This window comes from Neomonachus schauinslandi, chromosome 2, assembly GCF_002201575.2.
Source record: "Neomonachus schauinslandi chromosome 2, ASM220157v2, whole genome shotgun sequence".
Taxonomy (NCBI): domain Eukaryota; kingdom Metazoa; phylum Chordata; class Mammalia; order Carnivora; family Phocidae; genus Neomonachus; species Neomonachus schauinslandi.
The window spans coordinates 121,561,725-121,633,813 of record NC_058404.1 but is presented as its reverse complement, the minus strand read 5'-3'; the positions used below and the strand labels follow the sequence as shown (position 1 = coordinate 121,633,813).

Sequence of the window (72,089 nt, the reverse complement as noted above, 5' to 3'; positions counted from 1 at the left end):
TAGGAATAATTCTTTCTCCTCACAGTTTTCCCTTCTCTGTCTCTCCACGTACAGATTCCAACAATTAAAACACCTTGATTCAAATATAGCTCTATGAAGAATTGGACTGAGGACCCTTCATTCATTCATTCAATACTTCTATTCATTGAACATTTACTGTTGTGGTAGGCATTGATTGCTCCAGGTGCTGAAAACACTATAAGGGAAAAAAATTCCTTTCCTATAGATCTTATATATTAAGTGGCAGACTCTGGCCATACTCAAATTTTCATGTCTCCCATCATCACTGAGGCTTTGTCATTGGGCCAAGCTGACTGATACTCTGCTCTTAAGGTGAGTCTGCTCCTTTTCAGAAGAGTCTTAGTCACATGTGAATATAGATTTCTGGCTGCTTTCCTCAAGTATTAGTCTTTCAAATGAGCCCCGAAAAGTTTGAATCCTCGCTGTGGATTCAACTCTGAGTAAAAATAAATAAGTAAATAATAAAGAAACAAACTAAAAGCAATTGTTTGGCATTATGCAGGCAAAATAGCCAACTGACTGAGGACTACTCCATTCTTCAGCAGAGTCTATGGACATTTAGATACAACCTAAAATATTCTGCCTCAGATAACATCAGGTGATGTTTTTCCTGAGTGAGCACAGGACTCTAAAAAGCCTTTCTTTACTCTTTCCTGCTTGGCACCTCTCCTAGATAAATATCATTTGCTTTAAGTTCTCAGTTTTAAAGTGAAATTGAGCCGGTGACTTTGTGCTAAGATCAATCTTGAAAAGTGGGGGAAGATGAAGATAATTCCTCCTGGTGGCACAGTTCTCACATTTTGAGAAGTAAAGCCACATTACTTCAGGTGGGATGAAGAAATAACATTTCTAGCAGTAAACAAACCTACGGGGGAGAAATGAAAACAAGCAGATACAATAGGAATGCCACATTTTTTCTGGATTTTTTTTCTCACAACTTGAGTTTATCCATATAAACGATATTACATTTTTAAAGCTTGTAGTAATTTCTTTGTGGTTTTTGTTAAATAAAAGTTTGATGACTGAATTCGATTTTTAAAATGAACACTGCAATGTTTATCCTTTCATGTGAAGGTGGGAAAGGATAATTGGTGTAACTAATAGATACAATGACATTGACTATTATCCCTACATCCAGGGTTAGAATCTCATTTAGCTTCTGTGCATATTGTGAACATGACTGAGATACTTAGCAAAATGTTCATGCGTTCATTGCAATTTTCTCTTTAAAAACAAAGCAAAAGTTAATTATGCAGATTTTATTTGGATGCACTCGTGATTCAGATTAAAGGCTGTACATAAAACAAAAACCACAGTCACAAATCTTCACACAGTTGCTGTTTCTTCTTTTCAGTGGAAAATTGTATTTCCACACTGGTGAACACCTACGGTTGGGAATGTTGCCATGAAATATGAAAATAATCAACAATAAAAAATGCCCAGCCATTCACACAAATTTATCAAGCTAAATCTCCTAACTAAGCCTCACATTTTAGTGAGACTTCAAGTTAAATTCACTGTCCAACATTTTACAGAATAAGTAATTTTCCATGCAAGAACACTTGGTATAAAACTAATAATGGGGTCATTGTTAACTTAGGTTGACTGGTTCAGCTCATTCTTCAGTGAATCAGCACTTTTTCGGACACTAAAAGACATATCTCAGTAAGAAATATCATGGAGACTTAAATTTTGAGCCACCCACATCATCATCATAATCTTTACCACCACCATCATCATCAGTTCCCCTGAAGTACTGAATCATTCTTCGTAAAGGTGATACTTGGAGAATTTCGAACTGTAAATAAGTGCTTTTCTGCATGTTATATTAATTAGTTCCAAATCACTTAGAATAAAAGTAGATTTTTATTCACTAAGTGTCCTCTTTTTACATTTATTATATTATTTCAAAAGGGCTTATGAATAAGATATCATTAAAAAGAAGAGCAGTGTTTTCTCTGGCATGGATGAAAAACAGTATTAGCTCGAAAAAGGTCCCTTTAAACTTATTTAAGAGTGTTCAAGTTTTTGTGCATTAGTTAGGGTCCTCCAGAGGACAGAACCAATAGGATCAATCTCTCTCTCTCTCTCTCTTTCTGTTATTTATCATCTATCTATTTAAAGGAACTAGCTCAAGTGATTATGGAAGCTGGCAAACTCAAAATCTGCAGAGCTGTTATCCCAGTTTGAGTCTGAAGGCTGCAGGCTACTAAAGAGACAGGAAGAGCTAACGTACTCAGTTCCAAGGCCATCAGGCAGGAGACTAGGCTGTTACTGGGGGTAGGGTCTGCCTTTTGTTCTAATCAAGCCTTCAACTGATTGGATGAGACTGAGACCTGCCACAATAAGGAGCACAATCTGTTTTACTAAATCTACTGATTTAAATGTTAATTCCATCCCAAAACAAGATCAAGTGTTGATAATCTCAAGTACATGGTATATATTTTGAAAATGTAGTTTAAAATATTTATTTTATCTCTAGGAACTGTTCTTGAATTAGCTTTTTGTATTTGTTTTGTTTCTTAGTTGTTGTTGGTTTTGTTTGCTTTTAAAGGGACTTTTATTATCAATTTACTATCAATTAGCAATTTTTTTTGTCTATCCTCAGTATTTGCCACTTTCTTTTGAATTTTTTTTCTCCCTTCACATCTTTTGATTTAAAATTTTTTTCTACCCTCACTTTCTATTACTTTTAAATTGTTCATTACTGTGTACATTCATTCTTGTAATCCTTATTTAGTCTTTATTTCTGAAATAATTTTTCTTTTCTTTTTAACCTCCCCCCAGCCCCCGCCGAATTCTATCTGGGCTTCTCTAATTCTTATTTGTGTTAACCTTTCACATCTAGGATCGTTAGAAGCTGGTCGTGGTATATTCAAGTCTTGAGAGAATACCCATTGTTTGGTCTGAGTGCCTTCCTCCTTCCTGGATGCTTGTCACCATCTTTTGTGGGATTATAATTCCTCTTCTTCAGGGATTGCTTCTGCAGCCTGATACCCACGCATGCTCTGGGGCTGCCCTATGTGCACTTCTTTCTGATGGCAGTTCTTGGTCTCAGGTTGGGCACCGGTTTCAAAGCGAGTCCAGCCCCATGGCTTTTGATCTTGGCCCTGTGTTCAGTCTTTTCTCACGACCATTGGCAGCCAGGTTTTCTGCCCTGTGAAGAAAGTTATTCAGCACTCTGTGAGGAAAAATGGAGCCCGATTGATACTAAGAGACTCAGAGATGAGTGTGCAAAGAGAGTTCTGGCTGCATTGAGGTTACAGTTATTCCCGAGGCTCAGATGTTTCCACGGCCTCCCCAGTTGGCTTGTTCTGCCTGCTATCTAAGTATCTTTTCATGAACTCTCCCTATTTATAGAAGCATGTTTGAGTGGCGGTCTGTTAACAAAAAGAATACAGTCAAGAATGTCTTCACATTACCTTTTACATAAACAATAATCAAGTTTAGAACATGATAAACTCTTTCAAGTTCTGTAAGAACTGTATTTTTTTCATTTCTGCAACATCTTAGATAATGTCTTTAATTAATAGTTCTATTTTGAATAACCTCATTTAAGTTTCTTTCATTCAGAATATTACTATTTCTACTTCATAGACACCTTTAAATCTTAGAGTGGGTACACTTTCTCTTTTCCATATATATATATATATATATATTTTCTTGTTGTTTTATCTCTTTGTGTTTTCCTCCTATGTTCGACATGGGTTTTCACATTTGTTGTTCCACATAATTTTTAAAAATTCCCTACAGTGTCTATTCTGCTTTTTACTGTACCCAAAGCAGACTTTCATTTTGCTATTGTGATTCTTTTCTTATTTCAGCCAATATCCTCTGTATCTCTGCCTTTATTTCAGCTGTTTTGTTTGTGGAGATGTCTGCTCCTATTTTATAGAGGTTCTGAGATCTCTGTGAGCACACCGAGTCTTGGAAAATTCTTATATAATTTTGAAGAAAAGAATTTTCAGAGCCATGACCTCCCCTAATCTTTAGGGAAATCTCTCCCTCTCCGCCAAATGTTTTCTCTCTCTTACGTTTTAGTATGTTCCACTGTTTATTTCCTGGACGCACTGATTCGGGAAGAGTTATCCAGCATGGCATTTTTCAACAAAGTTCAGTTTCCTCAAGTCCTCTTTGTTGTTCACTAGGGCTCAGACAACTTTCCTCTTTCAAATATAAACCTGAAAGTCAGGATGTAGCATTTTCCTTTTATTCTGTTTGTAATGCCTACTGGCATTCATCACATCTGACAGAGCTAGTGCTATAGTGATCCTTGTGCTAGGGCTGTGCTGGGGAACCAGCTGACAAGCTTCTAACTCACGGGTGCTTCTAACCTGTGCGAACGAGCACACCCATCTCAGCACTCTAGGCTCTCCTGTGTCTGTTTTGATTTTTGTGTTCTTCCCCCGCCGCCCCCCCCCAAATACAAAACGTCCTTGGATACTATCTTAATACTCCTCTCTACCTCCTATTAATGGAATGGAAAAATAAAAAGAGAAAAGTGCTGATAGAGATAGGTATAAAACGAGATAGAAAAGGAGGACAGGACTCTGGTTACTTCTGAAAGTGATTGCTTGCTTGTTTTTCTAGAGTCCAGACTACATTCTGGGGTTAGGTGTGCAAAGGGGAAATGAGTCAGAGATTTTTTTTAAAATTTTTTATATTTATTGAATATCTTTTGCTTCTGGGTCAGATGGTTACGGTAGAGTCCACTAATTTGCTTTTCAATCTATCCCCATTTGTGATGCACTTAGGGGAGATTGCCTGGAAATTTTGGTACGTCATTTTTTTTTTTTTCTTTTGCTATTGTCACTTACTGTCTCTTTCTTTTATCTTCATGGATGTTTTAAAGGAAGACAGCAGACCAGACACATCTAATCTGTTTTCCTGTTCCCCACTAAATCACATTCGATCTGGGGTGGGGGGAGTTGTTTTAGTGTTTGTGAAGACAAAACTCTACTGGTATACTTAACAAAAGCATGTTTATATTTTTATTGCAAAAGACAATGAAACAGAGATAGCCTCTGTTTCTACAGCTTCTGTTCTCGGACACAGAATCTCTACTGTATACTGAATAATAACGTGGGTTTTGCAGCCACATATACCTGTGTCTAGATCTAGGCAACACCACTTTCTGTGACGTTGGGCTATTCTCAACCACTGTGAACCTCATTTTCTCACGTAAAATGGAGATAACAGTACCTATCTTTTAGTGTTATTATGAGGAAAGGACTTAAGCATTAGGTTTACATGTTATAAATACTCAATAGATGGTAGTGTTATAATTGATTATTACAAGTATGATAGGAGGCATTATCTTTGAATTTCCAAAGTGCATTTGAGATTCATAAGCCTTATAAACAAGAGTAGGTCTTATTCAATATTTTTAGAAAATAAATTTTACGATAAAGACCTAGGCCATTATCTAGCTAACATATAATTATTTTAACAATACAGAAAAATAACTTTTCCTGTCCTACATACCTTGCCCATATATGTTAACATGCAAACATGATTTAAGTGATTTGTGTAGAAAGTGATTATTTAGTTATTCACTTTAGAAGATGGCAACTGGTTCACACAGAGCATACATATATATATACACACACACACATATACATATATATGTATATATATATCTTTTCACACAAAGTATAATTCTAAAATAAAATTGTGAACTTGCTTTGCCTACAGGCATGATAATGGTCTCTTTTGAGAAACAACAATCTTGATTATTGATGGATGAAAGAATATGATTTGCATCAAAGCTGGCTAATTCTGAAAAGAGAATCTACATATATTCTTGGCAACATCACCAAACCATTTCATCTGCCAAGAAGGTTACTAACCACATTCACTGAGAGCCAGTTCTTGATTACACAGCAATGAATTCCATAGTCTAGAGTTTATCCAGCTATATTGTTGCTTATCCTCTTTTTCTTCTCCTTCTGAGGCCCATCTCCCTTCCAAATTACACTGCTTGTTAACTTCCTCACCCCTGAAATTAGCTACTTTCTATGATGGAACTTTCACTGTTTTACATCTGATAGCAAGATTTGAAGAAGAAGAAATTTGAACCTGTAATCTTTAACAAGGGGTTGAAATATGTGAATTTTGTTTGAGATTGTTATCCTTAAAAATAGCACTATATATATATATATATATATATATATATATATATATATATTTTAAGATTTATTTATTTATTTGAGAGAGAGAGTGGGTAAGAGGGGGAAGGGGCAGAGGGAGAGAGTATCCAAGCAGACTCCCACCGAGCACGGAGCCTGATGTGGGACTCAATCCCAAGAGCCATCTGATCAGAACCTGAGCTCAATGCAAGAGTCGGATATTTAACCAACTGAGCCGCCCAGGTGCCTCAGCCACAGTATATTTTTTTACTTTAAAACATATCCAGCTTTGTGTGGTATATTGAAAAAGAGAGAAAAGGGAAAAAGCTTAGCAAATGCTAAGTTGTAAAATAGAAATGACCATTCGTTAAGAAAGAACTGTTGGTTCAGAGGAAAGCTGACTTATACAGTAAGGGCATTCACTGCCTTGGATCCGTGGGGACTGGGCAATGAATACATGGCCTGATACAGATTCATGTCTTCAAGAAGTCCCAGCTGTCTCCTACTAGGTATGTAAGTGGGCAAGTCCCTTTTAATACCTTTGAATTGCAGCATGGCTAATTCTGAAGGGTGGAATAAATCTAAACCCCATTATGTCTGTATAAATTCTTCTAATGTGGAGGCCTTGAGAAAGTGCAAGGGTTGAAAGTTCAAAACAACACAGGCAACGAGCACCGTAAGTTTCTCCTTTGCTTGGAGAAATTCAACATGGAGTCTCCTGGAATAGAGAAAATTCTGAGTGAAGGGGACAAGGCGGCACAACATAATGGCTAAGAGCATGAACCCCGGAGCCAGACTGCCTAGATTTGAATCCCAGCTCTGCGACCAACCTGGCGTGTTACCTTCAACAGGTTGTTTGACCTTCTGTTCCTCAGTTACCTCATCGGTAAACCAGAGATAGCGATGATGTCATTTACCTTACAGCATTGGTACAAGGAGTAAATAAATTAATATGTGTAAAATGCTAGCATCTAGCATATAATACATGCTATGGAAGTACTTATTTAAAAAGTCGATGAGAGAAAATCAATCCTTAAACAAACGGTCTTGGTGACGGTTTTGTGTTAAGGGCATACACTGCATACATGAGTGCTTGTTATGTGAGGGTTTATTATTCTAACTTGGATATCATGTGGTTTGAAGAGGAAATAAAAATGAATACAAATCTATGTCTTTAATTTGCATATAGGATTTTTAAAAAGGGAAATGGATTATAGAGGATTGAAAGTCGTCTATCATTGGGTCTTGACACTGTTGAATTTTTGTACCAGTCAAAGGAGATCTAGGTTGTTGCTGCAATCCGTCTGAATCTGAATAGCACAAGCTTCCCTAACATCCTTAAGAAGGCCAATAAGAAGGATATTTGGAAGGGCGCCTGGGTGGCTCAGTTGGTTGAGCACCAGACTCTTGGTTTCAGCTCAGGTCATGATCTCAGGGCCATGGGATCAAGCCCCGCATCCGGCTTTGTGCTCAGCAGAGTCGGCTTCAGGTTCTCTCTCCCTCTCCCACCCACTCTCTCTCAAATAAATAAATAAAATCTTTTTTTTTTTTTTTAAAGAAGGATATTTGGAGGAAGAGAACTGGGTTCCTCATAGTAGGAGCAAAGCACTCACAAAGCCTTATCAACAGCCGCATACAGTTCCACAAGAGGAAGCTCTGGGGAAGTGTAATCCCTAGCTTTAGCTCCCACAGTGCGAAAGATCCTGTTGGGAGTGGATGGGAGATTTCATTGAGACACAGTCTTGTGACAGGTGGGATTATTCCCAGTTGTTTGCTCTCTGTCACATGCTCTGGCCAACGAGATGGGAGTGGATATGACAGCTGTCTCCTTCAATAGAAGCTTAAATGCATGGGGTGCTTCATCTTGGGCCTTTTTCCTCCTGCCCTTTACCATGAGAATGGCAGGTCTCAGAGAGTGGTGTCTGGGGTGGGGAGTGAGGAGGCATGAGGACTGCCGAGTCCCGCTGATTTCAGCAAGGCCCAGCCAAGTCACAGTCTTCAAGTAACAGGAGAAGTCAGTAGGTGCTTGTTGTAAGCTGCCGAGCTATTGGGGCTGTTCTGTACTGCTGGGTATAGTTTCCCCATCCTACCTTTTTGAAGACATGGTCTAGTGGTCTCGGGAAATTTGTGTGCCCCCAAAGCACTTTGGTACATTAGTCAGACTTAAATGTCCTTATCATCATGCTCACAATACCAGTATGTTGTCAAGACAGTAAACCTTAGAGTTTGTAAATTGATATTCTGAATACTTGGGACCTTTTTTGTTTATATCTTGGAAGGATTAGTGATAGGTTTGAGGGATGAGGATCTGTTGTCTTTCTCTACTGCTGTTGGAAAGTACCACGTATATTGGTGGCACCGCTTGAATTATAGTCATTTATTTGGAGTAGGTGGATAACAATAACACTCTGACTTTACATTTCTACAGCTTCTTTTGTCTAAAACATTCCAAGAACTCTTGAAATAGTGTCTCACTGATTCTTTTTTTTTTTTTTTAAAGATTTTATTTATTTATTTGACAGAGAGAGGCACAAGCAGGGGGAGGGGAGAGGGAGAAGCAGGCTCCCCGCGGAGCAGGGAGCCCGATGCGGGGCTCGATCCCAGGACCCCGGGATTGTGACCTGAGCCGAAGGCAGATGCTTAACGACTGAGCCACCCAGGCGCCCAGTGTCTCACTGATTCTTACACTTCTTGCACGAGCAGTGAAGTAGCTGTAATTATCCCACAAGGTTTGCAAGGCAGACACATGGAAGCAAGTGAAATGATTATTCTGGGCAATAAAATATCTGGGTATTTGAGGTTATGTAGGAGCAGTATTGATGACCAACTCAATTTAAAATAATTTCTATTACAAGTTATTATATACGGTATAGTATTTTGGGACTCTAAAAAGTTCAACTTTTTAGTGGAGAAGAGGAGACAAATTAAGTAAATGATACCATCTTTTAAGATGAAGCGTCTGTTTTCACCCCTACTGTGAATGTTCTGACAAATTTCTTTATCTGTTTAATAATTTCCTTACATCTATATAAAAATGTTATAATTTTAATTTTTTCTCTTTTCATTCATTGGAATTTTTGGAAAGATTTCTTTGTGGTGAAGTACTTAATTCAGTTATAAAAATTTAATAACTGCATGAGAACAATGTGTATTCTTGGCTAACGTGGTACCTAGTTCTAGATATTTCTATTAAAGTAGGTTTATTCATTGTGAATTGCATTTCTTTAGAGTCTTAGGTATGTTTTCTGTGCTTGATTTACCAAGTTCTGAAAGAGATATACTTAAAATCCTTCACTGTGATCCTGACTGCTGTGATCAAAATTACTTATCAATATTCTGTTCATTCCTTTTCATTCTTTAAAGATTTCAACATTATTCACCACTACTCTTGTCCTTTCTTTCGATGATTTCAGCATTCATATAGATGAACCACTCAAAACCCTTTTCTCTTATTATCAATTACTTTTCTTCTACCTTTCCTCAGCCACTTACTCTCATACCTAGATCTTATTATTACCAATAATTAAAAAAAATTTCCATTACCAATAATCAAAATGGTTTTAATTTCAAGCATTTGACATTCTGTCCACCATCTTTTCCTAACTTTCCAGCTCATTTTCCACGGTAACAGTTCTTCAACTACCATATCTGATCCATGGATCCCACTAATTCCGTTGTGCATCATTCCCTCATATTTGGATTTTTATACATATCAGCCTAAATTCCATGGTCCGTGACTGTAATCACTCCTTTGTATAAACCCTCAGTGCCCTTGTTCTGCGTTCCCTCCATTCTATGCTGCTTTAAAACTCCAACTCTGGTTGCATGCGACTCTCTACGTACCCCATGCTCAGGAGAGAACACTGAAATAGTCCTGGACAAAGCTGCACGTCAGCTTGGCTGTTTTCACTTTCATTTATGACCACAAAAGGGACACTATCTGTCACTTCTACTATATCCCCACTCATTTAGGAAACCGTTTTGCAGTTTCCCTTTGCAGTTTCCCTTTTGTAGAGACTTGATCTTTCTTCCCACCTCCTCACTCTCAGCTAATAATGTCACTTTTACTTCAATGAGAAAACAGAAGCCCCCAGAAGACAACTCCCAGTTCTCACCACCAGGCTTAGCCCCTCACACACATCTGCATCTCTATACTTTTTCCTGCCTTATCTCCCCATGATGGGTCTCTCCTGCCCCCCTGGACCAACTCTTCCCTTTTGTATTCAGTCTTCTGGCCGCTTCTCTGGAAGGAATTTTGTCTATTCCACTAAGTATTCTTTCTCTTTCCTTCCATCCTGCATCACTAATCTTTCCTTCTCTAATGATCTAAGGGATCATTCCCATCTGTATATAAACATAGTGTAAAAGGCCCATTGCAAACAAACCTTTCTCAGATCTCACACTCTCCCCCCAGATACTACACCATTTCTCTGTTTTCTTCAAATACTCATAGTGTCCAATTCTCACTTTACGTTCTCTCTTGAACCCGCCCCACTCAGGCTTTGTCCTTCCAGCACACCGAAGTTATTCTTTTCAAAATTATGGATGACCTCCATGTTACCAAATCCAGCCATTAGTTCTTAGTCCTTATCTTCAATTACTCATAAGAATTTTCATACAGTCAATTGCTTCTTCCTTGAAATACCTTCTCTAGTTTCTGGAATACCTCCCTCTCCTGGTGTCCCCTTTACCTCCCTGCCTACTCCTGTTTAGTCTCCTTCATAGCTCCTCTCCTCTTTCTTGTGTCTAAATGCCGGAAAGCCCCCGGGGCTTGGGACTACACCTAGTTCTCTTCTCCATATACAAGATTTTTCTGATTTTTCTCAACCAGAGCTTTTTAATGCTTTGTATGTTGACAATTCCTAAATTAGCTTCTTCAGTCTTGGCTTCTCCCTTGGGCTCTAGGCTGGTAGACCCAACTTTCTACCTGATATCACCTCCTAGATGTCTAATAGGTATTTTGAACAGAACTCTTGATTTTTCTTAGTCTTTCAAATCTCTATGACACCATGATTCAGTGAATTATCTATGCCTCAGATCTAGGAGTTACCTGTGATTCTACTCTTTTCCTCATACCCCACATCAATATACTATCTTTAAAATATAGCTCAGATTGTGTCATTTCTCAGCTTGCACTGCTATCACCCTCATCCCAACTTCCATCATCTCTCTTGGGTTGCCCCAAGCCTCTTTACCCCTCCTCCTGGCTTTCTTTGCACCTCCTTTCAGTCAGTTCTTAGGACAGTGGTCAGAGTAATCTTGTACAAAGCAAAACTGTTTACAATCTTTCAGTGATTCCCAATTCTCTTAATAAAATAAAAATTCCCTGCAATGGCTCACAAGTTCTACCAGATCTGGCCCCAGCTCCCCCTCTGACTGCATCTCCCACTCTGCCTGGCTCCATCAGCTCCAACCACACCAACTTGTTTAACAAGCAAGTCTTTGAACACGCCAAACTTGTTCCTGCCTCAGGGTCTGCATGTTTGTCCCTCGTGTTTCTCCATAACTCCAGATTGCTTTCTAGCTGCATTAGGTTCTTTGCTCAAATAGCACATTTTAAGAGAGATCCTCCTTGAAAATCAGATCCTAATTAGTCTTCAGTATCCTCCTTCTGTCTCTTTTTCTGCTTTCTTATATTGTATATTTCTTTGTTTATTGACTATTATCCTTCATGCTACAATATAGGTTCTATGATTCTGATAAATGTGTCTGTCATGTGAGAATCAACCTATTCACTGATATACCTCTAGTGAATAACACTTAGCAGACTGCAGGTGTTTAATATATATTTGTTGAATGACTATATGCTTGAATTATTTTTGATATTTTATACATCAACACTGTCATATCTTTTTTGTGGATTATAAATTTTACAATTTAAAAATATTCCTTGTTCCAATTAATGTTCTGGTCTTAGCTTATTTGATATCAATATTGTGTTGCCCATGTTCTTTTGTTTACATTAGACTACATCTTTGTGTATCTCTTTTTGTTTAGTAACGTTTTTCATAATGATATCTCCCATTTCATTCCAACTTGTCAAATCCAGATTGAATTGTTCCCTGGGAGCAGTGGCTTTAGCAGAGGCTAATGCACATAGAAACATCAACAGCTGGAATTCTCGGATCAGGTAAGTTTCTTGAAGTTAACCCCTTGAATAAGAGCCTTCTCCTAGGGCATTGCTAGCTGGAGGGTGAGGAAAAAGACTGGAACCTGTGGGCCCTCCTCATTTGCTTTCGGTGAGTTTGAATATCATTTGTGTACAAAGAGCAGATGGGAAGCAATGAGACCTTATGTCAAGTTGCTAGTCAATGAGCACGTGACAGCCCCAAAATGTTGTTCTGAGTGGCATGTTTTTCACCAAGCTCATTTATGAATAGATCCTGTTATTGCACAAGAGTACACGATAGAAATCTGGGGGAAATTTACCCATTCACCATAAATCATATTACGTTAAACTTCTCTCTTAACACCATTTTCACAACAGCTATTCTAACCTGGGACCAAGACTGTCATTTCTTCTTCATTTTAATCTGAGGCCCATCCACACTCATGGCTGAATGGGGAAGGTCAGGCAGCTGTGAACAATAAAAAGACTAAAGCACATTTATACTCTATTGGTGATATGTCCAATATGATGATCTCCTAAAACTCTGCCTCACAGTGCCCCAAATCACAGAATATTTTCTCATGTCACCAATTCTGAGCCAGCTGCTGATAATGTAAAACTAATTCCTTACTTTTCTAGACAAGTATGTCACTCACCTTAATATCCTTCTTGACAAAAGCAACTAGGTAGCCAGTATTCCCTGGTCAGGTTAATAAAGTAGTAAAAGAAATAAAAATTGGAAGAGGCCAACTGGGGACTTTTGTCCCATTTAACTTTTATTATAAACTTATTACCTTGAGAAAACTCAAGTGTAATACACCAATATGTAAAGGTTCAAGTTTGACCATCAGACCCAATAATGAGAGTGGATTCTAAGATGTAGTTACAGGTAGCATTGATTTAGCAAGGGAGGTCATGTACACTTGTCTACTGAACCTTGAAGCTTGCTTCACTGAGATTCACAAAATCAATTCAATTTTCTTGAACTTTCATATTTCAGAGAACTTGCTGGTTGATTAGTAATTCCCTTTTGTATGGTAAGGCTGATAAAAACAAAGAAACAAAAACCTCAAGTTAATTTAAAGACCTGGGGAGGATTTCCTGCTCCTGCTTTGATAAGTAGGTTCTCTTCCTTGCCAATTTGTCAACTTTTTTGAGCATCTCCTAAATTTTCACTCATTCATTTACTCATTTATTATTTACTGAGTAACTTCAATGTGTTAAGAATGTCAGGGAACGCACTCTTGAACTCATTTCTACTCAGTATCCATCAGAAGTTAACTTAGAAAAACATTACTAAACATCTTCTCATAAAACCTTATTGGGTTTCACTTAGATAAGGGAAAAAAATCACAAGTATTACTATAAAATGAATAGCCACCAGTTCCTCATTTTTAACCACCAGCAGAATGTCTTAATTTTTGTAAACTCTCTTGTCTTTTTATTCAGTTCTATGTATTATCTTACACTATTTTAAAATTTTTATTATTTTTTTATTTTTTTAAGTTTTAAAAAAGATTTATTTATTTGACAGAGAGAGACACAGCGAGAGAGGGAACACAAGCAGGGGGAGTGGGAGAGGGAGAAGCAGGCTTCCCGCTGAGCAGGGAGCCCGATGTGGGGCTCAATCCCAGGATCTCGGGATCATGACCTGAGCCGAAGGCAGACGCTTAACGACTGAGCCCCCCAGGCGCCCCTTAAAGTTTTGATATATAGAGATCCCCTGTCCTTGCGCTTGGATGACAGCCTTTAAAAGAAGGGACTTTGGGGACACCTGGGTGGTTCAGTCGGTTGAGTGTCTAACTCTTGATTGCGGCTCAGATCATCATCTCAGGGTTGTGAGATTGAGCCCTGTGACACTCTGTGCTCAACAGGAGTCTGCTTAAGATTCTCTTTCTCCCTCTCCCTCTTCACCTCCCCCAATGCAAATTCTCTCTTTCTTTCTCTAAAATCAATCTTTTTTTTTTTTTTTTTTTTTGAAGAGGGAACTTTGTCTATTACACGCTAGTCTTTTACCTCATTTATGTTTCCTCAGAATACACATGGTGCCCAGGGGTCTAGTAGCTGTTTGATAAATGTGTTAAAAAGAATGAATAAATTAATGAATAAACAATTGATCCTTGTATCTCAGGTGACAGACTATGAATTGTATCTCCTTAGAATTGTAAATATCTAGGAAAGTTTATTAAAAATTTTAAGTACAACGGTAAAAGCAAGTACCCTAAGTTGTATGAAAAAACAAAATAAATCCCGCCAGTGACATGCTTTCCTAGGTAGATTCACGTCTTTGTCTTTTTTCTGCTGAGTATCCTGTATTCCATACTTTGAGCAAGTCCACAGCTAAATGGGAACCTGTATGTATGCTTAGCAGGATCGGTGATGGATGGCAATTTATCAGTTTCTTTCTATATCCGTGGGTAAAACTTACGGCTCTCAGCACTTCCCAGTTGCTGGTGATTGATGGGTTTGTTTACTACTTCTCCCTTTGGTCCAGAGGGAGATACTGAGTGGGGTTTTTGCCAGCACTCTGGAAGGTTTGGCTGAGTCCCAGAGCCAAGAGCTCTGCAGCCCAAGCTGTGTTTACGCCACAGAAGCCCTTGGGCCTCGGGGGATTTTAATCACTTTCCAAACAGATGCATTTCTGTTACGATTGACAAGGTATTGAAACTTGCACTCTCCTCCGTAGAACCTAAATTCTGTTTGGTCATAAAGGTGTTCATTTTTTGCTTCCAACAAAGAAAGTAGGTGGAAAATGTTGTTTCTTTCAACTTCGTTCCTGTTTCCACAGTTGCATTTCTGACCAAAAGTAAAGAGACTGCTAAACTCTAATTTCAAATTATGAATAACACCTTTTTGGTTGAACGAGAAGGTTAAACGGAAGCCAGTATGTAAGATGCCAGCAAACTCCCTGTGCACAGCAAGCTTATACTCAAACTCCCCTTCTGGGAGTTGAGGTAAGAAAGAAAAGAGGTGGGGCATCTGGGGGGCTCAGCCAAAGATGTGTGCATCTTTGGGCAAGAAAAAGATGTGTGTGTGTGTGTGTGTGCATGAATAAGTATGCTTTACCCACAGGCAACATGTGTCTACTTTTCATTATCTGACAAGGTCCATAGTGTGTTACTAAATCGCAAACATTGGCTTTCACACAAAAATAAAAGCTACTTTTAATTTCATTGAACTGTCCGACGAAGAAGGAAGGTGAGAATTTAAGCCAAAAATAATAAAATAATTTCTTGTGCCTTCCTGCTGCCAAGAAAACATCATATACACGGTCGGATAATTGACTCGTATTGTATTGGATGCCTGGCAGCCTCCCTCTTTCTCTTTTTTATTTCTCCTGTATTATGTGTTGCCTTCTCTGAAAAGCCCAGAGCAGCCAAATCTGGTGTTTTTATTGTGTTGAAATGATTCTGGTAAAAACAGGTTCTAAGTAAACATGACAGGTGTCAAGAAAAGCAGCTGGATCTGGTTTAGAGGTCTAACAGATGGGAAAACATTAAACTGGAAAGGGAGAGAATGAACCTTTGATTCTCTGATACAGACACCATTGTAGTTATGGGTTTGTGACCATTTCCAAGAGCGGCTAGCCACCAGCCTTCATCAAACTGTGACATTGAGTTTGAAGTGAAAAATGTCAAGAGAATGAAATTGAAGACAGATATCCCTTAGAGGGACAGAAAGAGAGAGGATGAGGCTATATCTAGTTGACTCAAAATTTTGAGTACTTTTCTGAATAAATCTTTGGTGAATAAAGACTCTTTATAAAAAAATTATCTGTGCTATAATAAGGAACAAATTGATATTTTATAACTTGTGTAAAGCAACGTTGCTATGTTTTCTACCCTTGTAGCCTCTGATTCTTTCCACCTTATGAGTCAGGATGGAAACACTGAATACTGTCAACAATAACAAATTATTTCACTAGCTCTAGTCTTTGTGGAATCTCCCCTCACCCCAGTGTTTCTGGAAACATCCAAGGCGTGTTTTTTCTAAGTTCCCCAGTACACCCCTTTTAGCTCTAACAGGTCAACTGCCATTTCTTTTTCTTCTACTCTTAACTTCCTGAGGGGCCTGTTGCTGAGAACCTCAATTCTCAGCAAGTCTTGTGAGAGCACTTTTCAACTGTTGCCACCACTTACCATGTGTGTGAGTCAATATCTTGGGACCCTTTTGGTTGCAAATGACAGAAGCCCAGCTTAATTTTACCTTGACTGGCTGATGAAATCCAATGGCAGGACTGCAGCCATTGCAGGGGCGTGAAGAATCAGGCTAATCCAGCCTTGTCAGGAGTCTTTCTTTCTCATCTCACCTTTTTGCCTCTGCTTTATTCTTATCTTCAAACCAGCTTCCTCTTTTTCTCCAAACCGCATGTTGTGGAGAATCCTTGTGTTTCACAATCCAGGCTCCCCAGAGAGAGGGTCAACTCTCTCAGTTCTAGAATTTCCAGGCAAGGGACTTGTTGGCTCAGTGTGGCTCAGGTGCTCTCCCCTAGATCCATCCGCTGTGGCTGTGGGGTAATAATACTCTGAGTGGCTCAGCTAGAGACAGCATCCCACTCCTGGACTGGTCAGTGGTGCTCAGCCAGCAAAATGACGGGGTTACGTGGCTGCTAAGGGATACGTGGTCAGGAGTCACATCTGTTTTCATCACCACTGAATAGACCTTATAAGTAGGCATTTAAAAAATTGTGGAAAGAATGAGTTATGTGTGTGCATGCTTGTGTGTGTGTGTATGTGTGTGTGCGCGTGTGTAGTGCAGAGTGGTGGGGAGTAGAGAAAAAGGGTTTTTATACACTTCTAACCAAGCCATTTCTCACTGATGCCCAGAGTGACAACACTGAACCCAACTGAAGGTATTCCACAGTTCCGACATCCTGCTGATTTCTAACAGTGCGAAATCTTGGGGCAATCTCTTCTGGGTTCTGGGCTTCAGTGAGGTAAGGAGAATTCCTTTCCCATGGTGCTGCTGCCATGGTCTGTTCACATCTGCTGCGGTCAGGCTGGGCTGGAGCTCTTCTTCCACGTTAGTCACTGGCACTTGGGGAGTGATGGTAAATGGCGGATGCCTCTGCTCTTGTTCATGTAGACCACACCGGACCGGGAGCTGAAGTGGGGACAGCCTTATCTTGTTCCCACGTCAAAGGCCCTACAGCACTGTTGGAGGTTTGATGGATTCCTTCAGCATCAACTGCGGGTCTTAGACCCCAATATCATGTTCTGCTGCTAATAATCCCTTTTCCTTCTGAGATGATGGCGTCCAGACTGTATCAAGTTTGTGTTCCTGAGTAACTCCTCCTTTAGGATTGGTTATTCCCCACATGTTCCTGTGTGCTTCATCCAACTCATGCTGTGGTGAGTCTGCTCTGTCCTGTCGACATGCCTGGACATGTTCAAATCTGAAAGTGCATTTAAGTTAGGCTTGAACTGGGACTGCAGGGCAGGTCTGGCTGACCAGGATTAGTCAGAATGCCCCAGCTCACCACTGCCATTTGTCCATTTCCAACACCCTATGCAGGAGAGCGAACAGGACCAATTTTAGATGTGATTGTGAATGCTGAAAAATGTGTCTTTCCAAGCTCCATTTTTCCCTCCTTGTATCCATTTATTTCCCTTCTGGGTGATGATTACCCTTTGCCTCAGAGGCATTGATCCACCTAGGTATTTGCATTTTTAACCTTTTAAACTTTTGCTGCCATATTGTCATAGAAATTGTTTGCTGATGTAGTTGTGGGGCCAGAAAGTTCCATTTAATTGGTTCTAGCCAGGGAAAAGGGAGATGCTCTTTGGGGCCTGGTTGGGGTGGTGTACGAAGGTAGGACTGGAGTCAGCCCCAGCCCCTGTCCCTTTTCCTATCCAAAGATTCCTTGTGCCCTTGGAGAGAATGAGTCAGGAGTAAGCCACACAGAGAACACTAGAGGAGCTTCAAGGATGGAGGAGTAAGTGGTCATTGTCACCTGCTTCTTTGGGACTGGGAGCTCACTCCCAGAGATGCTGTCACCTCCACCACCAGCTAGTGTGCTTGCAGCTTTCTTTTCCCTTCTTCCCTGGCCAGGATGCAGGTCAGTGTTATCTCAGTCTCAATCACTCTTGTTCCAGAGTATTTTTTCAGACTTACTGTGTTTACTTCCTTCATTTTTATTTTTATTTATTTTAGAGAGGGAGAGAGCAAGTGGGGTGGGGGGAGGGGCAGAGGGAGAAGGAGAGAGAGAATCCTAAGCAGGCTTAGGATTGATGGACTGAGCCTCCCAGGTGCCTCTGTGTTTACTTCTTTCAAAGTTCAAAGTAGCAGCACAATGACAAAAATTTGGAAAACAGAGAAAAGATGAAAAAATATGAACGTTCACCATTCTAATGAAAAAAAGTTCAATTTTTTGCATATAATAATTCCTTTCTGTTTTTTTCTCAGCATAATTTTAAAAAATATATACACAAATATGAAATAGTTTGATCACTTGGAAGCCCATTTTTCTATCCTACTTGCTTTACTTATTCTTTTATATTCTTTTTATACATTTTTGCATGGTCTTCATAACCAGTTGGTATGTTTTTAACATAAATTAAGTTATTATTTAATTATATTACCCCCCCCCCAGTACAGAATGCTTCCTTATTTGATTTTAACTTCTGGTAATAAAGCTTCTAACAATGGAATCTGTTTTTAGAAAAATCCTCTTTAATAATAGATGAAATGCTGCAGTCAGTTTGGAGCTTAGAACTCCCCTGATAACGAACTGGGTCATAAGACTGAACAATTTTGCTCTTTGAGATAGCCCCACACACCCATCCATCATAAAGTTCACTTGGATAGTTATGTAACCCAGTGTAAGGGAAAGGGAGAGGAAACATGTATTTCATTTATGATATATGGCCTTAATGATGTATAGTATAACAAAAGGCAATTTGCTAAGTCTCATGCCAGTTCAGGGGATATTTTGAGGCTTCTCATCTCTCCCTCGATTTTTTTTATGTCTCCTCCAAAAATCTCAAAAAAATTTAGGGAATTTCTTTTTCATTGATGGTCGGGGTAGAAATGGCAGCATCTTATTCTTTCAGCATGCAGAAAGAAAATTCGAGAATTACACCACTTTCCAGATATTTCAAGTTATTTTCCAATCCTCATTCCCCAAACAAACAAAACCCCAGACCACTTCCCTCCTGCCTCAATTATCAGACTATTTCAGGTCAATATGGATTATTTTGTCCTAGATTGTCCTGAAATCGCACTTTTGGTATGTACCTTCATGTACTTAAGAGAGGAAAGTTTATGTATCACGACAAAGGTCTCAACGATTACTTTAGAATTCTGTCCTGCAGTGAAAGCTGGTTTTTCAAGTTGTCTGTTTTGAAAGAATGCCAAAAAACACCCCCGAATCATTGCTGGCCTAATTCTGGAGCTCTGCTTGCTGTGGCTTTAGGTGTAGCATTCATTAGCTCTGCAACACAGACGTCCATCCTCCAAACCAGGAGTGAACGCTGAGGATTTTGCTGAGTCCCATGGGATGAGTCACCTCTGGGCAGCCCGTGTCCTCGGAGAGCAAGGGACTGGCTGTGGAGGGGAGGCACTATTTGCTTCCTTTCGTTTTCAACATGCACGAAACCCCCAGTGTATTTGATTCCTAGTTTATTAAATTTTATTTGTATCCATAAATGATTTTAAGGAGAATTTATATGAAGCAAGTAATTTGAGAGACCAACTATTTCGGCTTGTGGCTTTGAATTCTCTCCTCTTTGTCTTCATTCTACGTCCCAAAATTTATTTCCAATTCGAATTTTGCCTGGTAGAGAAGGTTGAGTTGACATTTGTGTTTTGAAGGATCTTTATAGTCCTAATGGTTCTAACTGTGCCTTTAGGACTGAAGATCGCTTGGTAGGAGAGGCATGCTGTCAAAACGACCAACGGAGGTTCGGATTTCAAAATGTGGCCACTTGATGTATCTGGAGTGAATATTTCATCTTGTCATATTTAAATATCTGAATATGTAATACTGATCTATCTAAGTCAGTAGTCTCAAACTTTTTGGGTTCAGGACTACTTTACACTTTTAAATATCATTGAGGTTTCCCAAAGAGTTCCACTTATATGGTTTATATTTATCAATGCCATTTTAGAAATAAAAACTGAGAAACTAGAAAAATATCAATTCATTTAAAATTCTAAAATAATCAACCAAGTACATGTTCATGTAAATAACATTTTCTGTGAAAATATCAATCTTTTCTAAAATAATTGAGTGACATTGTTTCACATTTTTTCATTTCACATATTTGAAATCTTTGTACTTGGTGCAAGACAGCTGAATTTTCATATCTGCTTCTGAATTCAATCTGTTGCAGTATGTTATTTTGGTCGAAGTATGTACAGATACCGAGTTTGAAAAGGATATGTTAGTGGCCTTAAAAAGGTCATTATGAGTAGTCTTTTTTGATATTACCCCCAAACTAGGCAAGTGTTAGTTTTTTAAAGGTTAGTTGCACCGTGGAATCTAAAGCCATGTCAATGAACTATGTGCACCTGTTACATTCGAATCTTTTTGTCTATCTTGCAATATGACGGACTGTTTTAACCATGCTTGGTTTTATAACATCATGCACTCGTTATTTGGAAAATATTGGTTCACTGAGTTATGCATATTTTCCAAATGTTAACACATTTTGTTATATGATATGATGAAATCACATTCATTTATATCACCACAGATCCTATCAGAAAAGGCTTTCAGTATTACAAAGTTGTCAGCCTCAATGTTGGGTATGAGGTGTTCAAACTGGTAATTTTTGTTGAAAGCTCAAGTTCAATCATTGGCAACAGATACTATCTGTTGTTTTCCTTAAAGTAACAGGCTTCCATTGTTCATTGTTGAGAAAATATCTGTCAGATACCCAACTTGAACAACCATAATCGGGATTGTCAGGGGATCTTTCAGGCAAAATGATGTTCCATGAAAAGAGCAGCTAGTTCAAATCACAACTCGGATGATGGTCTACGTGTTTTTCTGCAAGACCAACACTGTGCTAAGTATGCCTGCAGGAGTGCTCTAAAAGCAGAGATCTTGAAAAGTTCTCATCACAAAGAAAAAGAAAATTGTAACTGTATGTGGTGAAGGATGTTAAGACTCATTGTGATCATCTTGCTGTTTATGTAAATGTTGAATCAGTATGTTGTACACCTGAAAGTACTATATGTCAATTGTATCTTAATACATTTTTTAAAAAAAACGAAATAACTAAGAAGTTTTATATGTGTATGTCTCACTTGTTCACACAATTAAAAATACATGCACTTTTAAGGCTTAAATTTTAATAAAATTAACATTTCTATTGCTTTTTAAAGAACATCATTAAGTGAAACAGCTATTCAGATATTCATCATTAGTATTACATTATTTTATTTTTTGAAGTACAGTTGACATACAATGTGACATTAGTTTCAGGCCCACAACATAGTGATTCAACTTCTGTGTACCTTCCCCTGTGCTCACCACAAGTGTAGCTACCATGCGTCACCCTACAATGCTATTACAGTATCACTGAGTATACTTCCTGTGAGGCACCTTTTATTCTGGTGACGAATTCATTCCATGAGTGGAAGCCCGTATCTCCCTCTCTCCGTTAGCCATTTTGCCCCCTTTCCTCTGGCAACCATCAGTTTGTTCTATGTATTTATAGGTCTGATTGTGCTTTTTGCTTGTTTTGTTTTGCTTTGATTCCACATGTGAGTGAAAATATATGGTATTTGTCTTTCTCTAAGTTATTTCACTTATCATTATATCCTCTAGGTCCATCCATGTTGTTGCAAATGGCAAGATCTCACTCTTTTTTATGGCTGAGTAATATTTCATCATATATATGCACATAACATTTTTTATCCATTCAGCTATCAATGGACTCTTGGGTTGCTTCCATATCTTGGCTGCTGTAAATAAAGCTGCAGTGAACATAAGGATGCATAGATCTTTTTGAATTAGTGTTTCTCATCAGTAGTATTTTTATTGCACATATGCTATGTGCACGTTGGGTACCATTGTCTTGAGTTGTGCTTAAGCACTAGCTGTTTCTCCCTCTATTGCTTTGTACTATCAGTGCAAATGCCAACACTGTGGAAACATCACTAACATTGTAGCATTGTTATGAAAATGGTTCTGACTTCATAGCCTTTCTGAAAGTGACTCAGGGATCCCCAGAGGTCTGTGTACCACACTTTTAGAACCACTGATCTAGATCCTCAACTGGTCCTTTTTTTTTTTTGGTCTACATTTTTGGTATTTTATAGAAGCAGACTAAGTGAAAAAATTCTGGAACATGAAATTTTAATGGTTTTATAGATTACAAGTTTTAATCTAAAAGAAACAACAATGTGTTTACCACTGTACAAAAAGAATTTCCAGAAGTCAAAAGCACACAGTTATCAAATTTTTCTTAGAATATGAGGATGAAAAACAGAATTCAAGCTTTCTACTCTTTACTCATTCAACACGTATTTTGAAATGTTTACTGTTATAAAGTTACATGGAAATGAGAAATAGAAAATTTAGAAGTGATAAATACATATTCATAAACTTTTATTGTAACTTTTTAATAAATAATTTAAAATCTACTATTTATGTGTATGTTCCATAGAGTAAATTTCATTTGTTTGTTTAAGTGAATATCTACTTTCAGTTTCTGGTAGAAGAATCCTAGTATCAAATCAATTCTGAAACCATGGCCAATGGCTACAAAGTAACCACGCCTGCAACGTAAGTAAAAATGTTATATGAAATTTAGAATCCTTGCTATGCAAACTTCTCTTTCCTCCCTCCCTCCCCCTTTCCTCCTTTTCTTCCTTTCTTTCTCTTTCCTTCCCTTTCTTTTTTCTTGCCTCCCATTTGTTGAGAATTTTATTTTTAAAAAATTATCCACAGTGAACTACCTTCAGTCTGATAAAGGCTTTACTTTTTTTTTTCTGCCTGTTGTTTTTATTTTTGTTTTTAAGGAGACAGTCTATTTTTGCTAAAATATATCCCTTGGAATGAATCTGAGATAATTATTACACATCACTCCTACCTTCCTTTTTAATTTTCCATCTACGAGTACCTCTGTGAATTCCTTTCCACATGTATAAGGGTTATTCTTAGAGCTCTCCCATATAGCAGAGCTAGCACCAACTTACTGGGCAGGTGTTCTGCTCTTGGAGTCTAAGGACTGTGCAGCAGTTAAGAGCTCTAGAGTCAAGGGGCCTTAGGTTCTAATCATGTATCTAATGACCTTGCCCAAGTTACTTAACCTCAAAAACCTTGATTTCTTTATCTATAAAAAGGGACTAATATTAGTACCTTCTACCTGACGTTTAAATAAGATAATACACATACAGCATTTAGTGCAGGGACTGGCATGTGGTTAACATTTAATATGCATTATTACTACTTCTGAGGCTCAGTGTTCTCAGTATTCAGCATATTAGATGATATATCAATTAATTCCTTTCTGCATGGTTGACTTTTGTGCTAATAAAATTTCTGGAAACGATTGGCTGCTTCAAAAAGAAAAATCTATTAGTATGAGGAGGATCACAAATCCAAGTATACCATATACACAGATGTCAAAAGAAAATGCAGTCTATGTTCTCTTATTTTTTTAATTTTTAAAAAAGATTTTATTTATTTGAGAGAGAGAGAGAGCGTGAGCGGGGGTGGGGGTGCAGAGAAAGAGGGAGAAGCAGGCTCCCCCTGAACAGGGAGCCCTACGTGGCGCTCGATCCCAACCTGAGCCAAAGGCAGACCCTTAACCAACTGAGCCACTCAGGCACCCCACGTTCTCTCTTACTTACTTAATCTTTCTTGTAAGTACCTAATCTATACTAAGTAGGAAAGTGAAACAATTTATTCTAATCCAATAATTTTCATTTAATCCAATAGTTTAAGTCTTTAGGCAACCTGGTGTGTTTTTGGTCTAAATTTTGGTATTTTGGTTTCCTTCTTTTCAACCTGTTTTTCTCCCACATGGTGTCTGCGTGGATTGGAGAGGGGTATCCTGTGGTGAAGGGAAAGAGACAGTCCCTGAGATTTAGTTTCAAGGCTGTGTACTGTCCTCTGGTCCCTGTGGAAATGCCTCTTGTTTACCCATGACCACTCTTCCCTGTTATCCTTAGAGGCTGAGGTTGTTGTCTACTCTACAAATCAGGGTGAGGGCTAAGGAGCTTTTTGGTTATGGCCATAAGCTGTCTGTGACATCCATTCAGTCCCTGGAACACTGCCATCGCCACACTGATTCCCTAGGGACCCAAATGAGCTTCCTTTTGTGCGCCACCTTGGGGTCAGGTGGGAACATCCATCTTAGGACAATTCAATCAAGATCCTTCTACTGCCCAATCTCACTGTGCTACAATTTTTACTCGTACTACCACTCCTTCCCTCATGTGAAATAAGATGAAGTCTTCATGCTTCAGGCATTCTCCGAAAACAAATATGCTTCTCCTGTCCAGAGCTTTGCTTCTGAGATAGGAGAGCAGGACCCCCTTGTCTCATCTACTTGGCTTGCTTTTCTTCAGCCAGGCTAGAAGGACAGGCTTTCCAGCCTTCTTTACGTCATACCCTGGGTTTTGTCGTCAGAGACACCAGTCCTGGCTCTCTGTGTGCTTCAAGTGGTGCTTTGTGATTTAGACTTCTCTCTTTCTCCTGACGGTCTGCCCTTCAAGTCCACGCTCTCCCCTCAAGAGGTCTAGAAAGTCGGCTCTGAGATTCAAAGCTGATCAATCATGTCCTTGAGGCTATTTCCTCTCCTGCAGCAATAACCCAGGGCTCAAATTGCTGAAGAAAAGCTGAAAGGACTTCAAAGGGGAAATTAAGAACATTGTTTTAATATTTACAAAATAATGTCCACTGTGTTACATTAATTTACCAATGTTTGTTTAACTACAAAACCCTTACTTTCCCCCCTGCACCATATTTAGCAGTGGACAAACTTGTGGTCTTTCAAGGCAAGACAGAAGAAAAGCAGAAATCAGAGGATTAAAGAGATTTGAAGTAGTTGGAATTTAGACACAAGGAGTGAGATTGAGATTCTCTGAGAGCGGTTGCGCCGAGGGTTACTGCTGTAGAAATGGAAGTATTCCTGAGCATTTTCTGATGTTGCTTCAGAGCATAAATATCTCCATTTTAAAGGATTATTAGTAAAAGGACTACTTGCAATCCAACACATATCGGTCTTACCCAATGGTATATACAGAATATACAGAATAATTAGGATATAATTTAGAATGTTGCCAGGTAGAATTTCTTTAAAATTTCAACATTTGCTTTGAGACCACCTTAAATGAACTAGGCTGCTGGAGTCAGTCTGTCTGGAGTTGAGCCCTAGACCGTATTCCAAGGGCACATGAGAACTTCAGTTTTCTGATCTATTAAATGAGGATTATAGCAGTCAACATTTATTGAATGTTTTTGTATGCCAGACACGCTTCTAAGCATGGGCACATTAACTTACGTAATCAGTAAATAACCTCAGGACATATTATTAGAATCTGTTTGCAGATGACAAAACTGGGTCTCTAAGAGATTAAAAGACTTGTGCACGATCATATATAGTTAGCTAGAGGTGAAGGTGGGGTTAGAGCCTGGGCAGTGTGACTCAAGATCTGAATGATAATAGCTAACACCCTTGGACATACTCTATGCCAGGCACTGATCTAAGAACCCCATATTCCCTGGGATAGGAACTACCTTTATCCATTTTACTGATTAGAAAACTGAGCACAGAGAGGTTAAGTATCTTGATCAAGCTGTCATGGCCATTAAGTATGGAGCCAGGTCCACCCAGTCTGGCTTCAGTTTGTGCTCTCAGTCTCCATGCTATACTGTCCCCACTCCTAACTGAGATGTTTTATCTCTTACTCTGACAACTGTGTGCCAAAACTTTAATGTTCTGCTCATTGTTATTTCCTTGGATATTTTATTTTATTTTTTATTTTTTATTCTTTTGGGCATACGAAAATTTATTATTGTCACTTGTTCACCATCCAAACTTATGCTCTTGGGCCTTCCTTCTTGCCTTCGTATAAGGCCAAAAAAGAGACACTGGCTATTTTGACAACCTTAAGGTGAACTCCAGGAAGGTCACTGACAGCATGACCTTTGTGACCAAATCCGGTGACCAGAACTTCATCATTTTCCTCAATAAAATTCAAACAACCATCGTTGGGTATGAAGGCTGTGCCCAAACGGGCTTTCTTGTACTGTTTATCATGCCACTTCTGATCTCATCAGTGGCTCCGGAGCTCCCTGGAAGTAGGAAGACCGCGACACTTGTCCATCCCTCTCAGCGCCACGGGCCAGAGCAAAAAAGAGAAGCAGTGCAGGAAGGAGCCACCTATTTCCTTAAATATTTTTAAAACATGGCTTCTGTTCTAAATGCATTTTGCTTCTGCTAAGGGGTTAAGAGACAGGTTTCAGAATCGGAACGTAAGTTCAAAACCAATTCTCTTGGCTCTTCGACCACTAGTAAATTGTTTAACTGCGTTAAACCTCCATTCCCTCATTTGAATGGAGATAGCAATTTCTCCCCTGTAGGACTGCCTGGTGATTGAGTTGAGCAGCGAAAGGCAAAGCCTCCAAAACAGCACTCGCCCTCTAAGGCACTCTGCTTGCGCTACGTATTTCTATCACACTATTATTATCCTAATAATTTTAAGAAAGGGTAATTTCGTCTCTTGACTTGAAGTCATAAACAGGTGGTCATTACGTTTCTAAGTCCATTTTCTTTTGTATGAGTGAATCTTGTTCTTTTTTCTTCCCATTTTCCAATAGTGTTAGTAGCGGCAGAAAGGGGGTTTTGTGGTGCAGCGTTAGGCTGATGCAGATACACGTTTCAGGGGGAATAATGCCTTATCGCTGTGGGTACAAGGGCAGCAGATTTGACAGAGTGACTAGGGGAAAAGGAGACTCAAGTGGAATTTTAAACCAATAAAAAGGGGAAGGGCAAGAGTAAAGAAACAGATTTCAAAACTGATGTGAATGTAAGAGCAAACAGAATCAGAACAATGAGAACTGCCTTGACTTTTGCAAGCCAACTTTTGAAATGATAAAAAGATTGAATCTTAGAGTTTGAGAGGATCTGATAAGCCCAAGGGAGTCCAGCGCCCACTGCGGGAATCGCATCCACAGCCTCTCTGCTGCACGGCCCCCTCAGCCTGTCTTGTTGAAGAGAAGGGTCTCCCGTCTTTGTGACGCATCCTGAGGCAGTTCCGGGGGCTACAAGGTACTCTGTTGGTCTGAAGGAGATGCCCTTTCACAAAATCTACCATTCTCAGAAAGATCACATAATTGTTCTTACTTCTTGAAAGTCCTTCAAATATTCAGAGACAGTCCTTTCTTCAAATTAAACAACCTTTCTCTTAACTGATCACTCTGGGTTGCCAGTGTTTCCCTCAGAATGTAGAGCACAGAACAGACCTGATTAACAAGTACTTTTTCATGCAGATTGTTGTCAAACCAGATCTGTCCCCTACTGCCATGAAGATTTATTTTTATTTTTCTATTTTTTTATTTTTTTTTTTAGATTTTATTTATTTGACAGAGAGAGACAACAGCGAGAGCGGGAACACAAGCAGGGGGAGTGGGAGAGGGAGAAGCAGGCTTCCCACGGAGAAGGGAGCCCGATGTGGGACTCGATCCCAGGACCCTGGGATCATGACCTGAGCTGAAGGCAGACGCTTAACGACTGAGCCACCCAGGCGCCCTGAAGATTTATTTTTAACCTAAAAGAAGATTTTATGAATATCTGAATGAGGATTTGAACTGAGACCCGTATGATTTCAAAGATAGGCTATTCCTAGCACCATGTTATTCCACTATAACAGACATTCTATGCACAGGAAACTGATTTTTCCCAAATACCCCATGTTCCTCACCATAATTATCCACACATGGTCACTTCTGCCTGTAATGCTTTTACACATTTTTGTCCTGGTAAATTTTAACTCAACTGTCTATATGCAGGACTCTACCTTTTGCTCTCTAGGCTCCCTGACACCCGACAGACATTCTTACTTCCCCAGACCATACTACAGACCTCATACACATCTATGGAGAAGAAAGTGACCACAAGGGTCCAGGTATTGTCATTTTTAAGTCTGCTTGATTTACTTTAAAAAATTTAAACCCACAGAGGACTGACCATGTCAGTCATGTCTTTGAACCAAAGATATTTGAGCCAAATATTCTTGCAGAATTTGTTCATTTAAAATGGTGCTGGAACTATTTCAGGTACAGATGGCTAGTTTTCCGCAGAACTCAATTTTATTTTTTAAATAATAGAAACAACATAGGTTGCCTTTGGTGTTCGGTGCTTCTGGACATTTTTAAGCAAAAAAACATTTTAGAAGTTTTTCACTTTTTAAAAGATTAGGGAGCTTGCTTTCCATCAAGTCATGTTTTATTATTTATTTTCTCACTGTAATTAATCACAGAGATGAGTATTTTACTTAATAATATTTAGCAGACACATTTACCAAGGCTAACTAACATTTCTGCTGAGAACTTCCCTGAGGATTTTCTCGTTTCTGAGTTTTGAGGACAGTAACACTGCATGATACCTAATGACCGAGAGGATTAATTTACATTATATTTAGAAACATAACCTCCCACATGTTACTACATTCAAGTGCTAGCCAACAGTTTTAGCCTTTGCAAAGACAGCTTTATTTTCTTTACCTAACGTGCAGAAACACTACGTAGGTATCTTGTTTGGTTTGGTTTGGTTATTATGATTATTTTTCAAATCATCATTTTATTTTGAACAATGCTACCGTGATTCTGTTTTTTCCTATTTATGATAATAGCACGACCTGCCTTAACACACTGATTAAACTCTATGCTTTTCACGCTTTATTTTCTCAAGAATATAAATTGATAAAATCTGCGAAGTGCAAGGAAAACGTCTTGATGTAGTTAAACATCAGAAAATTCAATATATTTACTCAGAGCATGTACTGATGTAACGTGACGCAAGTCATGTAAAAATAGATAGTAGTAGCAGTTTACTCTTCAGCACCCATTTATCAGTCATAGGAGAGCATCCAAAAGTTCTGTTGAAGTACTTGAATTTCCTGTCCTTATTCTTAACTTTGCTTTGAAATTTGAGAAAGAACAGTCTTGCAGCTGCCGTCCAAAGCGCTACCAAGGAAGACATATGTTTAAAGCAAAGAATGGTGCTAGATTCTTATTGAGAAGGACACGCAGGGCCTGGTAACCTCATGAATAGTTAATGACAACAAAGCATGGAGATCGTTGAGTGATGTTTAGACTCAGGAAATTAGAGAATCAGAGAATCGTAATGACCGAAGGGGACCTCTCTCCACATTTATTAAGATCATTTGAGGTGGTAACTCAAACGCCCTCCAGGTCGGTGACATAAACTAGCGATGCGTCAGGTGGGGACGCGGGCCCGCTGTATCACACATTCCCATCTACGGGAAGAGCGATCCATTCAGGGAACGTGTGCTGCTACTCTAAGGGAATGCAGTCTTTGCTGCACATCATGGGATTCTTCCAGAAAAGACAGAAATCTGGATTTTAACATGAAAGTTTCTGGGCCACTTTGCACAACTGTACAAATTGTGAAAGTACAGTACACATACGCAGCAGCACACATTATGCCTATTTGTGAACCAAACAAAATATTGCACAAGCGTTAAATTTGACCCACTGGTAGGCAGTTTGCCGCTTCTGGCTTACACTGTTAGAAAGTTTTTTGTTATTATTGAAATGAGATCTGTTTTTCAGTAGCTTTGATTCCGTGGTTCTTAAGGTCATGTCGAACAAATGTAATTTTTACACACACACACACACACACACACCAGTGTTTCAAATATTTGAAGCCAGTTATATTTCTTTTCTTAAATTTAGGGTCTGGAGAGCCGGTCAAAGAAATACATTGTTAGTCTGTTCTGAACGAATGGTAATGAACATAGGCTGAGTCCTAGTGCTCACTTCTTCCCCATCTGAATGGTAACAGTTACTTTAATAATTCATTCTAGGGGCGCCTGGGTGGCTCAGTTGGTTAAGCAACTGCCTTCGGCTCAGGTCATGATCCTGGAGTCCCAGGATCGAGTCCCGCATTGGGCTCCCTGCTCAGCAGGGAGCCTGCTTCTCCCTCTGACCCTCCTCCCTCTCATGCTCTCTCTCTATCATTCTCTCTCTCTCTCAATAATAAATAAATAAAAATCTTTAAAAAAAATAATTCATTCTAGAATTTTGCCTTAAATCAAAGTCAAGACAGCTGGTCTATTGCTGGGAGACTCTGTCAATCTCTGGTCTACTCAGTGAAGAGTTCTAAAGGTCTGCCACCTGTGGGCTCCTTCCTGCCAAGTCCTTGAACCCATGAGAGCATAGCTGGCAGGGTATTCGGTGAGTGGGATCCTAAAATAGTCTGTTGTGTTCGCACCTGGTGTTGAGGGAACTTGGAGGGAATTTAGCCCCTTGGTGACTTTATGAGCTTTAGACTATATCCTCTCTCACTAATTCCCTCTGTGTGTGTGGCCGGTATCTATTAGGCTGCAAGGACATGCTTAAAAACAAGTAATAAAGACTACTAAGTTTGTGGTGTGCACAGTTCTCTCTATACATTAAGTCATTAAATCCTCATAGTAGCTCTATGAGGTGTTAGTCTTGCTTTTAATGACAAGGAAACTAAGCACACGAAACTTACCCAAGACTACACAGTTAATTGGTGATAAAGCATGGATTCAGACCGACGTGTTTGGTCCCAGGATGTGTACATCTTCCTTCCTATATAGTTCAGACTAGGTCTCTGGGTCTTCAATACCAATTTAAATTCTTTCACAGACTGGAACTGGGCGGTGAAAAATACCAACTTTGATAGAGACTTTGATCTACTCGCTGCCCTGTGTCTGGCCCTCAGCCAGCCTGACCTCCCAGGAGCTTCACACCACCTCTATACCAGCCCACAGACTGTGGTAAACACTTCAGGGTGTCCATACATGGCCATGGAGGTCTTGTTGCTTGATGCTAACCTGCCTGGATGCCTCCTGTCTTCATCTAATATTGAACTCCAGGCTCTACAGTTCCTGGGGACCCTGAGTGCAGAACTTGGGGTTTGTACTTGGTCCCCTCTATGTTTGAACCTTGATCTAACTTGACTTGAGTGTTTAATGACTCATTTTGGCCTGGCGCTGCTGAACCCCAAACTGACATAGGTTTGCATTTGGCTTCCACCACTTAATGGCTATGAGACTTTGAACAAGTGAAATATCTCTTCAAGGTTTACCCCTTAGCAAAATGGAGAAATTATTTATTGGATCAAAAGGATTAACAAGTAACATACATAAAATGGTCTAGTACAGTGTATGACACAAAAGTCTTCAAAGATACTTCTTATTATGATAATTTTTATTAGGAAGTAGCAACTGAGTAACTCCCAACCAGACCTTTAAAATCTCAGATCAGCTTTTACCCTAAGCCTCAGGTGGTTGCCCAGGAAAAGATGAAAACACCTGTGATCTTTGAATATTTGGCAACTCCAAGTTTAAAAAACTGGGCCCTAACATGTCCTTACCCATGAGAAAAATTGATGAGACATGAGTTTATCAGGAATGATTAATTGGAATGGTCATTTACAGTATGTATGCAATGAAAGAAACATAATTTTATTGTACATTTTTAAGCTACCGTTTTATAAAGAAATTCCGAATGATTATGCTTATATTTATCTGACTTTTCTTTTTTTTTAGCTCTGTGATACAATCTATCCTCTGTTGGGGGGTTCAAATGAACTTGACTTTAAAAAAAACTCTTTTATTGGAATAATTGGAAAACGTGGAAAAGTTTAAAGAAAATAAAAATTACCTATAATTGCATAAATCAGAGATAATGCAGATAACATTTTGGTGTGTATCCTTCTAGTCTTTTTTCTTTGTAATTGTAAAGTAAATAAAGATAAAATAAGAGGAAATACAGATAAGAATTTCTCAAGTTGTTAAATTGGCTATGAAAAATAGACTTTATTTTATTTATTTTTTTAAAGATTTATTTATTTATTAGAGAGAGAGAGAGAGAGTGAACGTGTCTAAGCAGGGGGCGGGGTGGGGAGGGGCAGAGGGAGAGGGAGAGAAACTCAAGCGGACTTCGGGCTGAGCATGCAGCCTGAGAGGGCTCCATCTCAGGACCCTGAGATCAGACCTGAGCCAAAACCAAGAGTTGGTCACTTTAACCGACGATGCCACTCAGGCACCTCTGAAAACAGATTTTAAATGATGGTATATGAATCCCATTTTATGAGTATATGGACATATCATATTTAATTAACAAGTTACCTGATAAAATTCCAATTTTTACTTCTATAGAATGAGTCTCTTTAAAGGATATAGCATTTCTCTCCCTTTCAGCACGTGAATCCTCTCTCTATGTTGAGGGACCCACCTACATACACACACCATAGAAGCTGAAAGATACGGCAGACATTTGATTTCCCAGCCTCCTTTGCAGCTAGTGCATGGGCTCTCCTAGACCTTGAATAGAAGGATGGCAGCTGAAGAAGACAGGGTATGCAGAATTTATGTGCTGAGAAGGGTGGCAGCTAGTTCCCCTTGTGGACGGTGGTGGTGGGGCTAGCAGCAGCCTTGGGGATGTCACTGAATTAGAAAATAGGACTATTTCAAGTCTCTTTATCCTTATTTAAACATGCCCTCTGAAAGGCTAATTTAGCTTGCATTCCTGCAGCCATGAGCATATCCAATCAAAGTCCTTTACTTTTAAAACGTGTTTCCATGTGACACATTATCGCAAAAGCTACTGTTAAATAGGGGAGGGAGGTCATATAATGTGGAATTTGGTCCAGTCATGAGCAATTTCACCACAGTGTCCAACAAGTAACAAAAACTGAGTGCAAGTTCCAGGAACAGAGCGAAAGGCAGCAAACCCCTGAATACAGGGCTGTGTACGGGGTGCATTCACCTCCTGGGCTTCTTCGGGCGTCAATCGGGCCACATACTCTGTCTTCAAAGTGCATATGACATGGTTCTCCCACATTATTTTATGGATTTGGTCCTCATCTCCATGACTGGACAATCTAATCCTCCCTCACACACCCTTTCGTTAAGCTAGCTTTCACTTTTTTCAATGGCAGAATCCTGTATTTACTGTAGTGCGTGTTGTTGTTTTTTACTTGTGTAGCTTTTCGTGTATTTGTTTAATTAGAATTGTTATTGTTTTTTGTTAGTGATGTGGTTCCATTACACGGTTTTGCATGCCCTTCTCTGATCCTCTTTTTTTTTTTTTTGTCCTGTGAACTCTGTTATTTTTGGAGTACGGCTCAGCAGGAAAGGTTTCTTAAAAACGCTACATCGAGCTCCAGCAGAAGCATGGGAAATGCCCTCACTTGCCCAGTCACATCAAATCCCAGAGAGACTTGTTAAACACAGATTTCAGAACCCACTCAGATCTGATCAGGAACCTCCAGGGGATGGCTCCGGCAATCTGTTAACATGCGACCTAGATGATCTTCACCTTATACAAGGTAAGGAGACTGCCATTCTGTGGCCAGCAATAGTCAAGAGTGTTTTGTGTGTTGTTCCCCCCCCCCACATTAACATGGTATTGCCCTTAATTAAAGGCTCTCTGTTAAAAATAATTAGCTACAACTCTACCACCTTTATGACTTAAATCGTCTAGGTGTCTAGTGTTTCCTAGGCTGTCGGTTTTATTTCCAGTAGTTCTTTTTTTTTTTTTAAGATTTTATTTATTTATTTGAGAGAGAGAGAGAGACAGAGATAGCGACAGAGAGCTCTAGCGCAGAGGAGAGAGAGAGAAGCAGGCTCCCCGCTCAATCCCAGGACGCTGAGATCAGGACCTGAGCTGATGGTAGATGCTTCAGCGACTGAGCCACCCAGGCGCCCCTGTAGTAGTTCTTTTAAGGCAAGTCTTCTCAGACTTCATTTCATCCATTCACACCAGTGATGAAACCCAAACAGCCTGCATAAAGGACCTGCTCATATATTTATTGTATAATATACTAATTATCAACTATGGTATAATAAAAGCTTTCTAAATAATACAGATAGGATAATTGAAGTTTTAAACTGCTTTGTAAATACTAAGTGCAAATCTTGTGAAGGTGGGGTTCCAATGAAGGGTAGGATGAACCAGGTGATGGGGGAAAGGTACTTGTCAAAGTTAAAGAAGTTTTAAATGCAATTAAATAGAAAGACACCTTATGTTTAGAGGTCATTTCTGTTTGCTTGTTTTAAGCACTTTTTGTTTGCTTGCTTGATCTAGTCCTGAATTTTTAAAAGAGGGAATTTGTTTTGTTTATTTTTCCTGCTTGCGCTAAAGTATAGAAAAGACACATTGTAAGACTGTCATAAAAGACTTATTATAAACTATGTAATTTGTTGTAATGCTCAGTAAACTCAGAGTAATAAAGATAAACCACCACATAATGGCAGTCCTTGAATTCCAGAAATACTTTTCTTCCAAAACAACCTTGTTCATTGCTCTTCTAGTTAACAACTCTGAGGCTGGAAATCCCTAGTTTATATCAACATTCCCCCAGATTTATTGTCACTTTCTCTGCTTGTTAAAGGGAAACACAACATATACCAGTCTGTGAGCAATGAGAAATAGTTGTTTTAAATTGATAACACTCTACTTTCTCCAACGATTCAGATTCAAATGTTGATGGATGGAAGGATTGGAGTGCACAGCAGTTTGGGTTGATTGTCATGAAGAACTAAAGCAATACCTTTCAGGGCTTTGAACCAAGAACAGTCTTGAACTTGGGCTCTCCTAGTGCACACCAGTATTTCTATAACTCCAGCAGTAAAATACTCTTTGCCCCCACAGGAACTGGAAGAGAACATCTGCGATGATGCTGTACACAATAATATGTTATTTTGGCCTTTTCTTCAACTGGGCCCTTTCACATTTGGAGAATGGATTTAAAAAAAAACAAAACAAAACAGTTTTCTCATGACCTTGTTGGCTTTTTTTTATTATACCTGGGATCATAAGTGAAGCAGTCTAGGGCATACAAAAGTTTAGAGAGCTGATCCTGCCACTTGGGGAGTTATTCTTATGTTATTTTCAGTGGGTCAGGTCAGAATTTTCCAGGTGTTCTCTCCACCTACAACAAATACATGAGACCCTAGCAAAACCCTTCTTCCTGGTAAACACTTCCTTTGTTTAATTTTAGGTACATGATATATTAGTTAGATTTATGTTTGGTGTATCAGAATTATTCCACACGAGCCTGAGAACATTCTATCGCAAGTTTATCCTTTGAGACTGAGGCAGAGTTAAGACCGACAGGAACTCTGATAATTTAGAATTTCAAACATTTTTAGATTGTTCTCCTTTTCAGCATTTCAACAAAACTTATTTCCCAGTTCTGTCTTTCCACATACACCTTTAAAAGGACTGGTTGTTGAAAGGATGCCAGGGGCACCTGGGTGGCTCAGTTTGTTGGGTGTCTGCCTTGGGCTCAGGTCATGATCCTGGGGTCCTGGGCTCGAGTCCCACGTCGGGCTCCCTCCTCAGCGGGCAGTCTGCTTCTCCCTCCCCCTGTTCTTGTGCACACGTTCTCTTTCTCTCTCTCTCTCCCCCTCCCTCTCAAACAAGTGAAATATTAAAAAAGAAAAAGAAAGGATGCCATACCTAGGGGCACCATCTGTGTCCGGGATGCTCATTCCCCAGCTGCTGGTGTTGACAGCTATTAGTTGAGTCCTTCTCAGGCATTGCCCTCACCCTAAGCCATGCCCCTTGGAGCAGCACGCCAATAAAAAGTCACAGCCCTCCACTCAGTTTTCAGAACCAAGCCAATTTCCTACCTAGCACCCATTTACTGAAGGAGAGGTTGAAACTCCTGGAGATAAAACGCCAGCGATGCCCTGACAAGCACATACAATAAGGACATCCCAGTTCTTTCCCAAAGTGACCTATTTACTTGGATTTACTTGGATAGCCGTACAACAGAAAAGGAGCAACACAGAATTTCAAGATGTGTCAGACATGGGATCTGAGTTGACATGGATGATCTGGCACCTAAACATCATTACAACCTCCAAGAAATAAATGAAGTCTCCGCCTAGGTGCAGCTCTGAGTGCAGCCACCAGACTCATGTATGCATCTAGTGGTTACTTCCTCCTTCCCCAGATGTATAATTCCAATGGACACATTTGGTAGTTGGCGCAACGTATTAGAGCTTTGGTCTAGAGAGTAAGAACTACTATAGTGGGAATAGCCATGAATATGTGGACAAGTGCAGCACCCAGGGCCTAAGGACGTGGTGACCAGGGGCTCAGACCTCTCGGCAGTGAGGGTCTGGGTCACTCTGCTGGCGAGTCAACTGACTCGAAGAGGTGATAACAGAGGAAGCAGGGAATCTAGAATGGTAGTAAGGAAGGAATGATGCTCAGTTGTGGCTTTGAGACCACTTGCATCATCAGGGTTGTAGTTTGTCCCACTCATTTTCCTCTGTTGGTTTTCCTGGGAAAGAGATCAAACAGAATCCTGCGAGAGCTGGATCTGGAATTTACTATATGACTCAAGGGGATCTGAGTGGCACATGCAAGGGACTGGGGTGGATGCTGCGACCCTCTTCATGTCTGAGGCTGGCATTGCCCAAGCTGCTGGAAATGCTGCGGGCTGACTGCTCACAGCTGAGTCAGCGCTTCAGCAAGTGCCTTCACCCGAACAGAGCTGCCTTGTCCAAAGTCACACACCCCGTCCTAAGCATCCCGTTTTTAAGGCCTGGTCAGTGGGGGAGGGGATACAGGTGAAACCCTGTGACTTCAGAGAGAACAGTTCTGAAGGGCGTTCAAACTCTCGAGCTTCCTGAGGGGTCAGGTGGGGCCTCTTGTCTTTCGGGAATGTATCAACTGTTCAAGTCTTTCCTTTGCTCAGTTCTACTTCCTTCTCTCTTCCAGAGGTGTTGATGGAGAAGCGTTAACTTCCTGCTGGCAAATCTCTACCTTGGAGTCTATTTCGGGGAATTCTACCTAAGGCAGTTATTAAAACAGAGATGGTGCCAAATGTAAGATCTGTGGTAATCTTATTTTATGGAAGCTTCAGTAAGTCCTCTCATTACCCGGTTTGGGTAATGTTATTACCTTCTACACTGAACACCTGAACACCAGAAGTTCACTGATGCCCTCCTTTTTCTCTTCCTTATAACCAGCCACCAAAGCCAGTTCATTTGTCCTTGTGATGGCTCTTGAACTAATTACTGTCCTCATTATTATTATATTAATATAAATGATTTCTTCTCTAGTTTTGACTTTTCTCCCTTCCCACTTAGGTTACTTCAATCTGTTGTTTACTGACCTCTTGCCTCCTGTCTGTGACTCCTTAATCATTGCATACAATATTGTCTGATTGATTTCCCCCAAATCTGTATTGTAATGTAATAGCACCTACCAATTACAAACATGGAATAGCTCAACTATGCAGAAACTGCATTTCTCAGTGTTGCTTCCCAAAGACCTCTACATTCTGGACTGTGTTGATCTCTTGTTATTCTAATAAGTAGTTATTGGATAATGACAAAGACAAAAATCTAAGTCTTTGCCTTCAAGTTATTCAGAATGATTTCAAATTTTTCCCCATTGCCACATTCTTTCTATGTGCAACCCTCTCCCTCTCTTGAATAAATCTTCTCATGAATATCAATCCTTTAAAAAATATATATAAAATATTCAAGCACACCGAAAAATATAGCACACTGGAAAATAACTGTGTACTGGATTTTAGCAGTTTGCAAACTTATTTTATTTATCTTTAGTTTTTTTAAAAGAGACTTTATTTATTTGAGGAGCGAGAGAGTGCCACAAGTGGGAGGGGCAGAGGGAGAGAGAGAGAGAGAAGCAGATTTCCCGCCGAGCATGACTCTATCCCAGGACCCTGGGATCATGACCCGATCTGAAGGCAGACGCTTAACCGACTGAGCCACCCAGGCGCCCCTATCTTTAGTCTTTGATCAATAATTCATTAGAGACGCTCTTGTGCAGCGTTCTCAAATCTCATTCCACGCTCTCTCTCTGGGGTAACTATTATACTGAATTAGTTTTTATTTTTTACATCTATGTTTTATCCTGTTACTACATATCTATGGCTCCACAAACAATATGTATTATACTATACTAATTATTCTTCCTCTTTTTTTTAGTCAACACAAGATTGCCATTTAGTTAGGTTAAAATATGTACCTCAATTTTTCTTGTATTACCTATTACATCTGTATTTATATTCTTATTTTCATGCCTAGGACTGCTCATAGGTACTTTCTATTTTTCCTTTGTTCATTTTCCCCAGTTTGTCAATGTTATCAGTAGTCTTTTCTGAAAAACTGGGTTTTGGTGGGGTTTTTTTTGTGATCTTATTTTTTCTGTTTTTTAATTCTTTAATTGCTGCTTCTGTATTTATCATTTCCCTCCTTTTAATTTTTGGGATTTCAAATTTTCCTCTTCTAACATCATGGAGATTTAACTCATTGATTTTCACGTTTTCAAGTTTCATTATCATTAAACTCAAAGGCTTTTCTAATTATTTCACCTATGAATTATGTAGAAGTGTGTGTATTTGTGTTTAAATTCCCAAACTTTTGGCAGTTTTGTGGTTATTTTAAGTTTTCTCTATTTATTTCACAGAACAGTCTGTGTTAATTTAAGATTTGCTTTGTGTTATATATAAAATGTGGTAAATGTTGGGGAATGTTTCCTGTATACACGAAAGTAATGTGTATTTACTAAGTTGGAGGTTTATAGTCTATGCATGGTTACTAAACATAATATGTAGTTGTCATTCAAATCTTTCACTTCTTTAATTCTCTTGTAAATTGATCTCTCAATTATTGAGAGAAATGTATTAATAACATTGACTAGGCTTATATTCAATTTACTATCTAATTTTATGAATTTGCACTTATTATTTTGAGGCTATGTTGTTGGGTACACATGTATTACTCAGGATAGAAAAGTCATTTGTTCATTGTGCTTGCTTTCTAACAACTAATGGCAGGCCCAGGTCTCAACACTGGCTTTTGGGAGACAGTCCTCTGTGGGTGGTCATGTTTCTGCACGTCTTGCAAGTAAGGCGGTTCTGGGTTATCTTTTCTTTCTTTCTTTCTTTCTTTTAATTTTATTTACTTATTTGAGAGTGAGAGAGCAAGCGCGCACAAGAGAGTGAGCACGAGTGAGGGGAGGGGCAGAGGCAGAGGGAGAAGCAGACTCCCCACTGAGCAAGGATCCCGACTCAGGGCTCAATCCCAGGACCCTGGGATCATGACCTGAGCCAAAGGCAGATGTTTAACTAACTGAGCCACCCAGGCGCCCCTGGAATATCTTTTCAAAGTATGTTCCTATAGTGAACAACAGTGGAAGATATGTAGTATCTCTCTCTGAAGCAAAGGGCAAGCGTGCCCATTGTAACAGGCTTGGGTTCCCTCAGTTCCAAGTTCCTTTCCTTTAGCTATCCATCTGGGCCCAGCACCACTGCTCCTGTGGGGCATGGCGGATGAGGGGACTGATGCAGGTATGCTGATGCTCATGCTGCTTGCTGGACGTGAGTAATACAGTCCTTTGTCTCTGACCTGAGAGTCTTGAGTCTTACACACGTATCCACAAAACTGTGGCAGGCTAACATGTCACCTCTAAAGTAGGAGAAATCTTAGGTCATCTAGAATCCTTGACACAAGACTCACTTCCCTTCCTGTTAAAACTCATTTGTGCTGAGGCTAATACTTCCTTTGTACTCCACAGTGCCTATTACAGTAACTTCTATTTGATTTATGTGGTAGCTACCTGGAGAATTCTCTGAAACACAATAGCAGTTGACTCAATATCTTTATGCTATTCCTGATAGGACACTGCGAAATGCTCTTTTATACTCACTCTAAAGGGCTTTAGTCTGGAGTTTTGCCTTGAAGCACATTATAAAACTACCCTAATCTTTCCCAGCAAAGTCACACTTGAGCTGTAATTTGATATTTGATTTGAGATTTGACGGGTTTGCCTTTGCATTTTCTTCAGCATGTTCTGAGTAGATTGAAGAAGGTTTTCTTTTTTTATATTTGCAAGTTATTAACTAATATATTTATGTAAATAACTTGACCTAATTATCAGTTCTGGAAATAAGATCAAACCTTAGTTATCCAGATGGCCAAGTTCCTAGGCAGCCTCTTTCAAATAGTCTGCATTTTTCAGCATGCTCTGTCATAATTCCTCATATATTGTGTGCTCAGGCAATAAGAACCATTCTATATTATCTTCTGCAAAGGTAAATGTGTCACAAAATTAATAATATGTAGCCCATGGCCAAATGGTAATGATTTTTGCATTTTATGTTGTTTTTCATTATTTATTCTGTGGCTTCATTCCATGGTGAGAATAATCGAAAGCTGGCTATAATTATTGTTGAAGTTTGTTCAAAATATTTATACTAGGAAAAATTAGTGACCCAAATAAATTATCAGATCCTCCTATTTCTTAGAGCTAGTCTAGGGAAAATATACTTGTTGTAAGTACAGAAAATTCTTAAGTAGAGCTATAGTTTGAACTTCATTTAACTTTTTAAATTACTCATAGCCTTTTAATATTTTTAAATATTTTATTAACTATTAAGTAGGTACAAAAAGAGGTTTACAAAATACATGTGAAGCATAAAGAGTCAGGATTCAACAACATATACATGCTTACTTCCCACATACTTTCCTATCCCTTCGGATATCCTCCACTATCTTAAAAATCTGTGCTTATAAATCCTTGGATTTTTTTAAAAAGATTTATTTATTTATTTTAGAGATGGGGGGAAGGGGCAGAGGAAGATGGAGAGAGAAACTCAAGGAGACACCTCACTGAGCATGGAGCCTGACTTGGGGCTAGATCTCACCACCCTGAGATCCTGACCTGAGCCGAAAACCAAGAGTCAGATGCTTAACCAGTTGAGCCACCCAAGGGTCTCCCTAGATTTTTAAAAAATAGACCACATATATTGGTATCCCTAAACATTTTAGTTTTTTATGTTTTTAATCATTACGTAAACAGAAAAATAGTCCATTTATTCTTTTTTTTTTTTTTAAGATTTATTTATTTGAGAGAGAGAGAGTGGGTGGGGGGAGAGAGGCAGAGGGAGAGGGAGAGATAGAATCCCAAGCAGACTCCCTGCTGATCACAGAGCCCCATGTAGGGCTTGATCTCAGGACGCTGAGATCATGACCTGAGCTGAAATCAAGAATTGGATGCTCAACCCACTGAGCCACCCAAGTGCCCCTGTGCACCCCCCCACCCCACCATTTATTCTTTTGTGATTTCTTTTACATTCAATATTATGTCTTAAAGTTTCATCCAGGTCATTTGAGATTTAAATTCCACTCATTTTCATTGTTGTTTAGAATTCCATTTATGACTATACCACAATTCACCTATTACAGTTCACTACATTTGCAGACATTTGTGTTGTTTCCGTGCTGCTCTTCAAACAGTATGATGCTGAATGGTCAGTCTCCTGGCACATGGGTGTGAGAGTCCAAGGCAGTAGTCTTGAAACTAGGAAATGAGTGCAAGAATATACAAATGTGTTCTCTGGGGGATGTGAGGCATGCATAATTTTTTTTAAAAAGATTTTATTTATTTATTTCATAGAGATCGGGAGAGAGAGTGAGAGAAAGCACAAACAGGGGGAGCAGCAGAGGGAGAGGGAGAAGCAGGCTCCCTGCCCAGCAGGGAGCCCGATGCAGGGCCCAATCCCAGGACCCTGGGATCATGACCCGAGCCAAAGGCGGATGCTTAACCGACTGGACCACCTAGGCGCCCCGGGGCATGCATAATTTTAAGGGAACCGATTTCCGAGCCCTTTGCCTCTATAAACGCTCTTCCTTAAAAACTGATCTCCCTGAGAAGCTACCTGAGGTGTAGGTCTTGATTGTTCCCTTCCTGTGTAAGGACCCCCTTCCCCACTTTCACAAAAGACGGGCCTCTCTCTGTTGGTGAGTCTTACCACAATGCTATATTCTGGGGTCTACCCATCTAACTTGCAAGGTACCAAACAAAAGGACAGTTTGAAATATTGCTGTAGGATAGTATTGAGAAAGTGAACTATTTGAATGTCTGGTTTTATGGGCTGAATTGTGTACCCCTGATATTCATATGTTGAAATCCTAACCCTCAGTACCTCAGCATGTTATTGTATCTGGAGGCAGGGTCTATAAAAAGATGATTAAGTTAAACGAGGTCCTTAGGGTGATCCCTAATCCAATACAACTGATGTCCTTATTAGAAGAGGAGATTTGGTTGCAAACAGTACAGAAGGAAGATAATGTGGAGACTGAGAAAGAAGACAGCCATGCACAAGCTAAGGACAGTGTCCCAGAAGAAACACCTTGATCCTGCCAACACCCTGAGGTCACACTTCTAGCTCCCAGGACAACAAGGAAATACATTTCTCTTTAAGTCACCCCATCTATGGTATTTGTTTTGGCAGCCTAAGCAAACTAATACATCTAGGTAATAACAAGTCCTTTTGCAAATGAGGTGGTTTTTAATCCCTTGATTTCAAAAATATTGAAAGAAAACCAAATTGAATTATCTGCATATTGACCAATGAAAATAATTTTTAGTGATTAATACTTATGTGATTTTGGCATATATCTTCAAAGTAGCTCAAAGATTGATTACAATTTTACATTGTAATAACCAAATCTCCTCAATTCCCATCTACTTATCGATATAAATATGGTTTCTTGGAGCTTATATCTGTAGAAACAAAACATAGGAAATAATGCTAAATCCATTAGTTCTAGCAAAAACCGGTATTGATCTGTAAGTTAATTCACCAATTTAAAAGAATCATCTCACTAGGAGATAGTATTTTTGTATTTAATAGTATTTTTTTTTTAAAGATTTTATTTCTCTATTTGGCAGAGAGAGACACAGTGAGAGAAGGAACACAAGCAGAGGGAGTGGGAGAGGGAGAAGCAGGCTTCCCGCCAAGCAGGAGCCCGATGTGGGGCTCGGTCCCAGAACCCTAGGATCATGACCTGAGCCGAAGGCAGATGCTTAATGACTGAGCCACCCAGGTGCCCCTTTAATAGTATTTATAAAATTCAAAACCATATTTAATGTTGTTTTGATAAATGTGTATGATTATTATTTGTAAAATTAACTCGATCAAAACATTAACATTTAAGTCTTATGATCGCAGGAAAGTTTTATAAATATAATTTTAATTTATAATCTTGCTTTTATTGTAGAGAAGAAATATTAATAAAAGACTTTCAAGCTTAAAATATATTATATGAAGGTATGATTCAGTTTAAAAAATAAACTTTAAGAAGGCACAGAAAAAGGACAAAGTAACACTGGGGCGCTTGGGTGGCTCAGTCCTTAAGCGTCTGCTTTCTGCTCAGGTCATGATCCCGGGGTCCTGGGATCGAGCCCCGCATCCGGCTCCCTGCTCCATGGGAGGCCTGCTTCTTCCACTGCCCCTGTTTGTGTTCCCTCTCTCGCTGTGTCTCTCTCTGTCAAATAAATAAATAAAATCTTCAAAAAAAAAAAAAAGTAACACTGAAGAATTGTATCCTGTTGAAGATCTTATTTTTGTGTTTTCTAAGTAAATGTTGCTGAGTTTTAAATCACTCTGCTATTTACATCCCACTGGAAACATTTAACAAGGTGATGCAATCATTTTATTTTAAAAAATTGGTATTTACTACATATTGGAAGGTACATCATTTGCAACTTTTTAGACTAAGGATGACATTTTTGGATGGCAATTTAACAATATGGCAGGGGTGTAATTTTATAAAAATTTTAAAGAAGTGCAACAAGCAAAAAAGTTTGAAGAACACTTTAAAAATTTTAAAGAAGTGCAACAAGCAAAAAAGGTTTGATAACTAAAAATGGAATTGATGACTCATAAAATATGCTAAACTTCAACTCTACAAACTAATGCCGGAGTGCAGAGATACACATATTGATTGGCATGTTGAAGTAAGTTTTTTTTTCCGTATCAGATTTTATACTTTTTTCATCCTTTTTTTTTTTAAACTAAAATGGATGTCTACACATTGGTGTCTTGTGCTTTTAATTTGCATTTCCCTTATTTCTAGTTAGTCTGAGCATCTTTTCATATGCTTATCAACCATATGGGCTTCCTTTTCTGTAGAGTGCCTGTTCAAGCTTTTGCCCATAGTTTTTCTTTTGGGTTGTTTGTGTTATCCTAATTGCTTTGAAAGGATTCTTAATATATTCTGGTTACTAACTATTTCTCAGTTCTCTGTAGAGAAGATACTTTCTTCCAGTTCATGACTTGTGTTTTCGTTCTCTTTATAGTGTTATGTGATAAACAGGAGTTTCAGTGATTTCTTTGCATGTTATTTAGGAAATCTTTCCCTACATCAAAATCATAAAAATTATATTGTCTTCCGAAAGCTCCCCTTTCACACTGAATTTTTTAATCAATCTGGAATGATCTTTATGCTTGATGTGTATGCATCCAGTTCCATTTTTTTTCATGTAGATAAAAGCTTATTATAATGCCAATTATTGAAAAATACCATTATTTACCCACTGATCTAAAGTGCCAATTCTGCTGTCAGTCAACTTCCCTTATACATCTAGGTCTGGATCTGGGCTCTAACTCATTTTGCTCTGTGTGGCAGAACCAGTTCCTCAAGCCCACTCCCTTCCAGGCACACTGTGTCACCACATTTCCCAGCCCCTTTTGCAACTGATGGGGCCACGTGACTGAGTTCTATAGGGGACGTCAACAGAAAGCATGTAGATCGCTTCCACACTGGGCCCCTGAATTTCACATGAAATTCTTCACAGTTTCTTTTTTCTCTTGTCTGTGGCAGATGCAGAGAATCCAATGAAGTAGTGTGAGTCTATAATCAATGGCAGAGTCTAGTCAAGAGTCTGGGGTTCTGAATATCTGCATGATGCTCTAGGTGTAATAGACCTAAGATCTTTATACTTGTACATCCTCTGCTATGCAAATGGGAAACTGTCAGTAGTGTAACTTGAAGCTGACTCCATGAGGATATAGATTGTTATTGGTGCAATAGATTCAGGAGACTGAATCCGTTAGTGTAATACTATCTCTCTATTTATAGGAGGAAAGTAAAACATCCCGTTCTTTCAGGAGGCCATCACACACTCCAGCTAAGGGTTTATTCTCTACTGGGGGAGAAATGGGACAGACTACCCCTTTTTTTGAAGGTGCATGAGAAAGAAGACAGGCCAACTGTACAAGATAGGCATGAAGGTGCCAGGACTGAAATGCATGTACTTTATTTTTTTTATTTTTTATTTTTTATTTTTTTTTTAAAAGATTTTCTTTATTTATTTGAGAGAGAGAGTGAGAGAACAAGACGGGGGAGCGGGAGAGAGAGAAGCAGACTCCCTGCTGAGCAGGGAGCCCGACGTGGGACTAGATCCCGGGACTCCAGGATCATGACCTGAGCTGAAGGCAGTCGCTTAACCAATTGAGCCACCCAGGCGCCCCTGAAATGCATGTATTTTAAACATTTGGATGGTTTTTTGTTCTAAGCATAGCTCTGCTCCTGTGAGTAGTGAATACTGACAGTAGTTTCCGCATTTTTCCTACCTGAAAAGAAATCACATTAATAATTCTTTCCTCGAATTTAGAGGCAGATATTTCTGACAACATTTTTACAGTCTTTTGGTGATGTCATAAGGTTTCCGTGCTGCCTTGGGCACTTGGTGGCAGCGTGGTGAGTGAGCTCAGCCCCTGGAGTCAGCTTGGTTTTATACAGTTCTCTGGCTCTCCTGCATAACTTAATGACTTTGGGCAAGTTACTAAACCTCTCTGTGTCTGGTCAGTTACCTACAAAATGGAGAGGACAGTGGTCTCATTCCATAGGGCTCTTGGAGAAGTAAATGAGATCATTTATGCAAAGCATCTAGGACAGAGCCCAATCCTCAGTCTTATTAAATGTGGGCTAAGCAGTGTGAGAAATATGAGCTAATGACCATAAATAAGGAGACAGAAAAGATAAGTGAAAAAGATAAGAAAAATGACAAATAATAGTGGAATTAGAAAGACATGTTGTTCAAATGGAATAAACTAATGAAAATGAAAACGTACACTGATCTTACAGTTTAATACATCTGCATTTGGTCATTCAAAAAACTATAAGACAAGTTTACACAATCATTTTTGGTTTATAAAAAGGTGGTTGTCGAAGGAACTCAAATTATTAATGTTTTTCTATAAAAAGTATTATTGTAATTGAAAAATTATGAGGCCAATCTCTATTGATACATATGCACATGTGATAAATACAATTGGAATATTACAACAAGGGTACAAAGAACCTTGTCAAAAAGGGGTAACTGTTTTGTCATCTTTCCTTAATATTGTCAGATACATTTTTGGGTGATTATTGCATAAACTCATTGAAGACAAAGAAGACAACAGAATTAAAAATATATGATGCTTTATTGTCAAAAATAGACAAACTGTAATTTCCTTTAACAGGAATATTAATTTAGGAATCTCCATAAGCCATCACCATTTTGCGAGCACAAAAGACAAGAGTCAACGACAACTGTTAGTGGGAGAAGGACAATGGTTCTATATCCAAGCCAGAGAAGCCAGGCCCACAGAATCACAGTGACCTTTAGAGCCCAAGAGTAACAGACATGCAAACGAGGTTGACTGCTCCGGGCCCAGTCCTATAAGGACTGGCTTTGCGGTATCTTCTCAAACACATGAAGAGTTGGGATTTGTTAGACTGCTTGCTGATTTGAATAGTGAACTTTTAGGTCACGTATGGGATCCGTAACAGGATCACACCCGCTTCTGAGCAACACCAGGATGAAGACATTTGTCCCTACAACCCTGGCTTCAGGCACGTAAAGTGGTACTAATAATTTGGGCAGGAGACCTGACTGAGCTCCTTCTTGTGATTTACAGCAAAAATGTGAGGGCCTTGCTGAATAGTGTAAGGCTACATTCTCTCATTAACATAAAACAAGAATGGCTAAGGACCTAGCTAGGAGGAACAAGAAAAAAAATCAGGCCTTTCTTGTTCCCTAGGGACAGGTATCCAAGGCTGAAGAAAACTGGTTATCTAGACCATGATTTTCATTCCCTAGTCTGTACTATACACCAGATATCCATAGCCAGAGCAGACTTCATAAATAGGCCCATGTTGATCATGAAAAGTGGTAGCAGGCACCTATTATCTCCTTGGAAGATTCAGGCTAAGGAGAAACACCTCAGTTCCCAGGAGAGGCCAGAGCCAGATGACACTGACTGGGTGAGATGCTTCATCTGAGGTTAAGTATACGTGATAATGAAAATCAGAAGCTAGATTATCAAGTGAATGAGAAAGGAAGTGGATCTGAGAACTCACTTCCCATTCCCATACACATTCACCATGCCCTCAGGGGAAGAGTGATCAACTATATGCAAAAAAATCCGTTGAACACTTTTCACTTTTTTAGCTTAAACATAACATTCAATACTTGAGAACTAGAAAAACGGAGTTTGTATTGTACCATAAAGTTATTTTAAACAATACTGTGGTTACTGAAATGACAATACACGCTTTTGCCACCTCTAAAACAGAAGCATAGAGAGGATGCCAAGAAACAGTGAAGTAGCTCTGTTCTTGCTGTGACATTTCTTATTCACTCTTGCACGGGGTGAAGTTTTAATTACACTCACCCACTACATTCTACCCTCTAGTCTAAGAACGCTTCATATCTGAGTAGGGGCAGGAAAGTGGTGCGGGCTTCTGGAAGTTTTGACGGGCTAAGCATCATGACGTTTCTGTGACTGAAAGGATTACTCTGAAAACATACAGAAAAAAAAAGCCATATGAAAATCTAATTAGGCACATTTGGTGTATAGTCTATTTAGCAAGACAACCTGGAAAAAGCGAGGTCAAATATAAAACTAAGGTGGACTGCTTCTTTTATTCCATGCCATTTTGTAAAAACATGTGATATAGGCAAAAAAAAAAAAAAAAAGTACACTTTTTCAGGTCCTTTCTCAAAAGCCATGAACTCAGCCTTTTAGTTGGGTTGCTGTAAATGTGAAGCCTGGAAGGGAGATGACTCAATTTGGGGTTTCTCGTTGAGAGCAGGCAGAGTGACTAAAATGACTCTCACAGGGCAACTGTGCAGTTTTATGACCCAATCATAAAAAGGACCTTTAAAATCTTTCCTTTTCAGCACTCTTCAATGACTGTGGTTCCAATCAAGGAGTAAAGCTTTTTCTTCACAAGTCGGAATCCTGAACTCAGGATCAGAGTTCGCCTGAGGCCAGATGAGAAGCGACCTCGGCTGAAGAAAAAGTCCCTGAAGCTAGTCCAGGAGCCGTTCTCCTGCTTAAACACAAGGGTGAGCTCAAAAGTGGGCACCACGCTTGAATCACACACAATCTTATCCAGCTTTTTACATACGTTTTCAACTTCCAAGTTTACGTGCATAACGCAACCTCGCAGGCCGCAGGGCTCCGTGGAGGACAGCCGCAGGACATCCTGAGCAATCCTCTGGGTCAGTTTCTCAGGGACGAGGACTTTGGAGCAACCAAGTTTGGTTTGCTTTGATTTGGACAGACAGTTCTCCAGCATTTTCGCCAAACTCTGGCAAGTTGTCTCCTCAAACATCACCTCATTGAGGTTGGGTTCAGGAACAACATAATCCCAGTAGTCGAAATCTGTAAGAAAGGGAAGTTTGAGATGAAATCAATCAATCAATCAATCAATCAATCAATCCCGGAGCAGATAAAACATACCAAGATAGCAACATGGGCTACTTCTATCTACCACGTCTGCCTTTTGCTCATATTTGTTGGAGAGTCAGCCGACTTGGCTTTGCTGTTGACTAGCTGGGTAACAAACAGATCAGGTCACTGAAATCTCTCAGAGACTGAAAACGCATCTATGAAATAAAGGTTCTGATAAACAGGATGGATAGGCTATAACCTCTTTTCTTTAAATTTACATGTGTACACACACACAATCTTACAGACTGGATCAAAAATCTTTCTATGGTTATACTAGAATACCAGTGACTTTCTTTTTTGTTGTTGTTGTTGTTATTTGACAGAGAGAGACACACAGCAAGAGAGGGATCACAAGCAGGGGAGTGGGAGCGGGGAGAAGCAGGCCTCCCTCGGAGCAGGGAGCCTGATGCGGGGCTCAACCTGAGCCAAAGGCAGAGCTTAACAACTGAGCCACCCAGGCGCCCCCAGTGATTTTCTTTTCCTTCCCGCTCCCTTACTTGCTCTGAGGGTTTTCTAATTTTGTTTTACAGAGAACACGCTTCACTTCTGGAATAAAAATGGTAACAATTTTTTTTTCTTCGATGAAGGGACTATTCGTTTCTAAGAATTATATGTGTTTGTTATTGTGAAATGCAGGATTTTTGCTACTGCTCCTTACTGATGAACTTAAGATGAACTTGATGAGCTATAGTAAATATTGAATTTGTGTCTTTCTTTAAAAGTCTCTATGGGAATGGTCTGTAGATCCCAATTTAGCTTCAAGCTCTTTGATTAAAAATTGCTCAAAGGGAAGACCTTTAAGGTCCACGAGGATATTTATAACTGGCTGGGTAGTTTTCATAGCCAAGCAAAACAAAACAGTCCTAGGAAAATAAAATTAGATTTGCTCAAAGGAAAAGAGATAGCTCTGCATTTGGTCACCTACCTTCCAAGTTAATCCTACCACTTGGCAGGATGCCACACCACATACGCAGTCAACTGGGCAACCCCTCCCTAAGCATACTTCACCTTCATTGGCTACTGTCTCTTCATCTCCCCACATCACCTATTCAGTTCGGTCATTGTTTTTGTTTTTGTTTTTATAACTCAATGAAACAAATGCACTTATAAGGCTCCATATTTTACCTATATTGAAGACAGAGAATTTTAGAGCTTTGGCCTATAAAACTAGCTCATCAACCACTTGGCCTTCGAAATGAGGAAGGCCCAAAGAAATTAAGCAATTTGTCGATGCCACACAGCTTCTTAGTGGCAGAGCAGTGTGTTAACCTAGAAACTGCTGTTTAAAATTGCAGAGCAAAGTATGTCCAGCACCACTGCTGTTTTAAAATTTCCTTCTGGCATTAAAAGCAGAATGCTGGGTGTATCCACAAATAGAATATTGCTCAGCAATAAAAAGGAACATATACCGATAGAAGCAACCACATTAAAGGATCTCAAAATCATTAGGCTGCCGGAAAGAAATCAGATGCAAAAGAGTAGGTATTACATGATTCCATTTGTTTGAAACTGCAGAGGCAACACTAATTTATGGTGACAAAAAGCAGATCAGTGTTTCCCTGGGGACAGGGGAGAGGGAGAGTGGAAAACTGATGGCAAATGGGCGCGTGCGAATTTGGGGGTACGGGGTGATGGCAGTGGTTATAAGGGTGAATACATTTGTTAAAATTCAAAACTGTACACTTCGAATTCACCGTAACTTCACAACCCCTTAAGGAACCTATCTAACTTTTAATCCCCAAACATCCTCTTGGCCGCAAACTAGACCGTGCAGCCTTCGGTTGTTTTATTTTTTGCTACTTTTGTTTCTCACTACCAGGAACAGAAGATGCTAGAAAGTTTGGAAAGGAGTCTTTTCAGATGGATTTTGAGGCACACCCTACATCGAGGAAGAGGCGACACCGTCCGTCCACCCATCTCATCTATCCAGGGTCCGCGACCTTTGGAGGAGAGAGAGGCGGGCAGCTGGGAAACTCACCATTTAGCAGGCTCCCCGGGTGGAAGTCATGGTCTAGCAACTCTGAAATGCAGGCCGGGTTCTTACTGCTCAAACTGCCAGTTGCAACCATGGTCAACGGCTCTGTTTCCCTCGCGGGGGCGGAACGGCCTTTCCGGGGCGCTGGAAAAAGAAGGGAAGAAGGACGGATTTGCAAAAGTAGGCAAGACGTGCAGAGGCTCCTAAAATGCCCAGCGTCCCAGCAGCTAACTAGCCGAGGAAGTCATTTTCCAAAGGGGAGGAGCCGGCCTCCGCAACTCAAGTTTACAAAGCCCCGGGAGTGGAGACGCCAGCCACACTCACAGCCTAAAACTAATTCAAAGTTAGCATAACTCGGGGCGGACGTGCCCAGCGGAACGCACCCCTGGGCGGGGAGCAGCGGCACCCTCCGCCCCCGCTCCGTCCCCCGAGGCCGCTGCCTCGCTCACCTGCCGGGAGTTCGCTGCGACGGGCGCGCTCGCTGGCAAAGCGGCGGGGTAAACGGAGGCACGAACTGTTCTCAGGAGCCTCCTCCCTCGGAGGCTCAGGGACCTGCAGACCCAAGCACTGATCGACCCCCAACCCACGCATTACCCGCTCCACGGAGCAGCATCGCCCCTGGGGCCGGGAGCACTTTATAGGCCCAGCCTCCTCACCCCGCCGCGGCCCGCCCACCTGCACCACCCCTCCGCGGCCCTGCGGCCCGCCCTTCCCGGGGTCGGGTTGCATTTCAACCCAGACACTTGCAGCCGCCCAAGGGGAGCCGCTGGGAGTTGAGGATAAGCTTGCGGCCGGGTAGACACCTGCTGTTTCCTGGGTGGGCCGCAGGTCACCGAGTCCCCAATTCCGGGTGTACGACTTGCCGAAAACTGACCACTCGCCTCCACTACTAGCTTGGATTCTTTGGCGCGACCCCACCCCAGCGCGCGCACACTCTCACGCCGCCGGTGCCCTTGTTGAGATTCTGTCCCGGGCAGCGGGAAGCTTTCCGTCCTTTGTCTGTTACCGGGACCTGAGGCTTTGCTGTGTCGTACTAAAACTTGGCTAATATCTGTTTCGATGTTCAATGAGCATTATTTATGCATTTAGTTCTGGCCTCTAACCAAGTCAACTCTACTCCGTGGGTTTCTACATCTTTCCCTCCTGCCCGCGATCAGATCTAGCTCGCCTTTTCCGCATCGGAGGCTCTCCGGCATTCTAGGAGGGGTCTTCATCACTGCACTCCCAGCACCCTAAGGCGGTTTCATCTGTGACTAATGAGTTTTCTCTGCGAGAATGGTGAGCGTGGTACTCTTCTAATTAGACCTGGCTCCAGAGATCTGGGAGCTTGAATGAAGGGGACTTTGCCAAAAACGAAGCAAAACCATTAGTGGGACCTTAGCTGCTTCTTCGCCCGCCTGATCGCCGGGAGCAGTTGTCATACTCAGTGGCAGACCTTTCTGGCGAGCCCCGTGGTGTGGGGCGGTCTTGAAGGGGCTTGGGGCGGTGAAGATATGGAGTTTTAGTACCTGCTAGGAATAATCCCTGTGAGGCTTGATGCACAGTTCTGAACCCAAGCGCACAGAGAGACAGAGGAACTGTGCAAAGACTCAACATGCGCGCACAGCCTGTAAGCAGGAGGCCAAGTGCTATGTTTCCTTCCAAAGTTACTAATCCACCCTTTTCCTGCTTTGATGTGCAGTAGGAGATGATCTGCTCAGAGAGGTCACTCCCGAAGAAGGCGTTGGGTCAGGAGCGGAAAGGGAGGGGATGCCAGGAGGGGAAGACTGTTTCTACAAGTAGGAGGATCTAGTGTTGGCTCCTGGTCTTTTAGGATTATGTGTACAAGGATCTGTAGGTTAGGGCCTTGAAAAGCAGTTTCAGCTGTCCAGGCTAAAAAGTCCTAGTAAGAAAAACAACAACAGAAGGGGTAAGGAGGGTGTGATAAACAGATCAGTGGGAGGACATTGGGAGGCAGTGCAGCAGAAATTAAAGCCAGCCTGACAGTCCATTTTTAACTCGACTAAGGCAGCTGCACTGCCTGAAGGTCAGGCCAGCCAAGGAAGGAGATGCTGATAGGCTGGTCATTGAAAGCAGATTTCCACTTCTATTTCAATAGCAGAAAAGTGGGAAATAAACAAGCCCATTTAAGCCAACTAAAAAGCGGTTTCAGTGGCTAATATGTTCAAGATGGATAGATGAGCTGCCTGGCTGTCTGGGGCGGGGGGAGGGGAGGGCAAGCTACAGAGCGTCCTTTCCTTATCTGGGTGGCAATACTGATGAAGCGGCCACCTACCTGCCTCCAAGGAGAGCTATTAGGATTAATATAATGAGTGCTCTGAACCTACACCATTGAAGTGAAGAAATTACCCATTTCATTTCCCTTAGGTATTTAGGCAAAACACATAAACTAAGTACTCCCAAAGGGCCAGAAAGATTATTGGGCCTTCTAGAACGTAGCCGTTACTTTTTGCTCACCTGACTAACTGAAATTTTGCAAAATCCCTTTGGGATTTTACTGCAGAAAATAATTTACCTATGTGTGAAAGACTGAATAATATTCTTTTTGGCTGAATGGACCTAGCTTTGGGGAATTACAGGGCATAAGGAATGATCGATGTGGAACTCATACTTGGGATAATTAGTGGAGATTGTCCTTTCTCATCTACTTTTTAAAGGGTAAAAAATCCATCCTATCACCAGTTTGCATCTCTGCGGGGTTAAACAAACAGACCTGATTTTTATTTTTTTTATTTTATTTTTTAGATTTTATTTATTTATTTATTTGAGAGAGAGAGAGAGAAACAGCATGAGAGGGGATAGGGTCAGAGGGAGAAGCAGGCTCTCCGCCGAGCCGGGAGCCCGATGTTGGACTCGATCCCAGGACTCCGGGATCATGACCTGAGCCGAAGGCAGTCGCTTAACCAACTGAGCCACCCAGGTGCCCACAGACCCGATTTTTAAAAATAAATCATACAACAGAATTTGGAAAAACCAAGTGCCATCATAGTCTTGTCAAGAGATGACACATACTTTCGCCCATTAATTTTTATATGCTGTGGATATGGTTAATTATAACGGAAAGTTCACATGGGGGTATCAGGCGTTTATGAGGTAGTGCTGAAGTACATTTCATTGCTGTTTTGTTATATCCTCTCTCATACTGTAAAAAGAGTTTGTGAGGGTGCTTACTGGAAACAATAGTTGAATATGAAGAGAAATCTAATTGGTTAAATCATTTGATTGCCTTTCATAAACCAGTGTAATATAGCAAACTACTAAAATCCTAAGTAACGTCTTTGACTGAAGAATGCTTTTTTATTACTATGCTTTACTCATCCACCTAAGAAAGAAAAATAGTGGTAACACATGGCAACAGTGGGTTCATCTGATGTATATACAAATATGGAAGTTCCATGTCCCCCTCCTGTCTAAATATAGTATTCATAATATCATTGCTTGCATAAAGTATAAGTTCAGAATACCAGGGATATTACAAAAATGAAAAAACAAATATGATGCTTTAATATATTATTCTAGGAGACACTGGTATCTTATGCATTCATGACTTGGAGTGGTGAATCTTTATTATGTTTCACTGGCCAATTTTCTCTCTTTATCCAATATGAGCCATTGTTCCTGAGGTCTTATTAATACAGTTATATCCAGTACATTGCTAATTTTATTTCACGAACTATGACATCAGAGGGAAAATGACTGGGTTTCTTAATCTGTGCAATGGGTTCTGGGAAGATTTACAGGACATGGAAGTCTCTTAGCAGGCCCATAGGGTTGTTGTGAGATTAAAAGAGAAACCCTTATAATCAATGATAAATATTATCTCTTATTTATTTATTTATTTATTTATTTAAAGATTTTATTTATTTATTTTAGAGACAGAGCACAAGAGGGGGGAGCGGGAGAGGGGGAAGCAGACTCCCTGCTGAGCAGGGAGCCCGATGCGGGACTTGATCCTGGGACTCCAGGATCATGACCTGAGCCGAAGGCAGCCGCCTAACCAACTGAGCCACCCAGGCGCCCCGAATATTATCTCTTTTTTATAAAGAAATCCGAGATCTTTAAAGGCACACTATTGGGGCATCTGGGTGGCTTAGTCAGTTAAGCATCCGACTCTTGGTTTTGGCTCAGGTCATGATCATGGGGTCGTGGGATCGGGCTCTGTGCTGAGCTGAGCACGGAGTCTGCTTCAGATTCTCTCTCCCACCCCCCCTCCCCCACCACCTCACTTGCACTCTCTTTTTTTCTCTCTCAAATAAATAAATAAAATCTTTAAAATAAATGCACACTATCCCTGGCTTTCCTTGGTTATGCTAAATTTCTAAATCTAGTACTTACGTGCAGTTTTAGAACAGGGTCGGTACATAGCAAGTGCTTAATGAATGATAGCTATTATTATTGCGATTATTATTGTCCTGAAATTGTGGTTCTGTTTATTGCAGCAAGCACTAATGGGGCTAAATGGGGTTGGAGAAGTATTGTTAAAACAGAACAAAATTTATCCTCTTTCCTGTTTGCAGGCAGTACAGAAAATATTTGCCACTGATTGGGAAAGACAACTTTTTTTTTTTTATGATAGAACATGTGTAACTTAATGGGAGTACAGGAAGGAGGTCTCTCAATGGTAAGTAAGAAAATAATGTGGGTAAAAAGTTGTTTTGGTACAAAATACAGAATTACATGTATTAACTTTCCTATATTAATCTAGGAAATAGTTTTCTGGAAAAAAAAATCACAGGTATTTGAAATCATTGCCTAAAGAACCACCCAAATGTTTCAAGACATGTATGACCCCCTTTTAACACTCTGGATGAGATATGTCATCATTATTTTCGTCTTTGAGGGTGCTCCAACCAATAAAATTTCCATTTAATGATGAAATATGCAATGAGTTAGTCTATAGAATAATGAGATTTTCCAATAAGTAAGATAATGTGAAGACTTATTTAATATAAGACAAAAGAAGCCCAGTAGAAAATAATACATAATATCTGCGACTAAAAGCTGAGAGAATCTTCCAGAAGCAGAAGGCCTTGTTTCTCTAAATTCAAGCAGAGAAATGGTTACCATAGTGACTTATCTCTCAAAATAGTTGTATGATTTTTTTCCTTTTCGTAAACAATGTTACGTATTATCTACCTTTAAGTAAAGAAAGCTGATATGTTTAAATGTACACTGTCCCTTCTTTTCCTTAATTATACAAAGATTTATAATTCAGGAGCCCGCATAAGAGAATGTCAGCTAGGAGCATGGAGAAGGTCCTTGACACTTTTCTAGGGATACACCTTAAAACCTTTGCAAGTTCCAAGTTGGGGAATACCATCATGGCATACCATTCCTCTGGAATTCTTATGTGCATAAAGATAAGAAGAGGAAAACATAGCTATGTGCTCGTGTAGATGCTGGTCCTTCATTGGTCCGCCTCCCTGTACCAGCCAAGTGTCCTATTCTGATGGACAAAATTTGCATGGCTTTTGTCATTCACATTTGTGTCCCAGAAAAGTTCCACATTGCTTCATGACATAACCCTGTGGGGTTGCACAAGAAAATAATTAAATCCAAGAATGCCCACATGTGGACCAGATAGAAAAAACTGGTAGTCTTTAGAGTGGGTCTGACCCTCGTTCTGTAAAGAACATTAATGTTAACAAGTTTGACAAGGTCAGAGAGCGATTCTGTTTTTTTATCTTCATGGTGTAGTGGTTAGGTGTATGGACTGTGGGGCCTAAGTGCCTAGCTGTATATGACACCAGCCATGACACTAATTAGCTGTATAAACTTTGATAAGGTACTTAACATTGCTGTGTCTCCATTTTCTACCTTTAAAAATGGGAATTGTAATAACTGTACCACATGCCGGGCTGTTGTGGGGATTAAGTTAGTTAATATATAACACACTCAAAGAATATGAGCCCTGATTATGATTATGAATTTTGCCCTGACTCTAAAAAATCCCCAATGCCCCAGTGACATTTTTATGAAAAGGTAGCTAGGGGAGTGTTCGTATGTGTTCGAGGGTGTGTATAAAAATGTATCTTTTGTTCATATTCATTCATTGGCCAATTGACATTCAGTAAGTTTTAATCGAGTATTAACTATCTGTTAGGCACTAGGAGTCCAACAGGGTCCCTGGCTCCAGGGAGATTGTAGTTTAGAAAGGAATGTAGACAAATAAATCTGAGGTTACAATTAGTATGATAAGTTGGGGTGCTACAGGGAGCTATGGCTGGTAATGATAAAAACACTACCATATTTTGAAGGAAGGTTTATGGCCTTGGTACTTAGTGTGTTTCATGGACCAGTAGCACAAACACCTTCTAGGAGCTTGTAAGAAATCCTGAACATCAGTCCTCAACCCAACTGATGCAGAATCTGCTTTTTGAAAAGATCCCTAGGTGATTCATACTGTATGCAATTAAAACTTAAGAAGGACAGATTAAAGAGAAAAAAACAGTAAGACCATCTCAGCATTTGTAAAACTTATTCTAGGCCAATTAATAAAAAATATTTATTGAGATCCTACCATATGCAAAGCATGGCCTTGACGGAAAGGTGGATTCCCAGCTGGACAAGTGTTTGCTGATTCTCCATAGCTTCAGTCAGACATCATGGCCCTAATGAATCTAGTCAGTGCTGTGTGGCTTTTAGCCCTTGGGCCTGGCTCATGAAATCATGCACAGCTATGTGAAAACAGTCTGATTATCTGAGTAGACTGTATTATATAAAAATAAAATCCTGTTTAATAAACTTGAGACACTGTCAAACTGTAAATTGTTTCAACCTTGTCAAAGTGGAAGCCAATTATGTAACATATGGAATGGGCTTACTTTGTTAAATGTATTTAAAATGATCACTCTGTGGAATGTTGTGTTTGGAAACAACAAATTTGGAAGGGAGGGTGTAATACAGAAAGATATAGATCTGATTACTTCCAAATTTACTGGAGGGGGTAAATATAGCTATGCAAGTATTCATCTCTTCTATGATTGTATCATAAAATATACTTTAAGACATTGCCTTGGCTTTTGGAAATATTGTGCGGGTAATTGAGAACTATTTTTATGGATGATGTATATATTACGGTGGAGGCTGTAAATCTTACCTGGCCGAAGCAGGCTTTTGGGAGATGTCAGTATAGCTTAAGCACATTGACGTGCGTTCAGTTGGGTGATGTTATTGATACATCATATGTAAGCTGAGCAATGAATGGTACTGAACAGATTAATGAATAGCAATACATAATTACCTTTGCAGTAGGTTTAGATGTCCAGAAGTGCTCACTTCTGTTTATGTAGCAGAACAACAGCCCTCCTTAGTGATTTGACTTTAGGCTCTAACTCAGTGAGACTAGGCTTCAAACTCTGGCTTTGACCCAAGTAGGCATGGTGCAATTAACTTAAAGCCTTTGAATTTCAGCTTCCTCATCTAGACTAGAGAAGGTTCAATGGAACAATGCATGTTAAGTTTCTGGCGACACGAGTCCTATAAGTTAAGAGCTCAGTCAGAGGTGGCCATCCCCAAAACCCATAGCTTGTGAGTTTGCTCATGGGAATGCACATTCTATTGCATACTATAATAATTCATCAAATTCCATGTTGGGTTTTTCAGGATGGTAAGAGGTTTTATTTTGCTCATAATGAACAATCAAGAGTGCACTAGCTGGAGAATTAGGAGACGTGGCCCCACATACTAGTTTTTATACTGGCTTGAACTCTGACTTTGGACAGGAGTTGTCTAGGGATTTAAGAGCAGGGGAGCCTAGGCCCTGGCTTAGTGTGTCTAGGAGGTGGAAAGAGAGGAAGTGGACAGGGTTTCCATACTTGAGAATGATTCCTCCTGTGCCCCAAGGATCATGTAGAACAGCAGGAAACGATCAGATCTGATGCTATGCTGAGGGTACGAGTAATGAACATCTTTGGTTTTAACCTGTGGGTGATGAATGACTAGAGGTGGCTGTCTCATCTCCCACCGGACGCCTGAAGTCTCAACATTGCATTGGATTTCAAATCCTTGTCATGAGCATTGGGTCTGTGGAGTAGGAGGATAAGGATGGTAAGGGGGGAGAATGGCATTCAACTTACTTCTTTCTTGGAGGAATAAAGGAGAAATACCAGATATTATGCTAAACTAGCAAATAAAGCAGTAGTGTTTATGATTGCATAACCACCATGTGAACTAAGATTGATCTTATTTATATCTATCTACCAACACAGCTATAGTTCTAATTCTAAAAAATATATTTAATTTTTTTCTTTTTTGTTCAATTTACGGGTCTTGAAGCAGCTTTCTTGGAAGCCCTACTTTTAGCATTTATGTCTAACGTGAGTTCCATATCTAGCACATTTTTAAGCTTAACCATTATTGAAATATTGCTGCCTACAAAGAAATCTATATATAAAGTACTTCTTAAAAAGTATTTTTAATGTGTTCTGCTTTTAAACAGTTACTATGAAAGCTCCATATATCAGGAATATTTTTATATTTTCTATATCAGGGAGCTGTTTATAGATTGACATTATAAAGGTATAACCCTTTTAGGCAATGATGTAAGTGGAATCCAACAAATCTAACCACAAAAATTAATTTTAGAAGAATGATCCTTATACATTCATCTTATTCTTGAGTAGTCTAGGGGAGGGTTGCCTGGGTGGCTTAGCTGGTTAAGTGTCCAACTCTTAATTTTGGCTCAGATGATGATCTCAGGGTGGTGAGTTTGAACCCCATGTCCAGCTCTGCACTGGGTGTGGAGCCTGCTTGAGATTCTCTCTCCCCCTCTCCCTCTGCCCCTATACCCTCTAAAATAAATAAATAAATAAATAAATAAATAAATAAATAAATAAATAAGTCATCCAGGGGAAGTGTTACTGAAGAAGGTCTGGAAAACTTGAAACAAAATGATAAAGTTAATAAAATAGCATTGACTTCGAATTTACAAATAGCCAATTTAAAAATTACAAAGTGAAAAATCAAATTCCTGCTGACTCTCACTCGTGCCATTCTTTGCCCCCCACCCACAGGAAGTAACCACTCATATTAGTTTTTATGTATCCTCCTAGGATTTCTTTATGAAACTAAAAACACATACTAACATATATTTCCGTTTTCACTCTTTTTTACCCTAAAGGGGAATATTATGTTCTGCACATTGCCTTTTTGCACTGACAATAGCTTAGAGATTTTTCCAGATGAATACATTTCTCTCTCTCTCTCTCTGTTTGCTGCTATGTAATGTTCTGCTTTTGTTTAACCAGTACCTCACAGAGGGCCATTTTGATTATTTACAGATTTTTGCAATTACATGCAGTGCTGTAACGAATAATCGTATTTATAAGTCCCTTTGTGTTTGGGCAGGTATACCTATAAGATAAATTCTCAGAGGACGGACTTGTGAAGGAAAGGATTAATGTGCAAAATATAGTTTGAAACATCTTGATAAATTACCCTTAGAGCTGTTGTCCAGTTTTGGGCACCCACCAGGAAAGTATAAGAATTCCTGTTTCCTCATAGTCTCTCCAACATGTATTCATTTATTTCAGACATATTTTAAGCATATATGATACCCTTTTATATTGTTTTAACATGCTCTGACTTTTGAGGGAAAGCACTGGGGCTGTATCTACAGTGACCATTATTACTTCACTGATTGGCCATCTCAGGCAACAAGAATATATGTATGTAAATGTATTATATATAATATATATATAACATATATTATATATAATATATAATGAGTGGTTTTAATTTTTATTTTCTCAGTGACCCATGATGCTCAACATGTTTTTGTGAATTTCTTACTATATAATATATATATTTTATGTATAAATAATTTCACCACTCATATTAAATTTTCAATCAGATATCTTTTTGTTATGTAGGGTCATTACTATGTTTATTGAAGCCAAAAGCCCTTTGATTTCTGTTAAGGAGAGAATATCCATCAGAGAAGGAAACAATATCCTTTAACGTAAAATTTACAAGTTGCCTGTGACTTGATTTTGATGTTCAAATAGTACAATAACATTTCTCTCTTTTCACCACAAACCATGACTTTGTTATAGCTCACAGGAGAATATTGAATTAAATGCAAGGCAGTCCATCAAATGTTTGTGGATGTCACTACTGAGTACAGGTGAGAGCATGGATTGCAGTGCGGTTTGGGGAAAGCCCTTGGTCTGTTCTGTCCAATTCCATAGCCACTACGCACTTGTGACTAGTGTTAAACTAGGGCTAGTCCAAAGTGAGATTGTTTACAATACACAGCAGATTTCAAAGATTTAACTGAATATAAAGAATACAAAATATCTCATTAATAATTATTATGTTAGTTACATGTTAGAATGGTAGGATTTTGATATATTGGGTTAAATAAAATATATTACTAAAATTAATTTCATCTGCTTCTTACGTTTTTTTAAAACATGGCTCCTAGAAAACTTAAAATGTTCTATGTGGTTTGCAGTATGACTCACCTTAAGAAATACAGGACAGTTCTAGAGGGGAGATGGGTGGGAGGATGGGTTAGCCTGGTGATGGATATTAAAGAGGGCATGTTCTGCATGGAGCACTGGGTGCTGTACGCAAACAATGAATCATGGAACACTACATCAAAAACTAATGATATAATGTATGGGGATTAACATAACATAAAAAAAAAAGAAATACAGGACAACACCCATCTTGATCTTTGTCACTTCATATTTAAAAAGGAAAAATAGTAGATCTTTTCTATATATATGAGGATTTGAAAGTTCTTAAAAGTGTACTCAGTAAGTAGTAATTACCAATTTTGGGGGGTCAGTTTTATGGAGGTATACTCTAAATATATTAATATCCTTCTTTTCAGTGTAGAGGTCTATGATTTTTTTTAAAGATTTTATTTATTTATTAGATATAGAGAGAGACACAGAGGGAACACAAACAGGGGGAGTGGGAGAGGGAGAAGCAGGCTTCCTGCCAAGCAGGGAGCCCGATGTGGGGCTCGATGCCAGGATCTTGGGATCATGACCTGAGCCCAAGGCAGATGCTTAACAACTGAGCCACGCAGGCACCCCCGAGGTCTATGAATTTTGAACAATCCCTACAGTCATGCAAGTACCACCACCACGATCAATATATACAACATTTCCATCACCACAAAATATTACCTTGTGTGTATTTGTAATCAACTTCTTGCCTCAGCACCAGCCCTTGGCAATCAATGATCTCTTCCTGAGTGTTAGACAAATGGGATCACGCCATATAGACTTTTGAGTCTCGTTTCTTTTATTGAGCATTATGCACTTGAGATTCATCTTAGTCATTGTGGGCATCAGTAGTTTTTTTCTTTTTTATTTCTGAGTACTATTCCACTGTACAGATGTACCAAAGTTTGTTTATTCATTTGCTAGTTGAAGGACGTTTGGGTTGTTTCCAGTTTTTAATGATGACTAATAAAAACTAGTATGCATATTTGCTTACAGATTTGTGTATGAACATACATTGTCATTTCTCTTAGATAAATGCCTAGCAGTAGGCTTGGTGAGTCCTATGATAAGTGTATGTTTAATTTTGCGGGACACTGCCAAAATGTTTCCCCCCAAAAAGGTTTCGTTTTGCATTCCCACCAGCAATGTACGAGTGTTTCAGACGTGCCATATCCTTGTCAGAATTTGATACTGTCATCCTCCTCCATTTTTTTTTAATTTAGCCCTTCTAATAGGAATGCAATGATATCTCATTGTGGTTTTAATTTTTATTGCCCCAGTGACCCATGATGTTCAACATCTTTCTGTGAATTTCTTTACTACCTGTAACTCTTCTTCGGTGAAATGTATATTGAAATCTTTTGTCTCTGTATTTTTATTGGATTATTTGAGTCTTGAGTGTTCTTTAGAAATTCTGGATACAAGTCATTTATCAGATATGTGTTTTGCAAATAATTTTTTCCTGTCTGTGGTTTATGTTTTTATTCTTCTAACAGAATCTTTTGAAGAGAAGTTTTAAATTATGATATTGTCCAATTTATTAATATATTTATGGGTTATATTTTTGGTGTCATACCTAAGAACTTTCTGCTTAATCAAGATCACAAAGGTTTTTCTCATATGTTTTCTTCTAGAAGTTTTATAGTTTTGTGTGTGTATATATGATTTACTTTGAGCTTCTTTTTTATATAGATATAAGGTGTGGGTTGAAATCTTTTTTTCATATAGATATCCAATTGTTTTAGTAACATTTGTTGAAAAACCATACTTTCTCCATTGAAATGCCTTTGCACCTTTATGAAAAATCAATTAACCATACACACACCACTTTATTTCTGGTATTTATTGTGTTCTCTTAATCTATATGTCTATCCTCTCGTCAGTATCACAAGCCTTAAAATCAGGTAGTGTTAGTCTTCTAAATATATTCTCTTTCAAAATTATTTGGCTTCCTAAGGGTCTCTTGGTGGTTGAGTCAGTTAAGCGTCTGCCTTTGCCTTGGATCATGATCCCAGGGGTCCTGGGACGGAGCCCCAAGTCGCCATGACCTGGCAGGCTCCCTGCTCAGTGGGGAATCTGCTTCTCCCTCTGCCCCTCCCCCTGCCTGTGTTCTCTCTCTCTCTCTCAAATAAATAAAATCCTTAAAAAATTATTTTGGCATTCTAGTCCCTTTGTTTTTTCATATGGATTCAGAATCCACTTATTTATTTTGAAAGAAAATGTCTCTTGAGATTTGATTGGAAATGCACTGAATTTGGAACAATTTGTATTTCAACTTTCTTGAGTTTTCCAACAATAAACATGATATAAACTCTCTTTTTATTCAGGTCTTCTTTGATTTCTTTTATTAGAGGTTTATAGATTCTAACATCCAGAAACTGCATAAATTTTATTAGATTTATAGCTCAGTATTTCATTCTTTCAATGTTATTTCAAAATTTTAATTTCCAATTGTTCATTGCTAACATACAGAAATACAACAGAAGAACAGAAATACTATATAGAAATACAGGAATACAACTTACCAAAAAAAATATATTGACCAGTTCCCTTCACTCTTGCTAAACTCACTTATTAGTTTGACTATTTTTAAATAAATTCTTTGAGATTTTCTCCACAATCTGCAAATAGACAGTTTTATTTCATTCATTCCAATCTGTATGTCTTTATTATTATTTTTTTTCCTTTATTGCATTGACAAGATCCTCAAGTGTGATGTTAAATGGATGAGGTGAGAGAGGACATCCTTGCCTCATTCCCACTGATGCGGGGAGAGGATTCAGCCTTTCATCATTAAGTGTGAGGTTAGCCGTAGGTGTTTTAGAGATGCTCGCTATCAGACTGAGCAAATTTTTTTCAACATCTTTTGAGATGGTTACACAGTTTTCTGCTTTAATCTGTTGATGTGATGAATTACATATTTTGATTTTAGAATGTTGAATGAGACATTTTCTTTTTCTTTTTTTAAAGATTTATTTATTTATTTATTTGAGAGAGAGAAAGAGAGGGAGAGAGAGAGAGTACAGGGGGAGGGACAGAGGGAGAGGGAGAGAAGGAAACTCCCCCTCGCCCCCACGCGGGGCTTGATCTCAGGACCCTGAGATCATGACCTGAGCCGAAATCAAGAGTCAGACACTTAAATGACTGAGGGACCCAGGCCTTACATTTTCTTATGATGTATTACTGTTTTTATATCCTTGGATTCACTTTGCTAATATTTTGCTGAGGGCTTTTGCTTTTATTTTATGAGGGATATTTTCTGGCATTTTCTTTCTTTCTTGTAATATCTTTGTCTGGTTTGGGTATCAGGGTAACGTAGGCCTTATTAAATGATTCGTGCAGTGCTTCTTGTATTTTCTGGAAGAGTTTGTGTAGAATTGATGTTAAATTTGTTTTAAGTTTTATTTTAAATATCACATTCTTGGAGGAGACTTGCCCGAAACACCCCAATCTAAATTAGGTTCCTCCTGTTATTAACACTCTTATTGTCTTTATAGATTTTATCAAATTTATAATTGTGTATTTATTTGAGATTTACTTCTTTAACATTTGCATTCCGTTCCAAGAGGCTATTCCCATGTCTGTACTGTGTACTATTATATGTCCATGCTTAGCACAGTGTCTGACATCTAATAGGTGTGGGTGTTTAATAAATAATTGGCTGAATAGAAACATGAGTCCTGAGGATTTAATGAATGTCCTTTTCATCATTCATCATTCCAATTGTGAGCATTAGACCTATAATTGCTTACTTTGTATTCATGTAAACTTCCTACAATGAACGGGAAAGTACTTTAGACACGACACAATTTTAGTGGGTATTAAAAAACATAATATTGTGACAGAAGTAGATAATTGCCAATATAATGATTTATAACGTGGAATTAGAATTTCCATAAATTAACTTGATCGTGATAAAAATGCTTTTGGAGGCACCTGAGTGGCTCAGTCCTTAAGTGTCCGCCTTCGGCTCAGGTCATGCTCCCGGGGTCCTGGGATTGAGCCCCGCGTCGGGCTCCCTGCTCCGCGGGAAGCCTGCTTCTCCCTCTCCCACTCCCCCTGCTTGTGTTCCCTCTTTCTCTGTGTCTCCCTCTGTCAAATAAATAAATAAAATCTTTAAAAAAAATGCTTTTGTATTTTCTAATGTGAACTGACAAGCTCAAATCTTGTGAACTGTTAGAACTCATATTTAGTTTCAGCATGAGAAAAAGAAAATTTAGTAGAAATTACATTTTAGTTACTTAGCTTTTAAAGATTAAATATAATAAATTTAAGTAAAGAATTCAATGTTATTTATGTTTTGTAATACTTTGAATATTGGCTAATTTTCTTTTTTTCTTTAAGTAAAACCAACTAAATATATTTTGGGTAAAACAAATAGCAAGTTGGTCAGAGCAGGAAGCTCCAGAGCACGCGGTCCAGATTCGGGGGCACGGAAGCTGCCTTATCTGAGTGTTCAGGGAGGCATTCACCATTTCAGTGGCTTCCACTGTAAGTAATCTTTCACCTTGTTCTCAGTTAAACAATTGCTCTAATGCTTCCCAGCAGCAGCGGCAACAATTTTGGAGAATGGAAGAGAAGTGAAGCCTATGGTTAGCTATGTAAAAATGTTGTAGAAGAATCCATAAGTATGTTCAAACATAAAATCTGAATTCAAGCAGAAGTGATTTTCCCTGGCCAGTGAACTTTCATTCATTAGTTCTTTCCTTCTTTCAACAAATGTATTTTGAGGAACTAATATGTACCAAGTGCTTTGTAGGGGTGGGAATAAATTGGAGAGTAGCGTGATATAGAATTTGTCTTCATGGAGCTTATGATTTAGCGGAGGACACAGACAGTATACCAGAAATCACAGGAGGTAATGTTAAGTCCTTTAACGGCCGATGCTAGTACAAATGGGAGGAGTGTTAACCTAGTTAGGGGTAGGGTTATTCTGGGAAGATTTCCTGTTTAAGCTGATAGTTGAAAGATATGTGGGAATGAAGTACATGAAGCAGGGAGAAGAGTGGAATGAGCAGTATAGGCAGCGGAATTAAGGCTATTAATAACAACCAATACTTAGTGGGCATTTACTAAGTGTTCCATAGGGACAATTTCATTTGGTTTTTACAAAGACCCTATGAATTGGGTGTTACTGTTTCCAATTTGGGAAGAAGGATGAGGATTCTGGGATACAGATAGTTTAGAAACTTGCCTCAGGTAACACAGGTAGGACGTGGTGGAGCCAAGATTGGAATCGTGTTGCTCTATGTATGGTTATTCGCAGAAAAGAATTTCAGAATAACTGCAGTGTATAATGCCCACAGCGGGAGGTTGTTGGTGGGGGAAGTGAGTGAATGAGCCATATTGAGGAATGACAGGGGAAAGGATGGAGGTAAGGATCAAGTTCCGAGGGGTTTTGCAAGCCCCATAAAGGAGCAAATTGAATATCATCAAATGTTAGCCATTTTCTCCCACAATTTAAATTCCTACCTGCAAGTATTTCTTGAGCTCTTTCATCTTACTTGGTATAGTGAAGAATATTGTCCTGACTCAGCTGACATGACATAAATATGGTAAAGACTATATACTAGTGGAAGATTGTTTTGCTTGAGGAGCGTAAAATAATCAGAGAAAGCTTTCTTCTGTGAAGTTACAGTTTCCTGACAAACTGTGTTCATTGTCTATAGTTTTCTTTCCTGAAATATATTTATTTTATTTTTGTCTTTGGGTCGGAATCATTCATTAAAAATTATTAGTTTATATGCTGCCAGACACAATGGAGTGTCCTATTCTACTGTAAGAGTATATCACAAATAATCTGTTACAAAATATGAATCATTACATTTTGTGAATGTTTTAATTTTTAAAAAAATAAATTAACTCAGATTAAAATTTAAAATGCATAATCATTGCATTAAGTTCTTCTTTATGAGTGGGAGAGGAAGAGGAGTTGTTTTTAGCATGTATGCCATTCTGTAATGGAGGTGTTTTGTGCATGTAAATCACAATGTATCACACTGTTGAGTCTATCTAGGTGGATGATCATTTGGCATGAAGTGTGGTGGTCTTAGGAGGCCCTCATTTAACCCAGGCATGAGTTGGTTGCTACAGGGGATTCTTAACCCTAGCTAATCATCTTACACAAAAAGAAGCCAGGAAATAGTGTTGCTCCACACAAATACATGACCACTCTATTTTCCCCTACCGAAAACAGAGCAAACACATATCTCTTCAATGGTGGGTCAGTTGTGTCCTCTTTGGAAACATTGAAAGGACATGTAGACAAAGAATTACAACTCCTTATTAGGAAGATCTCAGTGTGAATTGATTTCTAAATTCATATATTTTCAGAACATTGGGCTCATAGCTCAACATTTTTATGGAAACTGGGGATGTCTAATGGCCAGCAAGATGGTATAAAATCTGATTTTTTTTTTTTTTGGCAGCAGTGGATCAGAGATTTTACAGATCTCCATGACCTACATGATTATTAGAGTTGTATGAATCTACTTTCTCTCATTAATAACATTTGAGATTATGCAATGCTTATAAAATATGTCTTAGAAAATGAATTAGTCTTTGTATATCCACTTTTAAAGAAGTAAACATGCTCAGATGGAGATTTTTCATGGGATAAAAGCTTCTTTAGATTACTTCAAAGAATTGTCACAGCAGGCCCCTCTGGAAGAAAGTGGAATTCTTGTCTTTGTGTTGGCTCAAGTCCCTGCTCAGGAGACTTGACCTTCGTACTAGGAATGCAACAAATTCTAATTTTTGGTTTGCTGATTTAGGCTTATGGAAAAATCTCCTTCAGTCCTATCTTATTGTGAACCCCTTAAATCTGGAGAAAAGGAGAAATTGTACTTTATGGACTTCTATAAAGTGAATGGGGGAGTAGACAAGGAGACAAAGAAGAGAGACTCCTTTTATGCATTAGGCGTTCATTTAGCTCCAGAGTTTGTGAAGGGGCCACGAGAGTCAAGGTAGTCTGATACTAATTGAGCTGACACATTCATTCTCTTATGCACAAGAGTTGTCATTTAAAAACATTAAAAGTGAAAAGAAAAAAAAAATCAATGATTGATGTCTAACAGGACTAGTTAACTCAGCAACTCAGTCACCAATTTGCCTCATTTCTGGAAGAAATCCAGGATTTGATAATTAGAGTTTTTCTAGAATTTGAAGTGGTAAAAGCAGGTCAGCCCTCTTGGACTTTGTCTCCTTTTTGAACAGGGGAGCTTTGGTCTGACATAGCACAACAGGCCTCCTCATATGCACCTTCAAGTCCATGAGATACAAAAGATTTTGCCCATACTGTGGGTTGGTGCCTGTTCATTTTGGGACAAAAAGGACCTGCCAGTCAGTAGATTGCTATGTTCTTAAACAAATATTTTGCATCTCAACAAGGAGAGCCCTTGGTAAAACCAAAGCAGGTGAATTTTATCTTCAGGGACGGCTACCCTTCCTCTTTATGCCACCCGAGCACCTTTTCCTGGTTCCCGCTGTGGGCATGGCAGCATCTTCTGACTTTTTGAGATACTTAGCCTGACAGTCCTGGCTTCCTCACCGGGGCAAGTTTACCCTCCTAGCCTTTCCCGTTTCTTTCAATACCGCTTCAAAATCTACCTGGCTTACTTCCAGTTTCTAAGCGCTCTTGTTTGTAGGCATTAACAAGTGGGCACTACGTATCGGATATTCTGTAATTCCTGTTAATACATTAGATTGCCTAGGGGCACCTGGGTGGCTCAGTCGGTTAAGCGTCTGCCTTCGGCTCAGGTCATGATCCCAGAGTCCTGGGATTGAGCCACTCGTGGGACTCTCTGTCCAGTGGGGAGTCTGCTTCTCCCTCTGTGCTCATTCTCTCTCTCAAATAAATAAATAAAAACCGTTAAAAAATAAGTTAGATTGCCTATATTTTTATCTCTCTTGGATAATACGATGTCTTTGTCTAGTTAAAAAGGTAGACATTTAAAACATTTTAGCAAACGAATGGGGGAGGGAGGGTCTTTACAGGCCGTTTATTTCACATTCTTTTAATAATTGCCTATTCCACAAACATCTAGAAGTCATTTTGTGGATATGTGTATGTTTCTTTTCTTCTTCAAGATATTTTAAAGAAACTATAATTTAAGGAATTTGAGTGTTTTCGAAATAGAGAAGAAAGGAAAAAAATATTGCCTTTCCATGTGCTTCACATACGTCTTTAGGGCAGAAAGAGCCCCAGAGGCTACAATGATTCTGTCTACTCATTTTAGTAGTCTTCAACATATAATCTAGCCTCATTCTCTTACTTAGAGAGCCAGGAAACAGAGATACAGGGTTACTGTGTTTAGTTTACAAGGTCAGAGAGAGTGGTTCCTGGCAGAATGGGGACCACAACACAGTTTTAATATAATTGATACAATGTATTTTATTTCAGTGAAGATTAATAGTTTTAAATGTTTATTATAAACATTGGGGCTTTATATGTCATGTTATAAGGATGATTCTTTTAAGACCATTCTGTCCCATTCCTCCTTTTAAGCTGTATCTCTCATTTACTTTTAAATCTAACTCAAATTCACCTTCCTGAAAGAAAATGTGTGTGATTACCTTGCTCCAAACTTACTCGACTCGACATCTCATCTGCCTTTAGGAAAAGATTTTCAGTGTGTTTATGTTTAGCATGCATTCATTTATTTAAAAAGAAAGTTACTGTGTCTAGTTTGTTTGTCTTATTTTCCCCATAAATAAGCATCCTCTTCTTCCCCCTTAGCATCGAATGGAGGCCCTGAAATGCTAATGCCAAAGTGCTTCTGATTTTTCTTTCCCATCCTGTTTCCTCTACATTCTTTCTACTGGGCCCCCAAATCTGAGACCAGAAGTTGTGGTGGGGATTAAGCCAGGCATTCTCAGGGCTGATTGTAATGAACAGCAACTTCATCTTGTCTTCCGGAGGGTGTGGCTGAAGGGAGACTGCTATCTTTTTACTTATGGTATATTCAACACCAAAAAAGATCTGTAAGTAAGTAGTCTGGAGGTATGGAAAGCTGCTTGTAAGGGGGGACAAAAGTACAAGATTTTTAAAAGCATGAGGGAAACAGCATCCAATTTAAATCAACCTCCTGTCTCTGCTTTTTATATCCTTGCTGTGAATTCAGGAAAATGAGCTCCCAATTTAATTGTGCTGTGGGTGTGCATCCATGTGGCTGAGGGCTGGGAGATCTTCTGAGCGTTTGCACGGTAAATGATCCCTATAATGCCCTGAAAGAATTAAGGCTTCCTGGAAAATCTCAAACTTGCTTCTTGGGAGTTTATTTCTCGCTAGTGCAATCTGATTCACCATGATATTTATAGTGGATGTTTTGATTCCGTGCTGGTGCCTTGGGCTCACAGTGTATTTTTCTAGATGGTGTTGTCATGTAATGTGACTTGCAAAACTATTTAAATGCTAAAATAGACTTTTTTTTTAAATTCTTTTAGGCAAGAATCGAGATTGAAGGCTGCACTATTTCTTAACACTTTTTTCTACCCCTCCTTGCCACTGCTGGATCCTGACAAGGATTCTGATGCTTAAGAATTAATAGAAAAACATCAGGACAAATAAGATACAGCATCTCGCTCCCTTATCAATGGCTGAGGGTAGAGATTTTAGTTTCTTTCTCAAAGATATCAGAAGTAAAAGCCAGCCTGATTTAAATCTATTATTGAAAGGATTGTGCAGTTTTGGGGTGCTTATCATTGAGGAAACCTCTTTCCCCACTTCTGAGATAAATAGGATGGAAGAGACATACTGTAGCAAAGGTGTTTCTCTGTTCCTTTTTCTTCTTCCTTCTATTCCCTGTGGCTGGAGGTATAAAGACAGAAACTTTGTCTAACAGTGCTCAGAAATTATTCTATGAAAGGTGATCAATATTAGCAAGATGAACTTGTTTTCCTTTCCTTTTTTTTTTTTTTTTTCTGGTAGGTCCTTTGTTATGAAGAATCTGACTGACCTAAACTTACTTTTGTAATGGCCAGTGAAGATCACCTACCAGGTTTTCAGGCAAAGCCAGGAATGGCGGCCGTTGTGAACTCGAGAAGCCCCCAGGATGGAGCTGGGATGTTGTGGGGAGATCAGAGAGGTTGCAAATACAGACGAGAAATAAGGAGGAAGGAAAGAAGAGGAAGGGAGGCCAGCGAGGGAAGGACTGCAAGATACTCATCCCAGACAGGCTCTAAAACGGTGTTAAAACAGGGGGCGAGTTTGGCCCAACTTTATTTGTCAGTGGGTAACATTGGGCCATTCCTGGAGTCATAGTTGGTTGCTACAATTTGTGGTTAGTGCTGGTGTATTGGGAATAAAGCCAGGAACACTGCTAACCATCCCATGATGTACAGGACAGCCCCCATGACAGAGACTCGTCAAACTCAAAATGTCAGTATTGCTGTGCCGAGAACCTGCTCTAAACCGGCCAAGGAAGGACTGGATGGGAAAAGTAATGCTATGCAAAACTCTCTGCACATGTGTGCATGGTAAGCCAATCGTAGGCTGTTTTCTTTCTGGTAATGCCCTGCAACTACCAGCCCGCCCAGACATTGTGGACAAGGCTGAGGTTTTCCGTTGGGTTCCCCCCAACCCCATCATTCCTTACCTAACTGAGACTATGTAAACATGAGTATATACTTTTTTCTTGGCATGTTAAATCTCTTTAA

General features: G+C 39.4%; 2 protein-coding genes across 2 annotated transcripts; both read right to left on the bottom strand.

Annotated features, from left to right (window-relative positions):
- Positions 1-26,256: 26,256 nt before the first annotated feature.
- On the bottom strand, positions 26,257-26,544 carry LOC110572103 (40S ribosomal protein S23-like). The gene is given in 1 exon segment (XM_044912664.1): positions 26,257-26,544. A coding segment is annotated over 1 exon segment (288 nt).
- A 21,732-nt stretch (positions 26,545-48,276) lies between these two features.
- On the bottom strand, positions 48,277-51,067 carry DDIT4L (DNA damage inducible transcript 4 like). The gene is made up of 2 exons (XM_021680375.1): positions 50,977-51,067; positions 48,277-48,929 (listed from the first exon to the last, which is right to left on the bottom strand). The coding sequence occupies exons 1-2, from the start codon at positions 51,065-51,067 to the stop codon at positions 48,439-48,441; spliced, it is 582 nt and encodes a 193-aa protein (XP_021536050.1). The 3' UTR covers positions 48,277-48,438.
- Positions 51,068-72,089: the final 21,022 nt, after the last annotated feature.

What these genes read in the sequence shown, in the direction of transcription:
- DDIT4L (XM_021680375.1), bottom strand. Translation starts at nt 51,067, where the DNA reads ATGGTTGCAACTGGCAGTTTGAGCAGTAAGAACCCGGCCTGCATTTCA. An exon ending in CCCGGGGAGCCTGCTAAATG is followed by an intron (nt 48,930 to 50,976) that starts GTGAGTTTCCCA and finishes CCTTTCTTACAG; the next exon opens with ATTTCGACTACTGGGATTAT.